This window comes from Impatiens glandulifera, chromosome 6 (assembly GCF_907164915.1).
Source record: "Impatiens glandulifera chromosome 6, dImpGla2.1, whole genome shotgun sequence".
Taxonomy (NCBI): Eukaryota; Viridiplantae; Streptophyta; class Magnoliopsida; order Ericales; family Balsaminaceae; genus Impatiens; species Impatiens glandulifera.
Window position 1 is genome coordinate 4695438 of NC_061867.1, and position 60948 is coordinate 4756385.

Sequence of the window (60948 nt, forward strand, 5' to 3'; positions counted from 1 at the left end):
TCATTGTTATATTTTTTTTTTAAAATTATGTATATATTATTTTATTATTGGACAATTTTCATAGAAGATATCTGATAATATAATGATGGTTTTGAAAATTATATTTTTACAAACACATAACTTCCCAAATAAAAAAAAAATTAAGGTTTATTCCTTAAAAGAAATTAACTTAAATTATATTTATAGCCATTAATAATCAAAATATTGTATACTTTTAAATATTATAAAATAATAAAAGATGTCATTTGAACAAGAGTGAAAAGACATAAATAAATAAATAAATAATTAAAAAAAAATTAAAAATCAAAATTGGGCAAATTAAAACTAAATATGTGTAAACTAGTATTCTTTTGAAGGTCGTAACTTTTGAGCCGCAATTGAACTTGAAACCCTAGTTATGCGAATGCCTATTTGGTGAGGAGTCTCCGTAGAAGATATCTCTGTTGCCGGATGAGTGTCCGTTTAAGGTTGCCGGATGAGTGTCTGCTCCGTTTAAGGTGTGTATCTAAATCCTGACTTTCTCTAATCAGTAGTGAGAAACCCTAATACAAACTATAGCTACTACAGTGAGAAGCCCTAGTACAAGCTATAGCTGATGTAGTGAGAAACCCTAATATAAACTACAGTTGTTCATCCCTACTTTTATTGTCCAATCTGTAGAAGATGTCGCTGTTACCGGATGAGATTCTAGCTGACATTCTTTGTCGGTTGCCTGTCAAGTGTCTGCTCCGTTTAAGGTGTGTATCTAAATCATGGCTTTCCTTAATCAGTAGCTCCCATTTTGTTAAATTGCATCTGAGCCAATCAGTTCAAACCAAAAACAACCTCCGTATTTTTATGTGGAAAGACAATATTTATCGGGTGGATTTTGATCCCCTTAAAGAAGGATTTCTTCCACCAGTGGCGGTCGATTACCTTCCATTGAGTTGTCCTGTGATGTCTTTGATTATGGAAATGCGCTTTGCGGATTATGATTATGATGGTGGAATTTTGCTCAGCGGGTCCTGTGATGGCTTACTCTGCCTGTCAAATGCCATTTCCATTAACACTGTCTTATTATGGAATCCATCAACGAGAAAATCTATAAAATTGCCTTACCCATTTGTTGATTTCCGAGATAAGTATGACATTTTCTACAACTGTATTTATCGATTCGGCTACGATAACACCAACGATGATTACAAGGTTGTGAGAATTGTGTTTATTTCAAACATTTTTAGAGTAGGCATTTGTACCGATTATGAGTTGAATGTTTATAGTTTGAAATCAAATTTGTGGCATACGTCAGAGACGTTTCCTCACCGTCCGAAGTTGGAGAGCTTCGGAGATTCAATAGTTAGTGGAGCTCTGCACTGGATCTCGTCTGTGGAATCGGATACAGAAAAGAAAATCTTGATTGTTGCCTTTGATCTTGGGACAGAGAAATACCGAGTAATTCCACCGCCAGAGTTTGTTGGACCTCATTTCCGTTTAAATTTGGATAATTTAGGTGGATGCCTTTCGCTAAGTTGTCATTACGAGTCATCGTTTGTGGATGTATTTTTGCTGAAGGAATATGGACGGGAAAATGAATATTGGTCGAAATTGATTACAATATCACCAACAAATCATTTTATATCTTTTCATACAGTGAAACCTATTATTTATTCAAAATGTGGTAAGAAAGTACTCTTGAACATTGATTTTCTAAGCTTTATTTGGTATAATTTAGAACAACAGTCATTCAAGGAAATTAGGGATCATGGTATGGAAGATTTATCAGAAGTAAACATTTGCCTTGAAAGTTTACTCTCTGTTGATGTTCCTCCAGCTGTGTGTATCTAATACTAAAAATCATCAAGAAGAAGAGAAAATGAATCTGTGAGTAAACTAAATTAATTTGATTTACAAATAGAAAATGAGTTTCTCTTTAATCTCCAGATTATGGTTTTTGTAGGAACAATTATTTATCAAAGTGGTTCAAGTTGGTGCTATAATTCCTACAAGGTATCTAGATTAATAATCTAATATATATGTATTCTATACTATTTTGCTCATTATCCCTACAATAGTGGATTAGTATAAAGAGTAAGTTTTTGAATTTTGATGATTAAGCTAATATGATTATGTATTATTTGTAAGCACATTTTTTGTCGTATTTATCGTATATTTACCACGTGGATTCAGATGAGATCCATAAAAAGAAGTATTTCCAAATATGACCATTGTCGTGCTTTACAACCACTTAATTCCCTTTAACATGTCTTTATGCTCGCGATTTTAGTATATTTAGAACTTTTTGCGGGTCAAACAACATTAAGCAAGATTTGATGAGGGGTTGAGTCTGAATTCAATATTTGTGTTTTTTTCTGTCACAGAAAAGGGTGGAAGATGTTGAGTGCTGCAGAAAATTGATGAAGAAACAACTCAAATGTTAGAGGCTGTAAAGTAAAGTAAAGTTAAGTAAATGGCTGCTTAATGCTTGCTTTTGGATTCATGGTGTATTGTTATTGCATACTAAATACATTGGAATTTTGAATTAGAATAAGTTTGAATGGCAGTGGCAAAGACCATTTCAAGATCTATAACTCATATTAGATTGGAGATTATTATATCTTATGGTACATTTTCATTTTCACATTGCAATTTCAATACTCCATTTCTGAAATATTATTAGCTGTTGCAGCCAGAAGTTAGGTTTGTATAAACTGGTCATCTCCTTAAAAGGCACCAAACCAAATGGAGAGAAAACTTATTTTTCTATTTTCTATCCTACTTGAATCAAGAGGCGTTTCTCCATTAGTTTGAATTGGACTATTTGAAAACATATTCTTTTTCTTGATGAGAATTTGGATTCCAATGTTGGAATCTATGTCTCATTAAGTTTTGTCTATAAATTCTATTTGATGTAGATTTACATCATATATTTGAAAAAAAAAACTTTTCAAATCTACATTTGATCTTTAAACTGGAATATTTAATGTTAATTTTCTTCCATTATTATGCGACGTTTTGTTGACCGGTGAATAATGAAAAAAAATTTCATTTCAAGCTTGAGTTTAAAATTTAAAGATTGTTCTATTAGTATATTTTTTAAATGAAATATTATTATATTGCAAATTTATGAAAAAAAATTCAAACCTTAGCCAATTGTGAAAATATAAGAGGTAAAAATTTACAAAAGATGCCTTCCTGATAAAGGGTTTCTTTTATAAAATTGTCCAGAATCCAATCGGTTATGGTCGTTAGTGGCTATGGGAAGATATGGATTGAGACAATTTAAAAAGTGAGCTTTATAAGATAGATGTGATTAATAATTTCAACTGGCTTAGGTGAGATCAGGTAAGAACTTGGACTCGACGGGTGATCTCATTGCTATTTTTTCTCGATGATTTTACATTTTTATTTCCCTCATTTTACATTTGTCGTTACTTTAACAACACAACTTTAATGGATCATTTAAAAAAAAAAAAAGGAAATGAGGAGGCAGTGGAGTGATGCAGAGAATTGAATTGAATGGATGAAGAAATGGATAATAGATTTGGCAATGAATATTGAAAATCTTTAAATAATTGTATACTAAAAATAGTGTTTTCAATTTCTTCATTTGGACTTTAAATTGGAATATTGAAGGTTAAGTCTCTTCTTTAGATTATCCTCAAATTTCCACTTTTTATTTTCTCGTCTGTATTGTACTAAAAGTAAAGTTTTTTCATATGTAAGGAAAAAAATGACTAATTCTATTATTTTTTATTATTTTACTTTTATTCTAACTTTTACTAAAGTTATATATATATATATATATATATTCAATCTTCTTTGGAATTATTTATAGTAACAAACTGTACCATTGTGATTAAAAATTCTAAGGTATCATTAATTTTGGTTTCTTGATGTGTATCTTGAACAATCTATATAATGATGTGGGCTAGCTAGGTATCATTAATTTTGGTTCATTGATGTGAATCTTGAACAATTAATAATGAAGTAGGATAGCTAGGTATACTTTAGTGGATAGAGGAAATGATATACAATTTTTCTTCTTCAATTATATACTTAATTTATTGAATTCTAAGGAGTTTGTCTTATAATATTGCATCATCTTTGGATCATCGTCATCCTGAAGTGTTGTTACGATACAATTTTTCTTTTTCATGTATATACTTAATTTATTCAACTCTAAGTAGTTTGTCGTATTCGCATCTTGTTGGATCCTCATCATTAATGTATTGAGCGTTGTCTCATACAAAACTGCATAATTGGATATTGACCCACATCAACATCATCCACCACATTTGTCATTGATGATTTATTTTATTTCTTAATTGACTTTCTACATTTTCTCTAACTTAAATTTAAAAAAAATCTTTATGTGAATATATTTTAATATCTCCAATAGAATTGGAATATAAAGTTAGTAATTATTAAAACACAATATAAATATTTTTATTAATCCACCAAAATAACTAAAGTAAAAAGAGTTGTATTTACAAAACTATTCTCAAGTACCTTAAAATGAAACTTAACCAAAAACTTTCTAAATATATAAATAACAAGTTGCTCTATCATTTACCTTTTTTACTATTCCATCATACAAGTACTCCAACAGCTATAAATAGCAAAGTTTCTTTATCATTTCATTGTCATCGCTACTACTAGCAAAGGGAATAACACTACTTCCCATTTTCAAATCCATAGTCTTAGATGATGAATAACAATTCATTCGAACAATCATTAATGTTCGGATGAATTGTCTCACCCATATCATTTTAGGTCTTATGATGATGAATAACAATTCATTCAAATAATCACCCTAAGAACTCAAAGATCTAAGTGTTGTAAGTGAATGATCGGATGAATTGTTATATAGCATCTTGAATTTTAGTGGTCTCACCCATCTCATTCTACGTCTTATGATGATGAGATATAATTATTTATTTCAACATATTCATTCAGTAACATCTCATAGCACTCAATGATCTAAGTGTTGAAGGTGAATGTTTGGATGAATTGTTATGCAGAATCTCGAATCTTAGTGGTCTCACCCATCTCATTCTAGGTCTTATGGATGAAGTGTTTTATTTCCAGATGTATTAATGTTTGATTATGATGCTGATGAGATATCATTGTTTCTTTCAACACATGGTTTGCATTATATATCATTCAACATATTCATTAGGTAACATATATGTTATATAATCTTTTGCATCAGAAAAATTCAGGCATCTTTTTGTCCTAGACAATGAGGAAGTTATTATAAAGTTATTGTTTATCCCAGAAAACCTGGAGCGGGAAATTTGATGAAATGGCCCTCATAACACCCTTAATTCCAAAAAAGGCCCGCGCCTCATAAAGATATTTGCGGAATAATAACCACCCCAAAACCTCTATAAACGAGAGCTATCTTGTAATGAGAGTATTAGTTTATGTGTCAGGTATATGGACGAAGAAGACCAAGAAAATGCACAAACTGAAATCTCGGGCATTTCAATATTTTCATCGATGGAAGACCAATCTAACGGAAAAATATACAACTTGGATTATAGCGATCGAGTGACAGCTCATTCATACATTTTGAAAAATTGCCCTGAAGTAGAACCTTTTTACATATAAAATTCTATGTTGCTGTTATTAATTAGCATTAAAGAGTATGCTATTTAATATTCGATCTATTTACAGAGATTATATGCAGTATTGCAATAACAACGAGTCCCGTGGAGAAACGTTTGTCGCTTATTTCAAACATAGAGTGAGTAAATTATAAACCATATCTCCTAACTCTTTATATTTATTTTAACGACTACATTTCAGGTATATATATAAGTCGCTCAATTAGCAGAAATTAACGACATATTATGAGACCTCAAGATCTTAAGAGAATGTCCAAGTATGTACTCGTCTATGTATGTTTGGTGTGAAGTGAACGGATACAAATTATGTACAGAAAAACACGACGAAGGTTTGACCACTCAAAATAGTGGGGTGGTTGTTGAAGGGTACAACGGGTCTGAAACTATGTCATACTACGGAGTTTTAACGGATATAATCTAAGTACAATACTTTTCTCACAAACGAGTTGTTTTATTCAAGTGTAAGTGGTTTGATACACACTTGGGGGAACTAGGAGTGAAAGTGGATAAATTTAGCTTCGTAAGTATAAATGTAAACCGAATTTTACAAACCTAAAGTCAAGACCCGTATATATTGGCAAGTCAAGCAAAACAAGTATTCTACGAACCTAATATGTCAGCCCGACCCGGTTGGAAGATTGTGACAAAAATAAAACTGCGGTTTACAAATATATAGTTCAGATTAATTAATTAGGTAGATTTATATTTTTTACTTTATATTCATTTTTATTACTACTTTATTTCAATTATTTGCTCATTTATTAATGGTATGCATTAAAAATGTCTAAAGGTAGTAAAGAACCTTGGTGGAGTATGAGGAAAACACCCAATAAACGGTCTAAGTCGTATCAGAACCTACTTATACAATCAGAAAACTTAAGGCTCTGAGAATCGTCTTCTAGAGAATACCACATATTGTTGTGATCCTGATAGCTACTGCTCCCCCAGCAGACGAGGATGTTGATGTTATTGAGGCTAAAGAGATTGTAAAGAGTACGTTTGCTGATATGGGGGATGACGACGAGGCTAACAACGAGGCTAACGATGAGGGCCACGATTCCACTTCCGACCCATCATCGACAGGTAACTTGTTTACAATTAGTTATTGTTTGAATTGATTCACATATGTAATTATGAATTTGATAATTTTGAAGAATCTTCTGCCCGCAAGAGACGGGGGAAGAACAAGAATATTGCGCTATCTAAGAGGCCAGCGGGGACAAGGATTCCTTTGACTTTTAGAGAGGTAGATGGGAGGCTCGGCGGTGCTGACGAGGGAAAAACACGATGGTCTAGACATGTGGGGTCGGTTGTGTGGGACCCCTTAGCCGTCTCACACCGTCTTCTAAAGTGGAATGCATTAAGTGTGGACCAATTGGATTCAATTTGGACTGCTATGACGGTAATAATTATTATTACTTAATTATACATTAATCATTAAATAATTATTTATAACATTTGAATGTTTTTATTTTCAGGATCCGTTCGAGGCTACTAATGGTTCTATTGATTCTTATCGAAAGACCGGATTGGGACACGCCAAGCAGATATGGATAGATGACACTCAGATTTAAAAAGGGATATATCTACATCCATAAAGGAGACGAGGCGGCGGTAGTGGTCAATCCTCCACCAGACTACGATCGAGATGATTGGGAGTTTGTGTGTCGCAACCATTTCTTCACGGAAAAATTTAAGGTATGGTTTCATAATTCAAATAAAATCTAATATTAATTATTCTAACTTCATTTTTTATTTAAAATTCAGAAAAAAGTAGTACAAATATTGTTAACAGGAAGAAGCTAAAATTCACACATCATACGAAAAATAGACCGTTTGCTCAAGTTGAAGAAGAGTTGGTAAGTACATTATTTGTAATAACTTAATATAAAGATTGTTATTAATTATATAAATCATTTCATTCAACAGGCCCTTGAAATGGGACGGGCACCGTTTGTCATTGAAGTATTCAAAAGGACCCGTACCTTCAAACCGACAAAAGAAAACCCAACCCTCGTACCGAACGAACATGTGCAAGAGAAAATCGTAAGTGAATTGAATATGGTTAGTTTTTTATTATAGAAATGATACTTTATTTCAATTGTACAGGTTGAGATGGAGGAAGTTCTTAGTAACGAACCTGAAATATCTAATTTTGAATTGACAGAGAGGGTTTTCAGACAACAAAAACATGGGGGAGTGTTCGGAATGGGATCAGGCGTCCGACCCATACACTTTCGTGAGGGTCGTCGAAGTGGAAATAGTTCACAACGAAACAATGATCGATTATATGAAGAGAATCAAAGAATGGAGCTCAAACTGAAGGAATTGGAGAAGAGGGATGAAGAAAGAATGCGCACAATTAATGAAATGCAAGCGGAAAAACAAGAAATTGTGACAAGAATAGAAAGGGAGAAGTTAGAAATGAATGCAAGAATGGAGAGCGTCGAATTGTTTATGAGGCAATATCAACAACAACCACCTCCTCTCCCACCAGCTAATTCTAGTACGTTTTGATTGGTTGTTTTGATTGAAAACAGGTTTTGATTGTTTTTTCCGATTTGAATTTAAAACATATTGTTCGGATGATTAGTTTAGTTGCGAATTTTGTAATGATAATGATCTTTTCATTATGTGTCATTTCTTTTATTATTGATATATTGGTTTGGCTGAACATGTTTTGGTTGCGATCAAAACAATTAGCCTATTTTGTACATTTTACAGGGAAAAACCGAAAGTAATATGGAAATCTTTCGGTTTTTCTTCATAAGAAAAACATAGAGTTATATGAAAAGATTTCGGATTTTACATCGAAGAAAAACCGAAAGTTAATTCTAAAACTTTCGGTTTTTCCATTTGAAGAAAAACCGAAAGTTAATTGAAAAACTTTATGTTTTTCCATTTATAGAAAAACCGAGAATTAATTGTACAACTTTCGGTTTTTCCCTTTGGAGTAAAACCGAAAGTTTTCTAATTAACTTTCGGTTTTTCTATTTGAAGAAAACCGAGAGTTAATTATTAAACTTTCAGTTTTTCCCTATGATAAAAAACCGAAAGTTAATTAGAAAACTTTCGGTTTTACTCCAAAGGGAAAAACCGAAAGTTTTACAATTAACTCTCGGTTTTACTCTCGGGTATCTAAACCGAAAACTCTATGATATCTCTCAGTAAACGCCCAATTGTTTTTAACGAAATAGTCAATACTGAGGGATGGCGAGAGTTACCTAAACTTTCGGTATTGTGTCTATACCGAAAGTTATAGGGTCAAAACCGAGAGTTTTTACTCTCGTTTTTTACCCTTTTTTCACCAGTGCTCGTAGAAGACCAAGTAAAGAAATTCCCAAAATTGGTAGACTTGATACAACCCATATCTCTGATGCAGTCATTAAAGTCAATAAGTCAATCATTGGTGTGGGTAATGGTTGTCTCGTTGGTTCATTGAGCAGCATCCCAAGGTGCCTTCCACTTGCGCTGTTCACTAATGATTGATCTCTTCTCATTTACTTTCTATAAGATCAAACGAGAAGTCAATCGGGATTACAGTATGATAAAACTTCTGAATTTCACATTTTTCATGCTTGTTTGAGTAAGGAGAATTGATTTCTCATGTTTGGTCTAGTGGTGTTCAAATGCTATTTAATTTGATTAATGAAATTTTATTTACATCCTTGTATATGTTTAGATGACTTTTATTAGGGTTAGTTCTTATTTTCTTCTATACAACCATTTTTTATTCACTATTTTTCATTGTATCACTAAGTTTTATATGTCTATTTTGATTGTATCTTTTGGATGGTAATTCTATCATTTCCATAATAGTCAGTGGAGCTCTAAATTGGATCACAGTTGTGGGGTCAGATTCAGAAAAGAAAAACTCGATTGTTGCCTTAGATCTTGAGACAGGAAAATATAGAGTAATTCCACTACCAGAGTCTTTTGGTCTTGATTCCTTTTTAAATTTGGATAATTTAGGAGGATGACTTTTGTTAAGTTGTCAATACCAATCAATGATTGTTGATGTATTTCTGCTGAAGGAATATGGCAAGATTAGTGAATATTAGTTGAAATTGATTACAATTTACCATTAATTCCTTCGGAACCTTTTTACTATGTGAAACCTATTGGTTATTCAAAATATGGTAAGAAAGTACTATTGAAAATGAATTATATAGGCTTGTTTAATATAATTTAGAACATAAGTCAGTTGAGGAAATTATGATTAATGGTATTGAACATTTACTTGACGTACACACAAGTACTAAGAAGAAAAGAATATGTGAGTAGACTAGATAGATATATGTTATATTTGATTTAGAAATTGGAGATGGATTTCTCTTAAATCTCAATTTTTTTTGATTTTGCAGGAATAATTTTTTTATAAGATGAGTTCAAGTTGGTGGTATAATTACCACAAGGGTATCTAGATTAATGATCAAATATGTGTATATTTTTTATACTATTTGTTTACAATGGTGTATTGGTATAAAGATAAAGTTGTTGAATTTTGATTACGAAGCAAAGCTAATCTGAATGTGTTATTTGAAAACACATTTTCTTTATCATATTTATTGCTTGGATCTCCAAATTTGCATGCTATAGAAGTCACTTAATTCCCTTTAATATGTCTCTTCCCTTTAATACTAGATTTTTGGGCGGGTTAGACAACTCTAACCAAGATTAGAGGAGGGTTTGAGTTTGAATTCAAGATTTGTGTTTTTTTGTCACAGAAAAGGGGAGGGAAACAGATCAAAATGTGTTTTTTATTGGAAAAACGGATTATTTGCCAATTTTATTAAAATCTAAAAAGAGAAAGAAAAATCAACATTGGTTCATTTGTATCATTGTAGACAAAGCCTAGAATTGATAGTTATGAAAACAAATGAAACCATCCATAAACACACATGAGTAACAACACACTTTTAAACAACTAAAGCACCTTATACAAATCTAATTTTGTGACATCCCTCGAACATGATTTCCCATTCCCGACATAGCTCCCAATTCCTCGTTGGGATTGGAATACACCTCCACGTGTGAATTAGAGAGTGGTTGTCAAAGATAATATCATTCCAAACTTGCTTTTCGGTTCTTCTAGCTCTCGAAAAGACCCTAACATTCATTTCCATCCATACTTGATATACAACCGCCACGAAATAGCACTACATACGTTAACTAAAAATGAGTTGCCCTTAGCCTTTTCGATCATTATACCCTTTATTTGGTGCCAATATATAGAGAAATTCAGAAGCCCCATAACTTTAGCGAACTATATCCACATTTTAGCAATAAACGGACAATCACCAAACAAATGATTTATAGATTCTTCCTCCTTTGAGCATAAAACGCAGCAAGTAATCGAAATTGACATATGCTTACTAATTTGATCCCTAGTCGAAAGACGGTTACGGAAAGAAAGCCATAGGATTAATCAATGACGCGAGATCTTGGAGGACCACACCACGTGCACCCACTTTACAACCAGCCCCCTCTCTCGGATTACATCCCACATTTCGCTAGATTTTAGTCTTCTGTCCTCCTTGGTTTCCCATGAGTACAAGTCAACTCTATCCTGAAACTGGATACTATATTAAGGTGCTCGAGTACTCGCCTCCCATCCGTAATACGTCCTAGAGGTGAGTTCCAATTCCCGTCTCTAATTTCCTTAATCGTCGCAGCCATGCAATCCCTTTTAATTCGAACGTTTTCGAATTTCTCCTTAAGTATGATTGGCTAGTTTTCGAATCACGAGTCATTCCAGAACAGCGTGCCCCGGCCGTGCCCAAACCGAATTTCAAATAATGAAGTAATGCTGCTTTTGAGTTTTAAAAAACAGATAAAATGTTAGAGGCTAAAGTAAAATGGTTTCTTTGAGAATGAATTTGATTGATTTTTGGGTTCATGGTGTATTGCATACTAAAAAGAATTGAATTGAGGCTAAAATACGTTATGGATTGCAGTGGCAAAGATCATTTCAAGATGTATAACTCATCTTAGACTGGAGACTATTATATCATGTGGTACATTTTCATTTTCATATTGCAATCTCAAATCTTTCTCCATTTCTGAAATATTACAAACTTTTAACACATTTATTGAATTATTGAGATTTTAATCTTAACACATTTATTAAATTATTGAGAACTATGTTTAAGTTTCTAAACTATTCAATTAGTATTTTGTTCAACCTTCTAATTTCTTTTTCGTGTATATAAGACTAAACTATATTTTTATTTTGTCTTATTATTAAAATAAATTATTATTTTTGTATGTGATTTGTATTTGTAGATAGTTGATGTGTAAAAAATATTTGCAGATAATATTTCATATATCTTTAAGTAATTGTGATTTTAGTAAATTTATAATCTTAACATTTTTATTAATAAAAGATATACAAATCAATACAAAATATATAAACAAATGGGTGATTATTTCCATATATGTTATTTATTATATGCGGATTAAATTTTATCAATTTAGCAAAATAATAATAATAATAATAATAATAATTTTATTACAAAATCCAAATATACATTTCATTGTACAAAATATTTTTCTTTACTTCTTTAACTTTGAGCAGTGAGAAACCCTAATAAAAACTTTGAGCCTGCAGTGAAACCCTAATACAAACTTTGAGCCTGAAGTGAGAAACCCTATTACAAACTTTGTTCATCCCTTTGACTTTGAGCCTGCAGTGAAACCCTAATACAAACTTTGAGCCTGAATATATCGTTGTTGCCGGATGATATTCTACCTGACATTCTTTCTCGGTTGCCTGTTAAGAGTCTACTCCGTTTTAAGTGCGTATCTAAATCTTGGCTTGCCCTAATCAGTAGCCCTGATTTCGTTAAATTGCATCTGAGCCGATCAGTTCAAATCAAGAACAACCTTCGTCTTTTTCTGTGGGAAGACAATTTTTATCGTGTGAATTTTGATCCCGATGACTTCAACCGGCTGTGGTCAATAACCATCCGTTGAATAGTTGTCCTGTGATGACTTTAATTATGGAATTGTGGCATATGAATTATGATTGTGGAATTATGTTGTACGGGTCTTGTGATGTCTTACTCTGCATGTCAGATGCTGACAATTTCTTTATTTGCAACCCATCAACTAGAAAGTCTAAAAAATTAACTTACGAATCGGTTGATTTACCAGATATAAATAACATTTTCTACGACTGTATTTATCGATTTGGTTACGATAACACCAACGATGATTACAAGATTGTGACACTTGTGTTTTGTCAAAAAGAAATTAGAGGAGACATCGACGAATATGAGGTGAAGGTTTATAGTTTGAAATCAAATTCGTGGCATAGGCCAGAGAAGTGTTCTCAATATCCGAATATGGGGAGCTTTGGAGATTCAATAGCTAGTGGAGCTCTACACTGGATCTCATATGTGAAATCGGATACAGAAAAGAAAAGATTGATTGTTGTCTTTCATCTTGGAACAGAGAAATATAGAGTAATTCTACAACCAAAATACACTTGTCCTCATTTTTTTATATTTGGATAATTTAGGTGGACACCTTTCATTGAGTTGTTATTACGAGTCATTGGTTGTGGATGTATTTTTGCTTAAAGATTATGGTGGGGAAAATGAACATTGGTTGAAATTGATTACAATATCACCGACAAATCCTTTTGTAGTTTTTTACACTGTGAAACCTGTTACTTATTCAAAATGTGGTAAGAAAGTCCTCTTGAACATTAATTCGATTCTTATTTGGTATAATTTAGACCAACATTCATTTGAGGAAGTTAGGGTTCGTGGTATGGAAGATTTAACTCAAGTACAAACTTGCCTTGAAAGTCTCGTCTCTGTCAATTTTCCACCAGCTGTGTGTATCTCATACTAAGAATCATCGAGAAGAAGAGAAAATGAATCTGTGAGTAACTAGATTAATTTGATTTACAAATAGAAAATGAGTTTCTCTTTAATCTCCAGATTTTGGGTTTTGCAGGAACAATTGGCACTATAATTCCTACAAGGTATCTAGATTAATGATTAAATATGTGTATTTTTCTTTGTATATTATTTTGTTCATTATGTTTACAATGGTTGATTAGTATAAAGAGAAAGTTTTTGAATTTTGATGATTAAGCTAATATGATTATGTATTATTTGGAAACACCTTATTGTCGTATTTATTGTACATGGATCCAAATGAGATCATAAAGAGAAGTATTTCAAGAAATGATCATTGTCGTGCTATACAAGTGATCACTTAATTCCCTTTAACATCTCTTTTTGCTCGCAATTTTAGAATATGAATTGAGCAGTGTTCTAAACGGCGGTAGGCGGCGGCGTTGCGGTTAGTGACTGCCTACTGCCTCGGGTGCCTAGGCGGTGCGAAGTGCCTAATTTACAATTGACACATAAGTTCATAATACTCCGTCTCTTACGGTCCGTCCATGCATCGGTCATTATTGAGCACCCATTTTTCAACCACTCTTCTTCATGTATCTTTAGAGATAACTTAGTGTTCTCAACTTCTTGCTTCAAAAGTGGCTCTCTAAGAAGATACTGACTTGGAGTTTTGTAGCATGGGCCAAATTGATACTGACTTGGAGTTTTGTAGCTTGGGCCAAATTGTCCAACCGCTTCTACAAACTGTCGAAAACTTGAATTGTCTATTGAATGGAAGGGAACCCCGGCCTCATAAACCGGATCAATGGTGGACGTCCACTTATCAATAGGCCCAAGATGCTTAGACTTTTTCCTTACAAAATTTGTCTTCACCAAATCATCTTCAATATCTATATTAACTTCATCTCTCTCTTCTTTTAGCTCTTCAGCATTTGTACGTTTTTTATCCTTAGTCTTTTCAAGAAAATCTTTGACTCTCTTTCTATCATCGTCAGATGCTTTAGGACATGCTTCAACCTGTCCAACAATGCCAGCAATATGGTGCTTCATTCTATGAACACCTCCCTTAATAAGTTTTTTACCTAACTTGCAAGTGATCCAATCCCGCTTCTCTTTGGAAAATAACACTCCATAATCCCAAGCAATATCCTTAGAGTTTCTTTTCAATTCTACTTGAACACTTTCTAACTGTTTATCATTTTCCGCCATTCAAATAACCTAATATAAAGCAAAATCTAAATAAACAAGTATACTACACATAAATTCAAATAATTAATAAAATGAAGAAAAAATATTGACCTGAAAAGAGGTAGACGAGCTGAAGAAGAGATAGACTGCCTGAAGAAGAGATAGATGAGTTGAAGAAGAGGTAGATGGGCTGAAGAAGAGATAGACGAGCTGCTGAAGAAGAGGTAGACAGGCTGAAGAAGAGATAGATGATCGAAGAAGAAGACAAGAAATGGAAAAGAAGAAGAGAAATGAATTGATAACGGTAAAGAAGAGAAATGAATTGGTAACGGCAAATAAGAGAAATGAATATGATAAATGAATTGGATTGTAAAGAGTCATTTTAAAATTTAAACAAAAATATTGGGGGAGTTAAAGAGTTTTTTTTTATTAATATTAGTAATTAATTAATTAAAAATAATAAACAATTAAATTATTAAATTATCAGACCGCCTCATGTAAAAGCGGAGCGGTGTTGGACCGCCTACCGCCTAGGCGGCCGAGGCCGGCCGCCATTTAGAACACTGGAATTGAGAATTACTCTTTGTGGGTTAGACAACATGAAGCAAGATTTGACGAGGTTGAGTCTGAATTCAATGTTTATGTTTTTCTATGTCACAGAAAAAAGGTGGATGTGCTGGAGCGCTGAAGAAAATTGATGAAAAAACAGAGGACATGTTAGAGGCTAAACTCTAAAGTAAAGTAAATGTCTGTTTCATATTTGCTTTTAGATTCTTAGTGTATTGCTAATGCATACTGAAAAATGGAATTTTGAATTTGAAGATCATTTCAAGATCTACAACTTATCTTAGATTGGAGATTAATATATCTTCACATTGCAATCTCAATTTTTTTATTTTCTGTTTCTGAAATATTATTAGTTGTTGCTGCTGAAATTAGGGGTGTCTAAACTGATCATTTCTGTAAAAGGCACAAAAGTACCACACTAAAGGGGAAGATGTTTATCTTTCTATTTGCTATCCCATTAGAATCAAGAACCAATTTTTTCATTAGTTCTTTTTCTGGATGAGAATTTGGATTCTGATGTTAATACCCTCATAGTAATGCTTTTTGAAATGATACCCTAGTCAAGTTTGGGGCGGTTCCGATTGCTCCTCAATATAAAATCTCTTGATCTCATTTTTATAAAATAAAAGAAATCTTCTTAGACAAGATGATTCACCAATATTTTCTTTAGATCTAGTATTATATATTGTAACTGGTGTGAAAAAAAAATCAAGTATGCCTATCATCCAGTTTGAGTCAACTCGCCCTGCTAAGTTTCTTGATAGAGGATGAGTAACTCATTTGATTTAGTCCATTTACACTTATGATTTATGAAAACAATTTCCTCAAGCATAAGAAGTTCACTATACAACGAGTTCACATTCATCTTGAAGTTGGGTGCATAATCGGCATTTCATTTTTGTTCTATTTTTTAGGATCTTCATTTTAGTGGTCAATTAAAAAGAATTTGGAACCAAGAAAATCTAAAAGGTCTAGGATTAGTAATTTATGTCCATCCGCAGCTTGCTTAGATTCCTATCTCTTGCGCATGCCAATGGTTTACATCCATATCTTATTCATGATTTTTCACTTTATCATTATGTTTTACATGCCAAATGGTAATTGTAATTGTGTCATTTCCATAGTAGATTATCCTCAAATTTCCACCTTTTATTTTCTAGACTGTATTATAATAAAAGTAAACTTGTTTTCATATGCAAGTAAAAAATGACTAAATCTATTATTTTTTAATATCCATATATTTTTTACTATATATTTTGTTTTACTTTTATTCTCACTTGTACTAAAGTTATCTATATATAAATTTAATTTTCTTGAAATTATTTATGGTAAATAACAAAGTGATTTAAAATTCTAAGGTATCATTAATTTTAGTTTCTTGGTGTGAACCTTGAACAATCAATATCAATAATGAAGTGAACTGGGTGGCGACATTAGTTGATAGAGGAAATGATTTTAGTGAATATTGGTCGAAATTTGTTACAATGTGTTAAACTTGAAACTATAACTTAACTTTCTGAGTTCTTGATTCAAAAAACGTGTTCTTGATTGATGGGACCGAACATGGAATTCTTTTAATCAAGTGCAGCGGATATATGTGATAAGAGAATTCGAGGTTAAAATGATGTTATCTTAGTCCTCAAATGATGTTTTCTCTAATTTGATTTTTATTTCTATTTGATGAACTATATATTAGTTCATAATTTTATTCATATCTTTAGGATTATCTCTGTTTCTTTATTACATTTGAGAATAAATGTATAACTTTTTTTTTTTCTAATATATATTAGATATCTTGTCTTGAAATAAAAGAAAATACATATAAAATGATGTTACAAATAAATTAAATAAATACAGTATTACAAAGAACGAAATCACTAGAAAAAATGTTGATTTGAGGTATGTGCTTAGCACATTTCTCTTACGACAGTTTCACCGTCTTCCCTTATGCTGGAGTTTATCACTAATGTCTGTCTCACAGGGTACAACGAATCAAGTAGTGATTTAGTACTGGAATCACTACGCAATGAACTAGACATTGTACCTGAATCGATCGTCGGGTTTCAAAAGAAATATGACGAGTTACAAACTCGAAGAACACTCGACTAAGTGAAAAACTCAAAGAACACTAGAATGAGTGAAGAACTCGAAGAACAATCAAGAGAACAAAGAAAAAACCTTTTGAATTCTAGAAAGATAATGAAATGAGTGAAGAAGAGATATGAGATATATGAAGAGTTCCAACATGAGGGGATATTTATAGCCGAAAATTAAACCATCACATATTACAAACTTAACACATTTATTGAATTATTGAGATTTTAATCTTAACACATTTATTAAATTATTGAGAACTATGTTTAAGTTTCTAAACTATTCAATTAGTATTTTGTTCAACCTTCTAATTTCTTTTTCGTGTATATAAGACTAAACTATATTTTTATTTTGTCTTATTATTAAAATAAATTATTATTTTTGTATGTGATTTGTATTTGTAGATAATTGATGGGTAAAAAATAATGGCAGATAATATTTCATATATCTTTAAGTAATTGTGATTTTTAGTAAATTTATAATCTTAATATTTTTATTAATAAAAGATATACAAATCAATACAAAATATATAAACAAATGGGTGATTATTTCCATATATGTTATTTATTATATGCGGATTAAATTTTATCAATTTAGAAAAATAATAATAATAATAATAATTTTATTACAAAATCCAAATATACATTTCATGATACAAAATATTTTTCTTTACTTCTTTAACTTTGAGCAGTGAGAAACCCTTATAAAAACTTTGAGCCTGCAGTGAAACCTTAATTCCCTTTAATATGTCTCTTCCCTTGAATACTAGATTTTTGGGTGGGTTAGACAACTCTAACCAAGATTACAGGAGAGTTTGAGTCTGAAAAGGGGAGGGAAAAAGTTCCTTTTCTTTTTAGAAAAGGGCTTATTTGCCATTTTTATTAAAATCCCAACAAGGAAAGAAAAATCGAACCATTCTAGACAAACCCTAGAATTGATACTTATAAAAACAAATAAAACAATCCATAAACAATAAGTAATTGAAAATTACAACACACTTTTAAACATCTAAAAGCACCTTATACAAATCTAATTTTGTGACTTCCTCAAACTTGATTTCCCATTCCCAACATAACTCACAATTCCTTAGTGTGATTGGAATACGCCTCCACGTGTGAATTAGAGTGTGTCCGTCAAAGATAATATCATTCCAAACTTGTTGTTCAGTTCTTCTAGCTCTCTAAAAGACCCTAGAATTCCTCTCCGTCCATATTTGATATACAACCGCCCGAAATAGCCCTTCATGACTATTTTCAATCATTAAATCCTTTATTTGGTGCCAATATATAGGGAAATCCAGCATCCCCATAGCTTTAGCGAACCATCTCCACCTCATAGCAATAAACGGATGATCACCAAACAAATGATTTATAGATTTTTCACACAGCAAATGTTAGAATTATCCTAATTAGATCCTAATTTAATGTGTGAGAAATTAAAATCTGAATGCGGCGGAAACGTACCTTAATTTGATGAATCATGAATCTTCTCTTTCTTAGACTTTGTATGGATTGAATGATTCTTTAATCTCTTTCCTTCCTTGAACTTTCCTTATATGGAATGGTTCTTCCATTTGATGAGTACGTCAATAGATTTCTCTCTCGGTTGATGGGGACGCAAATGAGAATTGACCATACTTTAAATGGGGATCATTACCGTTACATATAACTAACATTAAGTTAGTTATTATAGTTAGATTATTTGTAATTCATCCCTTCATAAAATTAGAAATACCACTTAGGTATCCTCACTTTATATTTATAACAAACACTAGTAAAAAAGTAACATTTAAGGGCGATTTTTACCGCCGTTATTGTATAATTTACCGCTGCTAAAAGACAATTACGGCGGTAAAATTACCGTAGTCAACCGCCGTTAATAGTTCCGCCGTTAAAGAGATTTTGACAATTAAGGACGGTAAATTTATCGCAGATACTAGCATTTAACTGCGGTTTATAAAACTGCAGTTAATAATCTCTAACTGCGGTTTATAAGACCGCAGTTAATAGTCTCTAACTACGGTTCCTAAGACCGTAGTAAATTGTTTACTTATAAAGGCGGGATTTTCACCGCAAGTAATAGTTTCTAACTGCGGTTTAAAACCCGCAGTTAATAGTGGCTATAAAGGCGGTACAAAAGCCATAGTTAATAGTTAGTTGGCTATATATAAATGCGATATTTTTACCACAAATAATTGTTTCTAATTACTAATTAGAGTTTAAAAATAGCTGATAGTTATAAGTGTAGTTAATAGTCAATTGACAACAATAAAAATCATTCAAAATAATATTATATAATTAACACTTCATTTTTATATTATAATATTATCTAAAAATATAATTATATACAAATATAATTACATCAAAATATAATTATATAGTATTTAAAGTCATACAAAATAAACATTATTATATCAATAAAAATGATCAAATTCCAAAATTTGAAATAACTTCTCTTCCTTTTCTTCTTCATTTTCTTCCTTCTCCCTCTTCCTTTTCTTCTTCATTTTCTTTCTTCCTTCTCCCTCTTCCTTTTCTTCCATCTCCCTCTTCCTTTTCTTCTTCATTTTCTTCCATCTCTCTCTTTCTTTTCTTCTTCATTTTCTTCCTTCTCCCGACCTATAAAAATTCATATACAAATTTATCAATTAGTAACAAATTACAGTTTTTTACTCTCTTTTAACAAGCAATAACTAAGTAAAATATTTCCTATATTAAATAAATTGATATAAATTACATTTAATAAATTAATTGGAAGAGATAATTCATACTAACATGCTAAGCTGCAAATTTCCCATTGTTCCAAAAGAGATCACTGTCACTTAAATAAAATCATGGAGAAAAATGAGGAAATGAATTTAGAACATTCATTAGTTTTTTCAAATTTATATCAATGGCAACCACATTTTGATAACCTAAAATTCATAAATAAAGTTAATTATATTCAATGACAAAATTTCTTTCATGCTTCTATTAATACACCCTAACACAACTTAATAAATGCATCTTTACAAACTTACAAATAATCATTATCTACAAGATGGAGGATCTTGCCGATAAAACAAAAGTACTATACTTACAATGCAGAAATCTTCTTCAAATGTACCAGGGAGTACTATACTTACAATGCAGAAATCTTCTTCAAATGTATCAGGAGCAAGATGAAGCAATGCAAAAATCTTCTTTAAATGTACGAGTAAGGTGAAGCGCTAGAAAATAATAGGGGGAATGTAAATAATGCGCAAAAAGAATAGGAATTTATATAGTGCTCGATCAACTAGAACTAGAGTAGGTTGAAGTTCCACAAAAATAGGAATGTGAAACCGTGGAGAAGAAAATGGAAGACTGGGTGAAGTGGAATAAATAACCCTTAATTCCTTAATATTTTTATTGTTTTATATAATTAAAAATAACATAATATTAAATACAATAATTCTCAATTATATTTATAAATTTACATATTATATAATTCAAAGATATTGTATGTATTTCATTTTTTAATTAAATTCTTATATTTTTTTTATTCATATTTAAAAATTACAAATTTTATTTTATTTTATAAAATATAAATATTATAAAAAATAAACACTAATATTAATTAAAACTGATATATAATTATAAATTTTATAAACAATAATTTTTTATAAAAAAATATTTATATTCTCGTACTAAAAAGTTTATATTTTTTTTGTCGCTTTTATTATTACTTATGATTACCAGATTATTTACAATCCTAAATATTTATCTAAACATAAATTAGAAATAAAAAAATACTTTCACACACTTTCTTAATTAGTTTTTATTTTTTTTTTTTAATTTTCATCAATTAAAAACCAAAAATATTTTTATTTTATTTTATAATTTATAAATTAAAATATAAAAAATATTATTAATAATTAAACAAATTACAATTTCAAATACCTTTAGTTTAAATTAAATTAAAAAAAAATATAACAAAAATGCTACATAAATAATTAATGACAATTTATCTCCATTAATCAATAAGAAAATAGTCATTGAAATGATCAAATATTCATTAAAATATTTTAGAATGTAAATGAGATAAAAATGACTAGTCTTCTATATTTTTAAAATTTATTTGATAAATAATTTATCATAATATATATATCAAATTATAAAAGTTTACACAAAAATGATAAAGAGTTTATTTTAAAATTATATATATATATAATTTTATAAAAGTAATTTAGATATAAATTTTGAATAAAATGATAGAGAGTTTATTTTCAATTAAAATATATGATTATTATTATTATATATATATATATTATTTGAAATTTAGATATATTATTTGTAAATATGATTAAATTATTTAATATAAAATTAATCTAAAATAAAAAAAAATATTTATGTAATTGTGATGAACAGTACAAATTACCTAGTTTTTATGAAGTTTATTATCTATATAAATATAAAGTTATAAATTAGACTTTTGTTATTAATTAAAATTTAATTTTATGAATTAATTTGAGATGAATTAGTCTATTATTTAATTTATTATTTAATTAGTGATTAAATATTAATAAGATTTAATATTATTTTTAGCATTATTTATAAACCAAATATATATAAAATTATGAAACTAATTTTTTTTATTAATATAATAGTTTAATATTTAAATTTATAATAATATATAATTATTGAATCAATCCTAATATATATTTTATAATAATAAATATATTAGTGATTATAACTAATTTCATTACGGTTTAAAGTCTTAATAATGTTAAGAGGAGTGATAGAGGGAGGGAATTTGAGGGAGAGAATAAGAGAAGGAATGACTTGACATCACCTCATTGGTTGGAAAAAGGGTAAAGTTGGAGGAAAGAGAGAAGAGAAAGAAATTATTTAATTTTTTAGCCAATAATATTGCCGCCACATCATTCCCTCTCTTATTCCCTCACCAAATTCATTCTCCCAATCATTTCTCTAATGTTAATTATCTCTCAATCATTTCTCTAATGTTAATTAGTATATATATATTTATTATATTATTTCAAGAATTTAATTAAAATATAAGTTAAAAAAATAATACAACAAAATGCTAAGTAAATAATTGATAACAATTTATCTTCATTAATCAATAAAAAAAATAATCTTAACAATATCAAATCTCCATTAAACATATTTTAAGAATCTAAATGAAATAAAAATGACTAATTATTCATATTTTTATAATTTCTTTCACTTAAAAAGATAATAGTGAATACCAAATTATATAAAGGTTTATACAAAAATGATAAATAGTTTATCTTAATATATATTTATATATTATTTTATAAAAGACATAATTTAAAAATAAATTTTGATTAAAATAATAAAATGTTAATCTTCAATTAAAATAAATATAATATATATATATATATATTATATTATTTAAAATTTAGATATAATATTTGTAAATGTAATTTGATAATTACATTAACTAATCTTAAATAAAAAAATATTTAAAATCTTTATATAATTGTGATTCACATAACAAATTACTTTTATATAAGACATTTGTTATATATAAATATAAACTTATAAACTACAATTTTTTATTATTTTGAATTTTATTTTATAAAATAATTAGTGATGAAATAGTCTATTAAATTAGTGAAAGAAAAAAATATTAATAATATTTAATATTATTTTTAGTATTATTTATAAACTAAATGTATATAAAATTAAGAAACTAAATTTAATTTAAATTTAATCGATATAATAGGTTAATATTTTAATTTATAATTATATATAATTATTGAAAAAGTAACTTCTTTATACTTATATTTAAATTAAATTTCTAAGATAATGCATAGAAATAATCCTATTTAGCTTTTTAAAATTAAATTAATATTTATTTTTAACTTACTTTTATAAAAAAAATAATAATTATATATACATATGAGAGAGGATTGAGAGGGAACTTAGGAAAGGGAATGACGTGTTAATTGGTTGAAAAAATTAAATAACTTTCTCTCTTTTATTTTTATTTCTTTACATTCTTTCATTTTTTCAACTTCAAATCATTCTCTTTCATCGTATATAATATATATATATATAATATATTTTTAATATTTCATTTTAATTAATAAATATACTAGGTTATATATAACCGTAACTACATTACGGTTTAAAAAGTCTTAATATTGGTTAATATATATATATATATATATATATTTATTTATTACATTATTTTATTTTATAAATTTAATTAGAATATAAGTTTAAAAAATAATACAACAAAAGTTCTAAATAAATATTTGTTAACAATTTATCTCCATTAATTACAAAAAACACAGTCTTGACAATATCAAATCTAAAATATGTAAATAAAAAAAACTAGTTTTTTATATTTTTAAAATTTATTTGAATTAAAAAAATATAATATTGCATACTAAATTATAAAGGTTAAAAAATAATAAATATTTTATCTTAATATATATATATATATTATTTTATAAAATTAATTAGTAATAAATTAGTCTATTATTTAATAAGTCATTAATTATGAGAGAAAAAAATATTAATATTATTTAATATTATTTTTAGAATTATTTATAAACTAAATCAAGTGAATAAGATATAAAACTATATATAAATATGAAGTCTCAATATAATATTTTATTATTTTCGTTTTTTTTATTGTTAATTTATGTAAGATATGTTTATTGAACTGATAAAATAATATATTTTACAAGTATATATATTTTAATTAACTTATTTAATATTCTTTTTTAAACTTATCTCAATTAATTTTTTAAAAAATAAAAATAAAAATTTATTATTATTTTTTTTTATGATTTATAATAATATAAGACTTTTAAATGTGGATCTATATAACGCAATTAAACGTAAGATTTTAACTGAGGTATAAAAAACAAAAAAACCACATTTAGTGATAAGACTTTAACTACGGTATAAAAACCCGCAGTTAAAGATAAGACTTTTAACTACGGTTTTTATATACCACAGTTAAATGTAAGACTTTTAAAGGCGGTTTTATATACCGTAGTTAAATGTAAGATTTTTAAAGGCGGTTTTATATACCACAGTTAAAAACAAGGTATTAACTACGGTTTTAAATACCGCCGTAAAATTTCACCGTTAAAAACACATTTTTTACTAGTGAAATACACCCATAAACCATAAACTTAATCACGTTAGATCACATTATTTTGTCTTATATTAAATATGATATTTGAATAATTATTTATTATAATAGTGACCATAAAAATTCCAAAACAGCAAGTATTCGAAATTGACATATACTAATCTGATCCCTAGTTCAAAGATGGTTACGGAAAGAAATTCAAAGGATGATTTGATGACACGAGATGATCTTGGAGGACCACACCATAGGCGCCCACTCTACAATCGGCCCCTCTCTCGGATTAATCCCACACTTTGCTGGATTTTATTCTTCCATCCTCCTTAGATTCCCATGAATGCAAGTCAACACTATCGTGAAACTGGATACTATTAAGGTGCTCGAGTACTCGCCTCCCCTCTGGAATATGTCCTAGAAGTGAGTTCTCTCGTCTCTAATTTTCTTGACCATGGCAGCCATGAAATCCTTTTAATTCGAACGCTTCGGAATTTCTCCTTGAGTATGATTGGTTGGTTTTCAAAACACAATTCATGCAAAAATAGCGTGCCTCGACCGTGCCCCAAACGAATGTCAAATAACGAAGCAACGTTGTTTTTAGTTGTAAAAAACAGGTCAAATGTTAGAGGATAAAGTAAAGTAAAATGGTTGTTTTGAGAATGAATTTGCTTGATTTTTGGGCTAATGGTGTATTTGCATACTAAAAAGAATTGAATTTTGAATTAGAATAAGTTTTCAATGGGAATGGCAAATACCATTTCAAGATGTATAACTCATCTTAGACTGGAGACTATTATATCATGTGGTACATTTTTATTTTCACATTGCACTTCTCAAATCTTTCTCCATTTCTGAAATATTACAAACTTACACACATTTATTAAATTATTGAGATTTTAATATTCACATTTATTAAATTATTGAGAACTAAGTTTACGTTTTTAAACTATTCAATTAATATTTTTTCCAACCTTCTAATTTCAATTTTCGTGTATATAGGACTAAACTATATTTTTAATTTGTCTTATTATTAAAATATTATTATTTTTGTATGTGATTTGTAGTTGTAAATAATTCATGTGTAACAACATTTGCAGATAATATTTCATATATCTTTTAAGTAATTGTGATTTTTTTAGTAAACATATAATATTAAAAAATATTATTAATAAAGATACAAATCAATACAAAATATATAAACAAAAGAGTGTAAAATTAAATGGATGATTATTTCCATATATGTTATTTAATATATGCGGATTGAATCAATTAAGCAGAATAATAATAATAATAATAATAATTTTATTACAAAATCAATAAAAAAATTTCTTTACTTCTTTAACTTTGAGCCTGCAATGAGAAACCCTAATACAAACTTTGAGCCTGAGAAACCCTAATACAAACTATAGCTGCTGCAGTGAGAAACCCTAATTTATTTTTCTTTCATTGTCCGATCTGTGAAGATGTCGCTGTTGCCGGATGATATTTTATCTGACATTTTTTCTCGGTTGCCTGTTAAGAATTTACTCCGTTTTAGGTGCGTATCTAAATCCTGGCTTGCCCTAATCAGTAGCCCTGATTTCGTTAAATTGCATCTGAGCCGATCAGTTCAAACCAAGAACAACCTCCATATTTTTATGTGGAAAGACAATCTTTATCGGATGGATTTTGATCTCGACGAAGGCGTTCTTCAACCAGCGGTGGTCAATAACCTTCCTTTGAGTAGTTGTCCTGTGATGGCTTTGATTATGGAATTGTGCCATGGGAATTATGATTATGGAATTATGTTGTACGGGTCTTGTGATGGCTTACTCTGCATGTCAGATGCCAATTCCATTGACGATATCTTTATATGCAATCCATCAACTAGAAAGTCTAGAAAATTGCCTTATGCATCGGTTGATTTACCAGATATATATAACATTTTCTACGACTGTATTTATCATTTTGGTTACGATAACACCAACGATGATTACAAGGTTGTGAGACTTGCACTTCGTAAAAAAACTTTTAAAGGAGACATCGAGGAATATGAGGTGAAGGTTTATAGTTTGAAAACAAATTTGTGGCATAGGTCAGAGAAGTTTTCTCACGGTCCGAAGATGGGGAGCTTTGGAGATTCAATAGCTGGTGGAGCTCTACACTGGATCTCATATGTGAAATCGGATACAGAAAAGAAAGGATTGATCGTTGCCTTTGATCTTGGGACAGAGAAATATAGAGTAATTCCACAACCAAAATACGATGGTCCTCATTTCTTTTTATATTTGGATAATTTAGGTGGACTCCTTTCGTTAAGTTGTCATTACGAGTCATCGGTTGTGGATGTATTTTTGCTGAAGGGATATGGTGGGGAAAATGAACATTGGTCTAAATTGATTACAATATCACCACCAAATCCTTTTGTATTTTTTCACACTGTGAAACCTATTACTTATTCAAAGTGTGATAAGAAAGTACTCTTGAACATTAATTCAGCCTTATTTGGTATAGTTTAGAACAACAGTCATTTGAGGAAGATAGGGTTCGTGGTATGGATAATTTAACTCAAGTACACACTTGCCTTGAAAGTCTCATCTCTGTCGATGTTCCACCAGCTGTGCGTATCTTATACTAAGAATCATCGAGAAGAAGAAAAAATGAATCTGTGAGTAACACTAGATTAATTTGATTTACAAAAATAAAAAATGAGTTTCTCTTTAATCTCCAGATTTTGGGTTTTGCAGGAACAATTACTTATTAAAGGGTTCAAGTTGGCGCTATAATTCCTACAAGGTGTCTAGATTAATGATTAAATATGTGTATTTATCTCTGTATACTATTTTGCTCATTATGTTTACAATGGTGGATTGGTATAAAGAGAAAGTTTTTGAATTTTGATAATTAAGTTAATATGATTATGTATTATTTGGAAAAACTTTTTTGTCGTATTTATTGTACATGGATCCAAATGAGATCATAAAGAGGAGTATTTCAAGATATGATATTGTCGTGCTATACAAGTGATCACTTAATTCCCTTTAATATGTCTTTTCACTCACAATTTTAGAATATGAATGGAGAATTACTCTTTGTGGGTTAGACAACATGAAGCAAGATTTGATGAGGGGTTGAGTCTGAATTCAATATTTGTGTTTTTCTATGTCACAGAAAAGAGGTTGAAGTGCTGGAGCGCTGAAGAAAAATGATGAAGAAACAGATGAAATGTTAGTCTAAAGTAAGTAAATGGATGTTTAGTACTTGCTTTTAAATTCATGGTGTATTGCTAATGCATACTGAAAAATGGAATTTTGAATTTCAAGATCTACAACTTATCTTAGATGGGAGATTAATATATCTTCACATTGCAATCTCAATTTTCTTATTTTCTGTTTCTGAAATATTATTAGTTGTTGCTGCTGAAATTAGGGGTGTCTAAACTGAACATTTCTGTAAAAGGCACAAAATTACCACACTAAATGGGACGATGTTTCTATTTCTATTTGCTATCCCACTAGAATCAAGAACCATTTCTTACATTAGTTTGGCTATGCCTATTTGAAAACTTTTTGCTTTTTCTGGATGAGAATTTGGATTCTGATGTGGAGACCCTCATAGTAATGCTTTTTGAAATGATACCCTAGTCAAGTTTGGGGCAGTTCCGATTGCTCCTCAATATAAAATCTCTTGATCTCATTTTTTTCAAAAAAATCTTCTTAGACAAGTTGATTAACCAATATTTTCTTTAGATCTAGTACTGTAACTGGTGTGAAAAAAAAATCAAGTATGCCTATCACCCAGTTTGAGTCAACTCGACCTGCTAAGTTTCTTGATAGAGGATGAGTAACTCATTTGATTTAGTTAAGTTAATTATTGACCATTTACACTCATGATTTATGAAATTTTTCATCAAGCATAAGAAGTTCACAATACAACGAGTTCACATTCATCTTGAAGTTGGGTGCATAATCGGCATTCCAATTTTGTTCTATTTTTTTATGCTCTTCATTTTTGTGGTCAATTAAAAAGAATTTGGAACCTAGAAAATCTAAAAGCTCTATGATTAGTAATTTATGTCCCTCCGCTGGTTGCTTAAATTCCTATCTCGAGCGCATGCCAATGGGTTACATCCATATCTTATTCATGATTTTTCACTTTATCATTATGTTTTACATGCCAAATGGTAATTGTAATTGTATCATTTCCATAGTAGATTCTTGATGATATAGGGTGCATGGTTTCAATCAAATTGTATTTGTTTGTAAAATAAAAATGTATTTTTTTTAAATTAAGATTTGTTTCCTCAAGATGACCAAAAACTTAATTTTTCTAGTGTTGTTAGTAAAAATATTATATATTTATGATAAAAAATTAAGGTAAAATATTGTGTATTTCAAATAATCTTAAGTGTCTTCTCCATTTAAGGTGTATCTAAATTCTGGCTTGCCTTAATTCATAGCTCCTATTTGGTCTTCATAAGGAAATGTAGGAGTGTGATAACATTGCCATCTTCTTCTTCGTCTAAGGACAATTATTTATATACAAACTGTGTAGTGAATTCTTAATAACTTTAGTCTCTAAGCTTAAGCTTAAGAGATCACAAATACTATATCTTTCTATCTTAATTATTTTAAGCAAATAATAATTATGCATGTTGCTATGTGTTTTGGACATGTGTAGCTCTTATTTATTTATTTGAACTTCTTCTCTTTTTATTGTGGTTGGGTCTCTAGTAATCCATTACTGTACTTGACCTAATAATATAAATATATACTACTCTCTTGGTGGGAGGCAGACGTCAAATTCCTTTGTGGTGTTTGGAGACTAGAGAAAGGGTTGCCACCTTTGGTGAGATAGTGGTGCAACAGAATCGATAAACAAAAGGAACTGAGCCAAACTTCAATTGCATTCACACCCCACATTTATGGTAATAACAAAGTGATTTAAAACTCTAAGGTATCATTAATTTTAGTTTTTTCTTGTGAATCCAGAACAACCAATATCAATAATGAAGATGTTAGTGAAATATATTACCAATTCAAAAAGTGGTAAGAAAGTACTCTTGGAAGTTGATTTTCATCTTGTTTGGTATAACTCAGAGCAAGAGTCATTTGAGGAAATTAGGGTTGATGATATAGATTGATTCTTTGAAGTTCTCACTTGCATGGAAAGTCTCGTTACCATCGATGTTGTAGCAGTTGTTATTGCAAGTAGCTGTAACCAATGCTAATGATAAGAAGAATCTTAATGAAAAAGAGGAAAATAATATATGAGTAGACTAGATACATTTATGTTAAATTTGATTTAGAAGTTACAGATGGGTTTCTCTTTGTGTTTTGGTTTGTATTATTATTACAAGTATCAAATTTCAAATGTTTATGTACACTACGAATCACAACCGAGATAGACAAATGTTCTATAAAAGGATTTGATCTAATTTTCTTTGCAGCTTTAATTGGATTTCTATTTTATTTTTAAATATTTGATTTGATACATATATAGTTAGATCTATCTTTTGATTAGAAAATGTAGAAGTTAGAATTCTTAATTTATGATTGATAACCATTAAACTAAAGATGACATTTGAGGTCCATTTAAAACGCTATTATCATGACGCTAACTGAGTTGAGTTTCAGTAAGAACGGGGACTGGACGAGTGATCTCATTGTTATTTTGGAATATCTTCATGCTCGGTGACCTTACATTTTTATGTTTCTCATTTTGTTTTTCATTTTTTCTGCATTTTTCATGTAACACATTTTCGTTACTTTAACCGTACTTTATTTATAGTAACAAAGTTTAAAAAAGGACTAATTCTATTATATATTATTATTTACTTTAATTTTAACTTGTACTAATGTTATCTATATAGATTTAATCTTCTTTGGAATTATTTATAGAGTAACAAAGAATACCAATGTGATTAAAAATGGTAAGGTATCATTAATTTTGGTTCCTTGATGTGAATTCTGACCAATCAATAATGAAGTAGAAGATGTCGCCGTTTAATTATTCTTATCGGATCTCATTTTCTTCTTGCATTGTACAGTCTGTAGAAGATGTCGCCGTTTCCGGATGAGATTCTAGCAAACATTCTTTTCCGATTGCCTGTTAAGTGTCTTCTCCGTTCAAGGTGTGTATCTAAATCCTGGCTTGCCCTAATCAGTAGTTCCTATTTTGTTAAATTGCATCTGAACCGATCAGTCCAAACCAAGAGCAACCTCGGCCTCCTCCTGTGGAAAGGCAATTCCTATAGGGTGAACAATGATTCCCTCGACAACGGCGTTCTTCAACCTATAGAGGTTGATAACCATCCCTTGAGGTGTTATAAGAATTATGGGACCCTTTGGGGATCCTGTGATGGCTTGTTCTGCATGTCGAATGACATTGGAAATGTCATTTTATGGAATTCATCAACCAAAAAGTATATAAACTTGCCTTCCACACCAATTAAGATTACCATTTGTGGTAGTGAGAAGAAAGCCTTTAGAAATACTTTACTAGAGCGAGTTTATCGATTTGGTTATGATAACATCAATGGCGATTATAAGGTAGTCTCAGTGGTGATTGCAAAAGATGCTAGAGGAGGAGACGCCTGTTTTGAGGAGATGCTAGGTAGTTTGAAATCTAATTCCTGGCGTAAGTCAGAGAATTGTCTTCACTGTCCGGACTTGATAAGTACCGGAGATTCAATAGCAGGGGGAGCTATGCCTCTGATTTTAGGACAGAGAAATATAGATTAATTCCACAACCAGAGTTTCGTGGTCTTAATTCTTATTTATATATGGATAATTTAAGAGGATGTCTTTCGTTAAGTTGTCAATACCAATCGATGAATGTGGATTTATTTTTGTTGAAGGAATATGGCGAGAATAGTGAATATTGGTCGAAATTTGTTACAATGTCACCGATAACTCCCTTGGGAATTGTTCACGTTGTGAAACCTATTGCCTATTCAAAAAGTGGTAAAAAAGTACTCTTGAAGTTTATTTTCAGTTTGTTTGGTATAATTTAGAGCAGGAGTCAGTTGAGGAAATTAGGGTTCATGATATGGATGATAACTTTGAAGTTTTCACTTGCATGGAAACTCTCGTCTTTGTCAATGTTGCAGCAGATGTAACCAATGCTAATGCTATGAAGAATCTTCATGAAAAAGAGGAAAATAATATGTGAGTAGACTAGATACATATATGTTAAGTTTGATTTAGAAGTTGGAGATGAGTTTTTCTTAAATTTCCAGATTTTTGTTTTTGCAGGAACAATTCTTTTATCGAAGGGGCTCAAGTTAGTGCTATAATTCCTAAAAGGTAATCTACATTAATGATTAAAAATTAATCAGGATTGCATTAGAGAAACTTATGATTTTAACATTTGTTTAAGGAGAATTGAATCAGAATGTTTGATTTGGTGGTGACTGGTTTGATTAAATTGTATTGATTATTGTTGTGTCTGAATGATTATTAAAAGTATCGAATTTCAAATGCTTATAAAAGTTATTGTTTATGAATGGATATATTTAAAATTTATGGTTATTTAGTTTTAGGGCTGTAAAAAACTGTAAATGATTTGGGATGTTTTATATCACTGAACATAAAATTGGACAACTTTAGACATTCATATATACTAGATTTTCAGATGTTATTGGGACTGATATGATGCTCTTTATTTGGGTGATATGTCGGATTTTCTTGCAAATGGGGTGTTTGTCAATATATGTTCTGATCTAAAAATGATGTTACTTGTTCAAACCTGCAAATTGTTCCGATATAAAATCTGATTGTGTTCCAAATTACAAAGTGTTGTTAAAAAAGAGTTAGATTATTTTTGCATATACTTAATTTATTCAACTTTAAGGAGATTGTCGTATTATTATCTTGTATTGATCCTCGTCATTAATGTCTTGAGCGCTGTCTTATACAAAACCGCATCATTTGGCGGTGTTGAGAACCATTGATGATTGATTCCATTTCATGGTTGACTTTCTACATTTGGTCTTTAAATTGGAATATTGAAGCTTAACTCTCTTCGTTTAGATTATCCTAACAAGTAAAAAATGACTAAGTCTATTATTTTTTATTATCCTTTTTTATACTATTCTACTTCTATTCTCACTTGTACTAAAGTTATTTATATAGATTTAATATTATTTGGAATTATTCATAGTAACAAAGAGTAACAATGTGATTAAAAATTCTAAGGTATCATTAAATTTAGTTTCTTGATGTGAACCTTGGACAATCAATAATGAAGTGAACTAGCTACAATTTGTCTCCTTCAATTTTATACTTAATTTGTTGAATTATAAGGATTTTTTCGGATAATATTACATGATCTTTGGATCATCGTCATCTTCAAGTGTTGTTTCGATACCATTTGTCTTTTTCATGTATTAAACTCTAAGGAATTTGTCGTATTCACATTTTGTCTGCATCCTCATTATTAATGTCTTGAGCGTTGTCTCATACAAAACCTCATAATTGAATATGAGAAATATATAATGGAATTTTGAATTATAATAAGTTTTGAGTTCACATTGCAATCTCAAATTTTTTTTACATTGCCATTATTTTGAAAACATTTTCTGTTTCTGGATGAGAATTTGGATTCCAATGTTAAATCTGTATTCTTTTTTCAAATTTGATCTGGTATAGAAAACATGAAAATTGTTTTCAGATATCCATTTAGTCTTTAAATCAGAATATTGAAGGTGAATTATTTTCTTTTACATTAGCTATATATAATTTTACGAAGTGGAGCAATGGAAATTCTCGTTACCATCGATGTTGCAAGTAGCTGTAACCAATGCTAATGCTAAGAAAAATCTTCATGAAAAATAGGAAAATTATATGTGAGTAGACTAGATACATTTATGTTAAATTTGATTTAGAAGTTGCAGATGAGTTTCTCTATGTTTTTTGGTTTGTATTATTAGTATTACAAGTATTGAATTTCAAATGCTTATGCACACTACGAAACACAACCGATATAGCCAAATGTTCTATAAAAGGATTTGATCTAATTTTCTTTGCAGCTTTAATTGGATTTCGATTTCATTCTAACATATTTGATTTGATGCATATATAGTTAGATCTATCTTTTGATCAGAAAATGTAGAAGTTAGAATTCTTGTTTTGTGAAGGATTTAAATGGGTTTCTTAATTTATGATTGATAACCATTAAACTATAGACGATCGTTGAGGTCCATTCAAAACGCTATTATCATGACGCTAACAGAGATGAGTTTCAGTAAGAACGTGTACTCGACGGATGATATCATTTTTCTTTTGGAAGATCTTCATGCTCGGTGATCTTACATTTTTAATTTCTCATTTTTTTCTGCATTTTTCATGTTACACATTTTTCGTCACTCTAACGACACTTGTTTATAGTAACAAAGTAAAAAAATGAGTAATTATATTATATTATTTTACTTTCATTATAACTTGTATTACAGTTATCTATATAGATTTCATCTTCTTTGGAATTATTTATAGTAACAAAGAGTACCAATGTGATCAAAAACTCTAAGGTATTATTAATTTTGGTTCATTGATGTGAATCTTGAACAATAAATAATGAAGTAGGTTAGCTATGTATACTTTAGTGGATAGAGGAAATGATATAAAAATTGGCTTCTTCAATTATATACTTCATTTATTGAATTCTAAAGAGTTTGTCGTATAATATCGCATTATCTTTGGATCATCGTCATCCTCAAGTGTTGTTACGATACAATTTATCCTTTTCATGTATATACTTAATTTATTCAACTCTAAGTAGTTTTTCGTATTCACGTCTTCTTTGGATCCTCATCATAAATACAAAACTGCATCATTGAATATTGGCCCACATCAAAATCATCCACCACATTAGGCAGTGCCTGACCATTGATGATTGATTTCATTTCTCAATAGACTTTATACATTTTCTCTAACTTAAATTAAAAAAAAAAAATCTTTATGTGAAGATATGTTATCTCGAATAGAATTGGACTATAAATTTAGTAGTTATTAAAATACAATATAAATATTTATATTAATCCACCAAAATAACTAAAGTGTTAAGAGTATTCTCAAGTACCTTAAATTGAAACTTATGCAAAATTTTCTAAATATATAAATAACAAGTTGCTCTCTATCATTTACCTTTGTTACTATTCCATCATACAAGTACTCCAACAGCTATAAATAGCAAGTTGCTTTATCATTTCATTGTCATCGCTACTACTAGCAAAGGGAATAACACTACTTCCCATTATCAAATCCATAGTCTTAGATGATGAATAACAATTCATTCCAATAATCACCCCAAGCACTCAAAGATCTAAGTGAATGTTCGGATGAATTGTTAAGGTATGTCATGATGAACAACATTTCTCTTCTTTGATACCATGGATTTTATTTGACTAATTTTTAGCTTAGCTTTAAAGGATTTGTTTTGAATAAGTTTAATATCATGCAAAGGAGACTATTAAGGCTTCTGAAATCATTGCATTTCTTATAAAAAATTGTTTTGAAAACTTCTATATTCTCTAGTCTAGTTAGAAAAGAATTTGTCAAAACACTATCCAAACCCATTTTCATTAATTAAAATCATACAAAATCAAAAATCCAAAAATCTCATTTGAGCTTCGATATCACTTTGTTTGAACAAAGTTAAAACAAAAAAGATTTTCTTAAGAAGTTCAACTACAAATCATCTTTGAACCTATATATTGTACCACTTTTCATCCCAATTTTTACAGAAAACCTCTGATTTCAATAAAATCAAATTCTTTGGAATTTCATCTAGTAAGCTGAAATATATTACTGGTTATTCCAAAGATAATCATGATGGCTATTTTGGTAAGCTGATCAGAACAACTAAATTAAGTATATATATAAAACTATACAAAGAACAATCTTGAATGATTAATACAATTCTCAACCCAATAAAAGTAAGCAAAAATTGTAATATTAAGTAAAATGGAGGTATGTTGGGAATAATCGAAAATAACTAGTAAAACAACCAATTAATGATAATGAGTTGATTATATAGAATCATATATATATATATATATATATATATATATATATATATATATATGTTATGTGTTGGAAAGTCCTTGCTTGTTCCATTGACTTGAGGCCTCTTTTTGGCTATAAAGACTCATTTTTAATTTAATTTGCTTCTTTTTTTTGTACATTCTGTAAATCCAATGGGTTGTCTAATGTAAAGATATAATTCCTCTAAATTTAGATGCCTATTTTTATTGCATCACTTATATGGTAATTGTAAATGTATCATTTCCATAGTAGATGCTTGATGATATAGGGTTGTTTTCAATCAAATTGTATTTGTTTGAAAATTAAAAAAAAATTATTTTCTCAAGATGATTAAAATTATATTATATATTTATGATAAAAAAAAATTAAGGTAAAATATTGTACATTTCAAATAATGTTTTGAATATAAAGATATTTTAATGAATAATTTAACTGATAACGAGTTTGTTAATAAAAAGTATGAATACTATCACAAAATATTTCTATAATCGTGGTTCGAACCAAACAACCAAACATATGTTAAAATAATGGCATGGAAAATTCCATAGCTGACACAAAAAGATGGTTCAATTGTTGCCTTTCATAGAGGGATGGAGAAATACAGAGTAATTCCACAATGTATAGAGGACAGAGTAATTCCACAGAGTATCACCAACAATGTCACCAACAACTACTTTCGAGATTTACCTTGTCAAACCTATTATTTATTCAAAAAAATGGTAAGAAAATACTGTTGAAATTATTAAACAAAACAATTAAATATACATGTATATAATTTTTCTTTTCATATTTTTAGGCATTTCATATTTCCATACTTTTCCTATTCTTAGACTTTTCATTATCCCATTTTATCTATAGATAAATGCCCATTGTCTATCAATGAAATACACAATATTTTTATTCTAATTTTCTCTCTACTTTATCTCTCTATATTCTTCTATTTTACTTGGTACAAGAGTTTTTGAATAGCTTTTTTTTCAATCCTAGAGTTTTTGAATAGCTTTTTTTTCAATCCTAGCAATGACAGAGAACAAAATTATCTCTCCACAATTTTCTTCTTTTCTCCCGCTTATTTTTGTGAAATTGAATCAGTAAAACTTTGTTATTTGACGATCTCAAAGTATTCCCGTATTAAAAGGGAATAGTCTCTTTTCTTATGTGAACTACACTCTTTTTTCCCGAGCCCAACTCTTGCTTTAGTAGAAGGAACTTTGGATAAATCCATAATCATTAATCCAGCATTTGAATCATGAGAGGAAAATGAAAACCGCATCATAAGTTGACTTCTCTCCACTATCACCGAATCTATATTGGCTCAAGTTGTTGGTGATGTTTGTGAAACATCTTTTTGTCTTTGGACGACCCTAGAAAAAATGTTTGCAACTGAATCTAGGGCGCAATTAATTCAGTTACGACATTTTGTTCAAACTCAAAAGAAATGTACAAAAACCATGACTGATTATCTACGATCTGTGAAATCCATTGCCAATTCATTTGCCTCAATCGACGAAAAAGTATCTGATTTGGATCTCCTCACCTACGTTCTCAGCAGCCTCGGCCTCAAATTGAACCAGTGATCATTGAATATCTCACCTGATTTTTTCTAAATCAAGAAGAACGTCTTGAACTCACTCATTATAATATATCAAATAAATCAGTGATGATGGAACTATTAAGGACAATCGCGAGGCTTCTCATCTTCCTACAAAAATCATCACCATTCCTCCTCTAATAGGCATGGAGGAGTTAATGGGCAAAGAATTCTTGGGTATAGCTAGGGTTGTTCATCAGTTCAGTTTTCGGGTTATTCGAGTTTCTCAATTCGGTTTATTCTAATTTTTATTTTTTTAGCCAATTCGAAAATCGAACCGAATTCAATTTTTATTTTATTTTTTGGAATAAATGAGAACTAACATAACACCTGACAGGGTACTATTCTATCACTAGACCACTCGTGTTTTTTTTTCTTTTTTCTTTTATTATTAAATATTGAATTCAAAATATTCTAATTTGATTATTTTGAACTTTTTCTTAAACTAAGTTTGGAAAAATAAATAATAAAAAATGAATTCAGTTTTCGGTTTGGTTTTCGAGTTAAAACCCAAACTCGAAAACCAATTCGAAAATCGTATTTAAATTCGAATTGGTTTGAAATTCGATTCAAAAACCAAAAATGAAATTCGAATTCGGTGAATTCAAATTCAGTCGGATATTCGGTTCAGACCAAATATTGAACGCCCATAGGTATAGCGTTGATGGGCTATGTGTTATTGGGCGAAAAAGTAATAGGACCAACAATAGTTATAATGGGCCCAACAAATAGTCCTATAATGGACAAAATGACTTTTTTGAAAATCGTTAAAATTTGAGAAGTCATAACAAAATAAATAATCGTCTCAAATGCAATACGTGTGATAAAATTGGTCATACCAATAATAATTGTTGTGCTCATCATATACAATGTCAATTATGTAATATGTTGGGATTGGTGCTAACAATAGAGACGAGGGTTTGACTTTTTTGAACAACTTATAATAATCTTGTGAGGGATTAATATATATTTCTATTCTTCGCAAATCATCTAAACTCTTGAAATAAATTCAAGTGCGGAAATGTTCGTTGGATTTGAAGCTTTAGACAACTGAATGTGAATGACATAAAGTAAAGAACACCATGAGTTTTATGGATGTTCGGAGATAAAACTTCTACGTCACCCTTCTTCCACAACCGGAAGGATATTCACTAAAGACTTTGAATCAAATACAACTCACTGATCTAGCTAACTCTTTGTTAAAAAAAACATCATTTGTTCAACTTACAACACTGAGGTTTCTCACAGAAAAGACAGTATGTAATTACAATGTATTCACAACTAAATGGTAAAATTCTTTAGCACTTGAGCTTGAAAGATTTTCTTAAAGCGAATTGATTACACAAAGAAAGGACTTCTTCGACCGTTGTCCTTGGGAATCTATTTATAATTGAAGTGCACCAACGGTCGAATCTTCTTTGTGGAAATGTGGCAAGTGTCAGTCGGACGACCTCCTATAGTACGGGAGTACAGTAGGCTCTGAATATTTAGATCGTGGTCGTACCGAACAGGTAGTACGCCAAATATCCTCCAATCTTGTCTTGTACTGGAAATACGGTTGAAGAATATTTGCGTACGTGGCGCTCATTCATTTAATTTAATTAGCTGGCTTGTCAGACTGTAGAAAGAAGTGGAGCAGACAGCTAGGAGATCATGGGTAGAAAGATGCTTCCTTTAGACAACTTCTAAAACAAGGCAACATACTTTCTTCTTTAGATCACGTCTAAAGGAGTTAGACATCCCCGTCTAACTAAAATTTCCTTTAGACCGCGTCTAAAGGAGTTAGACGTCCTTGTCTAACTGTGTATTCCTTTAGACTGCGTCTAAAGGAGTTAAACGTCCCCGTCTAACTACGCATTCTTTTAGACCGTGTCTAAAGGAGTTAGACGTCCCAGACTAACTACGGTTTCCTTTAGACCGCGTCTAAAAGAGTTAGACGTCCCCGTCTAACTGTACATTCCTTTAGACCACATATAAAGGAGTTAAACGTCCCCGTCTAACTACGCTTTGCTTTAGACCACATCTAAAGGAGTTAGATGTCCTCGTCTAACTACGCATTCCTTTAGACCGCGTCTAAAGGAGTTAGATGTCCTCGTCTAACTACACAATCTTTTAGACCGCGTCTAAAGGAGTTAGACTACCTCTACTAACTACGTTTCCCTTTAAACCGCATCTAAAGGAGTTAGACTACTTGTCTAACTACGTTTCTCTTTAGATCGCATCTAAAGAAGTTAGACTACCTCGTCAAACTATGTTTCTCTTTAGATTGCATCTAAAGGAGTTAGACTACTTCATCTAACTACGTTTTCCTTTAGACCGCGTCTAAAGGAGTTAGACTACTTCGTCTAACTACGTTTCCCTTTAGACCGCGTCTAAAGGAGTTAGACTGCCCTGTCTAACTACGTAAGATGTCTAAGACAGCCTGCTTTAGACCGCGTCTAAGGTAGAACTGTCTTTTATATTTGTACATGCACAAGACAAATAGACCACTTAGCTTGAACATAATAACATCATCAAAATTATATTCCAAAATATAAAAGTCTTTTATATTCTTTTAAAGTTAATTAAACTATTTCCTTCTTAATTTACTTTCTTTTTTCCTTGTTTTAATTTTTCCCAACAATTTCCCCCTTTTTTATGATGTTAAAACCAAGCAATCAACAGTTAAGTTGAGAACACAAATCAAAATGATTTTTATTGATTAGATTATGCAATGCGTTTCTTTATCTTATTTTGTTATTAGCGTCAATGGAGTCCACGGAGGCTACTTCAAGGGTGAAAACGGGGTAAGGCAAGGAGACCCCCTCTCTTCTTACCTTTTCATAGCTATTATGGCGAACTTTGAGAGCATCTTCGCAAAGTTCTGAAAGAATCGTCCATACATCTTTCACCCTTTTTGTGAGGTAGAGGAAGTAACTCATTTATATTTTGCTGACGATTTGTTCATTCTAGCGCACGCAGACGTCGATTCCATTAAAACTATTAGGACTGCACTAATGTTTTTTTCTGAGGTTACAAGTCTTACTATTAATGAAAGCAAAAGTGTGTCATTTTATGGAAGAGTGAAGGACGAAACAAAGCAGGACATATTCAACATCATGGGCATTGCAGAAGACAACTTTCCTATAAGGTACTTGGGGATTCCGTTAACCGCGAAACAGATCGAGATCTCACAGAAGACGCTAATTGAAAAGGTAAAAAAACACGATATCTGGCTCGGCGACAAAGAAACTTTCTTATGCAAGGAAGATCGAGCTTATCAAAATTGTAGTCATGGGCATAATTGGATACTGGGCGCAATAGATGGTTATTCTGAAGAAGGTAATAAAGGAACTAGACACGCTAATGAGGAACTTCATTCGGGGAAGTAGCGGGAGAGGAGGAAAGAAAATCAAATGGACTGCTCTCTGTAAGCCGAAAGAGAAGGGAGATATTGGTCTGAAGAACTATGTTGAGTGGAACAAAGCTCTAACCTTCAAGCATCTGTGGGCATTGGAATGCAACCAGGAATCATTATGAATCAAATGGGTACACACGCGATTTATGAAACAGGAAACTAGTATCTGGACGTGTAAAATCAATGAAGGTATGAGCTGGTCACTAAAGAAAATTCTTAAATTGAGAAGTGATATTGCAGACCTTTACGACATTCGGCTAGGGGACGAGAAAGACACTCTGTTCTGGAACGATCCCTAGTTCGAAAACTAGTCAATCATTCACAAAGAGGAGTTCAAAAATACACGTATCAGAAGGGACTACGCAATGGCGAAAATCAGAGACGTAAAAGATGGGGACTAGGACTCGCTTTTGAGAAGAAATCAAGAAGGACAGAGGATAATGGATCACATTAGTAATATACAACTTCGAAATAGACCCGATGTTCATAAATGGAATGCATAAGATAATGGGAAGCTCGTCTCAAAGAGAATATGGGAGGTAAAGAGAATGAGCTCCTCTCGTATGGTCAACTAAGATTATTCATCGACACCAGTTCATCCTATGACTTGCCTTCTGGGAAAGACTCAACACTCGTGACCGTATCAGCAAGTATATGAGCATCCCAGATGTGAGCTATCTTCTATGCAACAGAAGTGAAGAAATCATTGATCACCTGTTTAGGAGCTGTAGTATAGCATTGGAAATTTGGAACATATTTTCTAAAAGCTTGTAGCTGATCAGTTTCTCGAATGAATGGAAAGAAATCAAAGAAGCAACATTACTCAAAGCCAAAGAAAATAGATTCGCAATAAACGTATTCAAGTGCGGCTTTGGAGCAGTATTTTACAAGATTTGGCAGGAATGTAATGCGAGAGTCTATGGCAGAATCCGCAGATGTGTTGAAGAATTATGGAGAGACATATATAGTCTCAAATTGTGGAGCACTCGCGGGAACGTGGAGAAAAGTTCTAAGTACGGAGTAGAATTGAATATCAGCAGGAATTGGAATTTACCGTTTATTGAAATCATTAGAAACAAAACCATTATAATAAGATAGTTCATTTATGTTCTTGCTTTTATTTAGAATGATACGACTTCAAAATCATTTTAGGTCTGTCTAGAATGATCTCTTAAACTCGTGATTTTTTTCCCATTTTTGGGAATTTTTAATGAAATGACGCTAGGTCGTTTTTCTCAAAAAAAAATTCAGTAAATTCATAATTCCTCATTTTTTTCCCTCTTTCTCTAGTCGTCCACCTTCTCGGCTTTTGTGGTCTTTCAGTTGCCCATTTCATCTCTAACTTTAAGAATATTAAAATTCTTCAAATATCTAGCTAGTTCACTAGTAATATCACCACTGCCATCAACACCTCTCCACCGCCATATATTATCGTCGTCAACACCATTTTACTTTCGTCGTTCGAATATTGAAGATATTTTTTTATATAATTTAAGTAGATAAGATATATTTAACAACTTATTTATTTTGTTTACTCTTTTAAGAAAATTTCTTTTATCTTATAAGTAGATGATGTTCAATATTTGGTTTGAATCGAATATCCGATCAAATTCAAATCGAATTCGAATTTATTCAAATCGGTTCAGTTTCCGAATTTGCTTAAAAAAATAAAATTTTCGAAAAATTCAAACCGAAAACTCGAATAATCCAAAAACCGAATCGATTCACACCTCTACTCCTAATCGGTTAAAAAATTGTATAACATTTCTTCTTCTTTTTCTCTTTTAGATTTATTTTATTTCTAATTTTTCATTGTTATAATTTTTTTTTAAATTATGTATATATTATTTTATTATTGGACAATTTTCATAGAAGATATCTGATAATATAATGATGGTTTTGGAAATTATACTTTTACAAACACATAACTTATCAACAAAAAAAAAAAGTAAAATATTGTATACTTTTAATATTATAAAATAATAAAAGATGTCATTTGAACAAGAGTGAAAAGACATATAAATAAATAAAGACAAAATTAAAAATCAAAATTGGGCAAATTAAAACTAAATATGTGTAAACTAATATTCTTTTGAAAGTCGTAACTTTTGAGCCCGCAACTTTTCATCCCGCAGTTGAACTTGAAATTTGTATGCCTATTTGGTGAGGATCGTCTTCGTAGAAGATGTCTCTGTTGCCGGATGAGTGTCTGCTCCGTTTAAGGTATCTAAATCCCGACTTTCCCATCCCCTCTTCTAGCCTAGTGACAACAAGAGGTGGATATCCCCAGACCTCCATGAGGTCCTGGGTTCGAGACCGTCAGGCGGCAAGTTCTGCGCCTGGTTAATTGGTTAAGTATGTTTGCGGGCTATGTACTTATCCCGCGGGGATTAGTCGCACTCCATAAGAGTAGCGGAACCCAGCGTTCTCAAAAAAAAAAAAAAAAAAAAAAAAAAAAAAAAAAAAAAAAAAAAAAAAAAAAAAATTCCCGACTTTCCCTAATTAGTATCCCCATTTCGTTAAATTGCATCTGAGCCTGCAGTGAGAAACCCTAATATAAATTATAGTTGTTCATCCCTTCTTTTATTGTCCAATTTGTAGAAGATGTCGCTGATACCGGATGAGATTCTACCTGACATTCTTTATTGTCCAATTTGTAGAAGATGTCGCTGATACCGGATGAGATTCTACCTGACATTCTTTATTGTCCAATTTGTAGAAGATGTCGCTGATACCGGATGAGATTCTACCTGACATTCTTTGTCGGTTGCCTGTCAAGTGTCTGCTCCGTTTAAGGTGTGTATCTAAATTCTGGCTTGCCCTAATCAGTAGCTCCCATTTCGTTAAGTTGCATCTGAGCCGATCAGTTCAAACCAAGAACAACCTACGTATTTTTATGTGGAAAGACAATATTTATCGGGTGGATTTTGATCCCCTTAACGAAGGATTTCTTCCACCGGTGGCAGTCGATTACCTTCCGTTGAGTTGTCTTGTGATGTCTTTGATTATGGAAATGCGCTTTGCGGATTATGATGGTGGAATTTTGCTTTGCGGGTCCTGTGATGGCTTACTCTGCCTGTCAAATACCATTTCCATTAACACTGTCTTATTATGGAATCCATCAACGGGAAAATCTATAAAATTGCCTTACCCATCAGTTGATCTCCGAGATAAGTATGAAATTATATACAACTGTACTTATCAATTTGGCTACGATAACACCAATGATGATTACAAGGTTGTGAGAATGGTGTTATATTCAAACATTTTAAGAGTAGGCAGTCACGATTATGAGCTGAATGTTTATAGTTTGAAATCAAATTTGTGGCATAAGTCAGAGGCGTTTCCTCACTGTCTAAGGTCGGAGCTTCGGAGATTCAATAGTTAGTGGAGCTCTGCACTGTTGCCTTTGATATTGGGACAGAGAAATAGAGTAATTCCACCGCCAGAGTTTGTTGGACCTCATTTCCGTTTTAATTTGAAGGGGAAAATAAATATTGGTCGAAATTGATTACAATATCACCAACAAATCATTTTGTATCTTTTCACATTATGAAACCTATTACTTATTCAAAATGTGGTAAGAAAGTACTCTTGAACATTGATTTGGTATAATTTAGAATAGAAGTCATTCAAGGAAATTAGGGATCATGGTATGGAAGATTTATCAGAATTACATATTTTCCTTGAAAGTTTCGTCTCTGTCGTTTTTCCGCCAGCTGTTTGTATCTAGTACTAAAAATCATCAAGAAGAAGAGAAAATGAATCTGTGAGTAAACTAAATTAATTTGATTTACAAATAGAAAATGAGTTTCTCTTTAATCTCTAGATTATGGGTTTTATAGGAACAATTACTTATCAAAGGGGTTCAAGTTGGTTATATAATTCCTACAAGGTATGTAGATTAATAATCAAATATGTGTATTTTATACTATTTTGCTTATTATCTTTACAATGGTGGGTTAGTATAAAGAGAAAGTTTTTGAATTTTGATGATTAAGCTAATATGATTATTTTTATTTGCAAACACATTTTTTGTCGTATTTATCGTATATTTACCACGTGGATTCAGATGACATCCATAAAGAGAAGTATTTCCAAATATGGTCATTGTCGTGCTATACAAGCCACTTAATTCCCTTTAAAATGTCTTTACGCTCGCGATTTTAGATTATTGAGAACTTTTTGAGGGTCAGACAACATTAAGCAAGACTTTATGAGGGGTCGAGTCTGAATTCAGTATTTGTGTTTTTTCTGTCACAGAAAAGGATAGAGGTGCTGAAGAAAATTTATGAAGAAACAGATCAAATGTTAGAGGCTTTAAAGTAAAGTAAAGTTAAGGAAATGGCTGCTTAATGCTTGCTTTTGGATTCATGGGGTATTGTTAGTGCATACTAAAGACATTAGAATTTTGAATTAGAATAAGTTTGAATGGCAGTGGCAAAGACCATTTCAAGATCTATAACTCATATTAGATTAGAGACTATTATCTTATGGTAAATTTACATTTTCACATTGAAATCTCAAATCTTTCTCAATTTCTGAAATATTATTAGTTGTTGCAGTCTGAAGGTTTTTTTTTTAGAAAATGACTTTTAGTAATATATTTAATAAAACTCAATGGGAGAAAGTGAGTACAAAAGTTTTTTATTAGGACAAAAACAGACTTTTATCCTAAGACCAGCCGCAGCAGGTGTCATTTGGGTGTCAAAAGAGGAGGGTGGGAGGCAGCAGGGGGCAAAAGTGGGTGTCAAATTTTGGGTGTCAAAATTTGACATGGGTGTCAAATTTTGTTTGGCCCAATGAGAGGCTGCCATGTGGCAGGATAATATCTACCTTTTGATTTTAGTTTTGTTATTTTAAAAATACATTTTAATAATAATTGATCAATAAAAAAAAATTTATATCAATATTTTTTATTTTTCACGATCTATAAATAGAGACTTGGTTTGTGTCATTTGGACACCAAAAAATTTTAGAAATTTTCTACCATATTATCATCCTTGTTTGTATTACCTTTCTTTTGAAATCTTCAAACTCTTTCATGGATCCTTTATTTGTATGTTTGATTTATCAAGTGATGAATAATATTGTTTGTGGTTAAAAAAAATGAAATTATGTATATGTTTAAATGATGTGGAAGTGAGAGAAAGTGAAAAAGTAATTTTGATACCTTGAATAACACGCTGCTGTATGACATGTTAAAAAGTGGGTGTTAAAAGAGGTGTTAAGCTGACGTGGCAGGGTGTTAAATGAAAAAATTTGACACCCTACTGTGGGTGGTCTAATTTGAATAAAAAAATACATAAACAATCCTGAATAACCAAAAAAAACCAGCAAACTAAAATGTGAAACAACATTACAGTAGCATGAAAAAGCAATTTCACTTCATTTAGTCCTATACGTTTGAGTTTTTATGACTTTTTCGAATGTCATTTTCCATTGTTGACATAGTTCCAATTAGTCAAAGTTATAGGGATGTTTCACCATGTATGAATTAAGGCTAGGCCATCATTCCAGATCTATTCTTTATTCCTTTCAGCCCTTGAAAATATTTTAGAGTTTCTTTCCACCCAAATTTAATAACTCTATTGCTCCATATAAACATATGAATACATTAGCAAGGTTCCAATCCTCGGGAAAGATACAGTAACTAAAGTTATTAGCAATTTTTTTCCAAAGTGCCTTAGTATATATACATTCCCCGAGGATATGAGCTATTGTTTCCTCGTTGTTCGAACAGAGTACACATCTAGAGAACAGAGTACACATCTAGAGTACACATCTTGTACATGGATGTCATAAACTTGTTTATCCTGTCCATTGTCATGAGTCTTTGTCTAAACGCCAACCAAAGGACAATTCGATGCTGGGGTATAATTTTAGGAGACCAAACACAATGAGCCCACTCCACCAACTGTCATCTGCTGCGTATAAGCAGCCATCCTAGCCTAGTAATGAACCTGCGCGCTATTAACAATCACCTTCCAACACATGCAAATGAATTCGATCATTAAACGTAATTTGATTGATTTCATTAAATATCTTTTTCCTTCTGGAATAAGACTCAAAAGGTCATTACATTCATCATCCTTCACTCTATTAGGTGCTATATTAAGGTATTCTCTTCTAATTTTAACATTTTCAAAGGTATGATGTTCCTTCGTATCATGGATCATACCAGATTTCGTCTTACTCCCATCTCCAAATCAAACATGAAACGTAGACCCTGCATACTGATTCAATTTGAAAATTATTTTCAAAAGTTAGGTTTGTGTAAACTGGTCATCTCTTTAAAAGACACCAAACCAAATGGAGAGAAAGCTTATTTTTCTATTTGCTATCTTACTAGAATCAAGAGGCATTTCTCCATTAGTTTGGAATTGGACTATTTGAAAACATATTCTTTTCTTGATGAGAATCTGGATTCCAATGTTAGAATCTATGTCTCGTTAAGTTTTGTCTATAAATTTGATTTGATGTAGATTTACATCATATATATTTGAAAAAAAAAACTTTTCAAATCTACATTTGATCTTTAAACTGGAATGTTTAATGTTAAGTTTCTTCCTTTATTATGCTACGTTTTGTTGACCCGTGAATAATGAAAAGATTTTTTCATTTGAAGCTTGAGTTCCAAATTTAAAGATTGTTCTATTAGTATATTTTTTTTAATGAAATATTATTAAATTGCAAATTTATGAAAAAATTCAAACCTTAGCCAATTGTGAAAATATAAAAGGTAAAATTTTTAAATAGACGCCTTGATGATAAATGGTTTCTTTTGTGAAATTTGTATGTAGTTCAATTGGTTATGCGAGAGATCGCCAGTATGGCTATTGAAAGACATAGATTGAGACGACTAAAGGTGAGATTTGGTAAGAACGTGGACTCGACGAGTGATCTCATACTCATTGCTCTTTTAGAAGATCTTTGTGCTCGATGATTTTACTTTTTTATTTTTTCTCGTTTCACATTTGTCGTTACTTTAACGACACTCTAATTTTAATGGATCATTTACAAAAATGAGGGAGGAAGTGGAGTGATGTAGAGAATTGAATTGAATGGATGAAGAAATTAATAAAATGATGAATGGATTTGGCAATGAATCTTGGAAATTCTTACATATTTGCATATTAAAAATAGTGTTTTCAAATTTCTTCCTTTGGTCTTTAAATTGGAATATCGAAGGTTAAGTCTCTTCCTTTAGATTATCCTCAAATTTACACCTTTTATTTTTAGTCTCTTTTGTAATAAAAGTAATGTTTTTTTTTCATATTCTAGTAAAAAATACTAATTCTATTACTTTTATTATCCATATATTTTTTATTATTTTACTTTTATTCTAACTTGTACCAAAGTTATTTATATAGATTTAATCTTCTTTGTTTACAGTAACAAAGAGTACCATCAACATCAAGGAGTATACATCTTGTTTGGATCCTCATCATTAATGTCTTGCGCGTTGTCTCATAAAAACCGCAATATTTGATTTTGGCCCACATCAACATCATCCACCACATTTGGCGGCGCTGAACATTGATGATTGATTTTATTTCTCAATTGACTTTCTACATTTTCTCTAACGAGCTAGACCAAAATCTAACATTGAAATGAATTAGGAATTAAGTTGATTCATTTTCTCAAATTTGTACACTCTTATTATTACCGAGAAAATAATTATATCAAATAATGAATAAAAAGTAATTATTATTTTTTATGCTACATTTTCAGAGGCTTTCGTTCGGTATAATTTAGAGTAGGAGTCAGTTGAGGAAATTAGGGTTCATGGTATGGAACTATTCATTCAAATCTTTCTCCATTTCTGAAATATTATTAGCTGTTGCAGCCCATAAGTTAGGGTTGTCTAAACCGATCATCTCCTTAAAAGGCACCAAATCAAATGGAGAGAATACTTATTTTTCTATTTTCTATACCACTAGAATCAATAGGTAACCATTAGTTTGGTATTTGGAAATATATATATATTTTTTAGATGAGAATCTGGATTCCTATATTAAATCTTGATTCGATGAAAATTTCCTGTTTTCGGATTTTTGACAATAACCAAAAATAAAAAAAAAATAAAATGTTTTCAAATCTCCATTTGGTCTTTAAATTGGAATCTTGAATGTCGATTCTCTTCCAGAACATTATCTCAACACATTTTCACCTCTTATGTCTCTAGATTCTACAATAATAGAAGTAAATTTGTTTTTCTAATACAAGTTAAAACCATTAAACTCTACTTTACTTTTAAATGTTAGAATTATTTATAAGAACAAATAAAAGTTAACATATTTTTTTTGGAAAGGGGAAAATTTACATGAGCTTAGAGATTAAGGCAAAAACAAACGTTTGTCTTAAATTAATTAGATAAAAAATTAGACAACAATTAGAAATAAAAATACAATGGATTACAAATAACCAATTATACTACCAATAGAAATTTAAAGAGCTTGATCAAATCAATAGATTGAGTGACTTCTTGGGGATGCATCATCTTGACATATCAACCAATTTATTTCGCAACCAATTTATTTCGCAAGTGAGTATTCGCCTTCTGGTTCGAATTAGTGCATTTCCATAAAAAATCATGTCCCTCCACTTTGAACTCTATAAAATGAATATGTGAGTAAACTAAATTAATTTATTTACAAATAGAAAACGAGTTTCTCTTTTAATCTCCAGATTATGGGTTTTGTAGGAACAATTACTTATCAAAGGGTTCAAGGTTGTTCTATAATTCCTACAAGGTATCTAGATTAATAATCAAATTTATGTATTTTATACTATTTTTCTCATTATCTTTAAAATGGTGGATTAGTATAAAGAGAAAGTTTTTGAATTTTGATGATTAAGCCTAATATGATTATGTATTATTTGTAAACACATTTTTTTGTCGCATTTATCGTATATTTACCACGTGAATCCAGATGAGATCCATATACAGAAGTATTTCTAAATATGGTCATTGCCGTGCTATACAAGCCACTTCATTCCCTTTAACATGTCTTTTCGTTCGCGATTTTAGAATATTGAGAACTTTTTGCCGGTCAGACAACAATAAGCCAGATTTGATGAGGGGTTGAGTCTGAATTCAATATTTGTGTTTTTTTCTGTCACAGAAAAGGATGGATGTTCTGGAGTTCTGAAGAAAATTGATGAAGAAACAGATCAAATGTTAGGCTTTAAAGTAAAGTAAAGTTATGTAAATGACTGCTTAATGCTAGCTTTTGGATTCATGGTGTATTGTTATTGCATACTAAAAACATTGGAATTTTGAATTAGAATAGACCGAGTTCAGGGTCAGTCTTCTAGAGAGAGGGAGTCCAGTGAGCACTTGGCAATGGGTCAATCTTCAGCCAACAACTCTCTAACATCAACATCCGAGTCGTTCACTAAATTTGAATGGCAGTGACAAAGACCATTTCAAGATCTATAACTCATATTAGATTGGAGACTATTATCTTATGGTAAATTTTCATTTTCATATTGCAATCTCAATTTTTTCTCCATTTCTGAAATATTATTAGCTGTTGCAGCAAGAAGTTTTTTTTTTTTTTTAAATGACTTTTAGTCATTTATTTAATAAAACTCAATAGGAGGAAGTGATTACAAGAGTTTTTATAAGTGAAAAAGGTATTGTTTAAGGGACTAAAAGTTTTTTCACCATAAATGTCTTATACTAAAGTTAGGGTAATAATTGAAGGGTTTAAAAATAAACTATGATTTTAAAAAGTAATTGAACGAAGTTAAACACATTTTAACAAGATTTCTCCACTTATATAATTTTAATGACTAATACTTCAATATTGAATTGATAATAGATGAATTGGTCAACTTAATTGGTAATTCATGTTAAAAAAATTAATTACTTATATCATGTTCTCTCCGTTAATTTATTCTATCTAAATTATTATAATATTAAAAAATATTAATAATCATGATTCATCTCCACGTATATATAATTTCATTATTCATTATTCTCACAAATTTAGCGATAAAATTGGAGAGAATAATGTGTAAATTTATAAGGGGATCCTCAAACTCATCGTTTTAACATTTAGTTAGTTGAGATAAAGTTAAATGTTTTAAAAATCAAGGATGTTTAAATATTCGAGATCTGATTTACTTTAATAAGGCTATTTTAAAATAGTGTTATAGATTTGTAACAGAACCCGAATAGTCTTTGAGCATCGATGAACAAATGTAAGTATGACTACGATTGGTCTGGTTGGTTCACAAAAATGTCTAATTATCCAACAGAGTGTAGCATTTGGAATGAAATTTATTTTATGTGGAATAGTTTTCGTGAGCAATCTGGATTCATTGTGGGGATGATTTTCAATCGGTTTTTTGGACGACAATTGGTGTTGTATCAAAAGTCTAGTTACGACACATCCTGAGCTTGCTTCCATTGTTATACGTAGAAGTCACACAGTTAAGGACATGTTTGATCATGGATCAAGTGGTTTCACTAGCCGAATTAGATATAAGAATAAACATTATGGAGAGTTTGTCTCATAATATAATTTTACTTTTGGTAGGACACAAACAAGTGTCTCTGTCTGAACAAGATAGTATGCGTTGGCAAGACATTGATAGTTTTTATGTGGGGTATTATTACAAGTTTTTTGCTAAGATGAATTCATATAATTTTTGTTGGGAAAAACTTTAGGAGTCAAATATTCCAACCAATATCTCGTTCTTTGGATGGAGCATTATTTGCGATGGAATTTTTACGGATAATATGTGCAAGGCTGTCAAAATCGAGAGTTTACGTAAAATCGAGAGTTTACGAAAAATTGAAAGTTTACGTATAATAAACTCGTAAAATCGAGAGTTTACGCAAAATCGTAAGAATTTACATAAAAGTAAATAATTAATTTAAAATAAAATTAATTCATCTAAATATAGATAAATAATTGATTATTATTAAAAATTAATCAATATATTAAGAAACTTATATTATTATAAATAATTAAAATTTATGTATCATAATTATTATATTTAAAATATTTGTTGTTAAATTATTATAATATAAAATATCATAAAATGAAATTAAAATATAAAAACTAAATACTTACATTATAAAAATAAATCAATTATAAACTAACTCATCAAAATAAAAATTAATAATTAAATTATTTTATCTTTCCAGATAATTTATTATATATATATTATTTAATAGGATAACCCTAATTGCTTCCTTTCCAATTATATTTTCTCTCATGGCGGCCTCCAAATACGCCTCTCCTCCATTGTTCTCTCTCATTGTTGCCTCTTTTTACTTTCTCTCATTGATTCCTCCATTGTTGCCTCTTTTTACTTTCACTTTTTTTCCTTCATTTTTTCTGATTTTGTTCATTTACTAACGATCTCTTGTTTCACATTCTATTATTGACAAATGATTGTAGCTTGAAGAATCTAACTATGTAGTCTTCAGAGAATAGATGAGCATTCAACAAGAGAGGAGAATAGCTAAAAATACAAAAATCGGGTCGATGTTACCGATTTAAACGAGTTTGACGAGTTCACAGTATACGGTATTAACTCGCGATTTCAAATTGATTTTACTACTGACCGAGTTTTTAAACTCTTGAATAGAGATGGCAATGGGTACCCGTATGCCCGATACCCGTGGGTATCCGATAGTCGGGTTCGGGTATTTTAAATCGGGGTCGGGCATAGGGAGAGGGAGAAGGAGAAGGTACCCGGTCGGGTACGGGGTCGGGGATGGGGAGTGTGCGAAACCCAAACCCGATACCCGGTTATATTAATATTATTAATTTATTTTTATAAGTTTAATGTGTGACTTTTTCAAAAATGCTTCATCATTGCAAATGTATCATAAATATGTATCATTTAATTTGATTTTATCCACATTTCACTCCAACCATAGTCATAAATACACTACACTCCAACTTTAATTATTTTATATTCCCAAAACAATATTTCTCTACATAACTTCAATTTTTATTTTAATAACAAAATATTACTCTCTCTTATAATTTTTCATATTCAATCTCTATTTTTTTCAATGTTTATTCTACTTTTTCTCCACTCTAGTTTATCTTCTTCAACATTTAAAAAAAATTATGAGGTAGGTAAGTAATAGTTTTATTTTTATTTTTAATATTTTGATATTACTAATGTTAAAATTATTTATGAAAGGTGTGTTTTTTTTTCTTCAAACTTTATAATCTTATAAGTAAATTTAATCGGGGTAATGGGGTACCCGTCAGAGATCGGGTACCCGACGAATCGGGGATGGATATAGAAGTAGAGACACCCGTCGGGTTCGGGGTCGGATAGTGTAATGAAAATCGGGTTCGGGGATGGGTACTTCACTACCCGTCAGGTAGGGTACCCGTTGTCATCCCTACTCTTGAATCGTTTTGCTTGAGTTGACTCGTCAACTTGAACGAGTTCACGAGTTAACTCGCGAGTTTGACAGCTATGTGAATGAAAAAATGTTGTATTATGGTTAGTCGTATGTATCATGAGGAGATTGAATCAACAACTTATTTATTTTTGCATTATCGAGGGGTGAATAGTATCTAGAGTCTTTTGTGTAGTATCATTGTGATTCATTGGGTGATATCCGAGTCTTTGGGTAGTTGTTGGGAATTTTGGATTGATGCGTCTAATATAAAAGACATAAATAATTAGGTTATACCATCCCAATTAATTTTTAGTGGATTATCTAGTTGAAGAGAAATCGTCGAACTTTCATTGATAGTAGTCGTCTCATGTGTATTAATTATAATGATATTATTATGATGTTTTTTTAGATTCATTCTGAAACTCGGGAAGTTAATTGTTCTTCTCAAATATTTACTAGCTCCATAACATAACCACCAACGTTTTTATTTTTTTATTTTTATTTATCTTTTTCTTATCATGTTATGTTTTTTTGTGCTCAAACAATTTTAATCAATATAGATGGACTTTTAAAAAATATTAATAACTATGATTTTAAACTATACTAAATAATGATTAATTATATATAATTGGATTAAAAAATATTCTCTCATTAATTTATTACATTAAATTTTTAGATTTTTGAAAAATAAAGAGAAGAAAAAAACAAGAAAGAGAATTAATTAGTTTGAGTAAAAATTCAAATAATAAATTTTATAATTTAATTTTTTTCTCTCTTTATTTATATATATATATATATATATATTTATAATTTAATATATATTTTTAAGAATATATTTATATCTGTTAATTTATTTATTCACCATCATCATTATTATTATTAATTTCAAAAATATTTAATTAATTAATTAACTCAAAAGTATATATTTAAAAATTAACAAGATATAAAAATAAACAATGAGTTGTCGGTTGGGAAAAGAGTGGTTGAAATAGGTAAATAGAACAATAGAGGAACCTAGGTGCAGACAAGCGAGCGAACTCGAACGGATGAGACGGAGGGTTCAAAAGAGAATGTGGAGGAAGATGAATTTAATATAAAATAATATTAATTTCTAGAATTCAGTTAACACTCTAACTCTAAGATGACAATAAAATAAAAATAAAATAATGTAAGTTAAAATAAACTGAGGGGTAAAAGTGTCCCCGGGGTTTGAATCTTTAATAGTTGAGTTTATATTCGAACTTGAATCGTTTTTAACTATAGAGACTTCAACTTTAAATTGTGACAAATTAAATTAACTATTATAATTTTAGTAATTTAATAATTTCATACAAATTAATTAAAGTTTGTCTTTTTTAATTTATCATAGTATTTTACTTTAGTAATTAATTTATCATATTTATATAAATAATATAACAATTTTTTTTAATATTTTCAATTATTCATATATTACACATTTTTTAAGATATTTAAATCATATTAAAAAATCGATCAATTTAAAACTAAAATACAGTTATTTGAAAGAGAAGATAGAAGATGAAATAAGAAAATGGAGGAGAAGTTCAAAAGAAAATGGGAAGGAAGATGAATTTAATATAAAAATAATATTAATTTCTAGAATTTAGTTAACATTCTAAGATGACAATTAAATAAAAATAAAATAAAGTCAATTAAAATAAACTGAGGGTAAAAGTGTCCTGGGTTTGAATCTCAAATAATAGTTGAGTTTATATTCAAACTTGAATCGTTTTTAACTATAGAGACTTCAACTTTAAATTGTGACAAATTAAATTAACTATTATAATTTTAGTAATTTAATAATTTCATACAAATTAATTAAAGTTTGTCTTTTTAATTTATCATAGTATTTTATTTTAGTAATTAATTTATCATATTTATATAAATAATATAACAATTTTTTTTAATATTTTCAATTATTCACATATTACACATTTTTTAAGATATTTAAATCATATTAAAAAAATGATCAATTTAAAACTAAAATACAGTTATTTTAAAGAGAAGATGAAATAAGAAAATGGAGGAGAAGTTCAAAAGAGAATGTGGAGGAAGATCAATTTAATATAAAAATAATATTAATTTCTAGAATTAAGTTAACACTCTAAGATGACAATTATATAAAAATAAAATAATGTCAATTAAAATAAACTGAGGATAAAAGTGACCCGGGGTTTTGAAAATAATAGTTAAGTTTATATTCGAACTTGAATCGTTTTAACTATGGAGACTTCAACTTTAAATTATGACAAATTAAATTAGCTATTATAATTTAAGTAATTTAATAATTTCATACAAATTAATTAAAGTTTGTCTTTTTAATTTATCATACTATTTTATTTTAGTAATTAATTTATCATATTTATATAAATAATATAACAATTTTTTTTTAATATTTTCAATTATTCACATATTACACATTTTTTAAAATATTTAAATCATATTAAGAAAACGATCAATTTAAAACTAAAATACCTTTATACTCGGTAGACCATATACAAAATTATGCCGTTATAAAATTTTAAAAAATATTAATACAGATTCTTTCTTTATTCAATTTTTTTCAAATATTTTCTAACATTACACATTTTAATTACTCAAACAAATATTTACAAATTAAAATGCTTTACTCTCGAAAATAATACTTAATTTTTTTAAAATATATTCAAATCGTTTTTAAATGACATTACATTTAAAAATGTGATAAATTAATTTGAAAAATGATATTCAAAATTCAAATATAAATAAATAATCCTTTAGAATTCTTATAATTAGTCATTTACTTTTAGAGTTACTTTGATTTTGATATGGTGTGTTTTAATAACTTTTGTTTGATTGAAATAAAAAGAAAATAGGTTTTTAATTTTTTTCTTCTTATTATTCCCTCTTATGTATAATATATATTATAATTAATACATTTTTATATATTAAATAATTTAATTTTTATTAAAACTAATTTTAAAATATAATAATATAAATATTAAAAAACTATATATATATATATATATATATATTAATATAAACTTTCATTAATAAAAAAAAATTAAAATTTAAATGAATAATTTTTTTTATAAATTACTTACTATTAAAATTTAAATGTTATATTAAATAATATAATATGTTATAGTTTTATTATATTATAAATTTATTTTTGTTTAATATAATTAATATGAATTTTTAAATAAAATAATTTATTTATTTGAATATTTATTTAAAAAATTGTTTAGAGGTAGTTTATACTAAAAAAATTGAATAAATTATTTTATAAATATTTAATCTAGATGATATTTTTATAAATTAATTAATATTTTTTATTTAAATATATTAAACTTTATTTTCTTGTATAATTATTTATTTATTTGAAGTATTTAAAATTTAAATATTATATTAGATGATATAGTTAATTTTAATTTTATTTATATTGTGAATTTATTTTTATTTAATAAAATTAATATAATTTTTTTAAATGAAATAATTTCTTAATTTAATTTATTTGAAATAAATTTTATAATGTAATAAAATAAATATTAAATATATATATTAATATTAATTTTTATTAATATAATAATTTATTAAATATGAATAATTTAATATTTTAATTTATAAAACAATTGATTAAATTAGTGATTTAATTGTTTCATTTTAAAATAAAAACGGTATTTTATCCTAATAACTAAAAATATTATTAACCATTCAAATTTATTCGTTATACTATTCCTATTAAATTGATAATGTGAATTTATCAAAACACTGTGCGGTAGATTCAATGGGTCTTCATGCACGATTACACGTGTTAAAAATGATCAGTGTAATAATAAAAAAATATTTCCAGCTGTAAAACCCTAATTTAAACTGTCATTCCCGTGACTTAAATTGAAATTTGTTAGGATGCATTTTAACTCAATTATGAGAAATGACCTAATTGTCCTCCCGGAGAAACCGATGAAAAAATATTTGTTTTCTATCTAAACAAATCCCTCATACTCACTTTCTCACCACTCCACTTCTCTTCTCTTCTCTTCCACCACCACTAACATTGCTCTGTTCTTACTATTTCGCCATGATGTAAGTGATTTTTTCCTTTTGTTATCATCATATATAATCTAGGTTACATTCTAAAAGATTATGTTTTTCATTTCTTTCTGGGTTTTTCAGTTTGTCCATGATGTCTCCATTGCTGCCGGATGAGATTGTAACAGACATTCTCTCTCGATTGCCTGTTAAGTGTCTTCTCCGTTCAAGGTGTGTATCTAAATTTTGGCTTGCCCTAATCACTAGCCCATATTTTATCAAATTGCATCTGAACCGATCTGTTCAAACCAAGGACAACCTTAGTCTCTTCATGTGGGATGAGTATCTTTGCCGTTTGAATTTTGATTTCATCGATGACCACGATCTTCCTCCGACTATAGTCGATTACAGTCCTTTTAGGTTTAAGGATGGGTCCATACTCCATGGCACCAGTAATGGATTAGTCTGCATGTCAACTTCCATGGACATTTTCTATATATGGAATCCATCCACAAGGAAGTCTATACAACTCCCTTTCTCACCACTTCAGATGACAGAACATCCTGACATTTTTCAAGAGCATACTTGCGGATTCGGTTACAACAGAATCAATGATGATTATAAGGTGGTGAGACTTGTGGTGTTTAAAACAGATGTTAATGGAGATTTCATCAATTTCGAGATTGAAGTTTATAGTTTGAAAACTAATTTGTGGCATAAGCCGGAAAAATTTCGTCACTATCCGAACTCTTGCGGAACCAGTGATTCAATAGCCGGAGGAGCTATGCATTGGATCTCAACTATTCCAACTGTGGAATCACAATTGGAACGTAAAAGTTTGATTGTTGCCTTTGATATGGGGACAGAGAAATACAGAATAATTCCACATCCGAAATACAACCCAGGTCCTCTATCCTGTTTATATTTGAATACTTTAGGAGGATGTCTTTCTGTAAGTTGTCATTACTGCTCAATGAATGTGGACGTTTATGTGCTAAAGGAATATGGTGGGAAAAATGAACATTGGACTAAAATTATTACACTACCACCATCATGTTTTTCTGACCCTTTTCACATGGTGAAAACTATTGCTTATTCAAAATGTGGTAAGAAAGTACTCTTGAACATTGATTTTGAGTGCCTGGTTTGGTATAATTTAGAACAACAGGCACTTGAAGAAGGTGTTAGGGAACTTGAATGTATTAGGGATCATGACACGGACCAAATCTTTGAAGTAGTCACTTGTTTGGAAAGTCTAGTCTCTTTCAATGTTCCAGAAGCTGTAAACAATGCTAAGAATCATCGAAAAGAAACAACACGAATATGTGAGTAAATAGATATATGTTAAATTTTATTTACAAATCCAAAATGGGTTTCTTTTTAATCTCCAAATTTTATTTTGGGTTTTGCAGGAAAAATTTCCTATCAAAGGGTTTCAAGTTGGTTCTGTAATTCCTACAAGGTATATATGTATTTTCCTCTGTATACAAATGTATTTGCTCTTTTTTTTTTCAATTGTTAATTGATATAAATCTAATTGTGACGATGCATTATTTGAAAACACATTTTATGTCATATTTATCATGTGGATGAAATAAGATCATAACAAAAGTATTTCCAAATATGCTCAAATGTTGTCTTATACAAGTCCCGGTTTTAGAATATGATTGATATTGAGACAACATGAACCAAGATAGAGGAGTGGTTTGACTCTTAATTCAAGATTTGTGTTTTTTTAACAGAGAGATGACTGTAAAATGACTGCTTTGGCAATGAATCTTGGAAATGTGAGATATGGGAATCTAAGAGCTCAAGTGATGGCTTTGGCATTCAGAATATGTGAGATATGTTTTTCTTACTGTCATTCAGAGACTAATATATTTTACCATTTGAGAATATGTTTTTCTTACTGTCACTCAGAGACTAATACTGTCATGGGATGAGGTGGGTTAAGCCCACCAGAAAAAACAATGTTTTCTTTTTCAATGCATGTGTCCTAATCTATCCATATTTAGCCCTTAATCTTTTTATAATTTCCTGTTATATTTTATTCCATAAATTTTTTATTTTCTAATTATTTTCATATAACTTCTTTAATATATATATATATATTTAATTCTAAACCAATAGAATCTCATTTTTTAATTTATTATATAATTCTCTAACTTAATTGTCATCTTCATAACTGATATAAATGTCAACTTAATTATCTATTTGATATTTAAAATATTTTTATTTTTGTTTGATTGAATGTACAAATTTTAAAATTTATCATGTTAACATTATTATTTTTTTCATGATCAATAAAATACTTATTTAATCTGAGTAATTAAGTTTATCTAAAAACTCATTATAAATATAATTTGAAAGTTAAACATTTAATTATTTATACAAATAACATTGTATTTAATAAATTATATATAGAGAGAGATAAAATAAAAATAGAACATCAATCTACTTCTTCTAATTTCATCTTTGAATGTAGTGAATTTTGATATTGTCCAAATAGAAGAATTAAAGCTAAAGTTTGACATTACATTAATGAAGTCTATCCTAACTCTAATCTTTAGATCCATCCTCAAAAAAGAAATTGATTCAAAATTAAAATGTGGATGACCCAAGGTTTAATTCCTACTCATGAAAACCAAGAAGGTAGAAGATATTGGAAATGCAATTTGGAATGGGTTGTCTTTGGATATCCTTTCTTCAAGATGAAAGTCTCATTCAAAAAGAGAAATTGATTCAATAAAGAGAAATTGATTCAAATGTGGGATGACCCATAGTTTAATTCCTACTAAATGAAAAGCAAGAACCATGTGATTTATATTATTGATGCTCATGCTCTTTACACTAAATTTGAATAATTGTATAAGAGAAAGATGGGTAATAACAAGATGATTTTGATAAAACAATTGATGTCCTTAAGGTATTATGTTGATTCTCCGATGACTGACCACTTGAATAATTTTGTGGGAATTATTAATCAATTAAAAAGAATGAAACTCAACTTTGATGACGAGATACATGGATTATGTTTACTTGTACTCTACCTAACTAATGAGAGAATTTTATAATAATTTTATACAATTCTGCTCTATATGGCATTCTTTCAATGAATTTAGTAAAAAATTATGTGTTGAATGAAGATATGAGAAAAAGACACAAGATTGTTCTTTATAACCCGAGGTCTTGATAACAGAATCTAGGAGAGAATTAAATGGTGAGATTTAATTAATCGTAGAAAATTTCGTGGGATTTTAATAAGTGGACAAACATTGAGTGTCATCATTGTGGCCTAACCGCCTAAGGGCCGTATCAATAAAATTTGTTTTTAATTTAAAAAGGAGAACAAGAAGAAAATTAAAACACAACCATTACTCCCAATTACAAAAAAAAAGATAAAAATCATGATGATGTTGTTATTTTTTATGATTTTCTTATTATTTTTTTTAATGATGTTGAGAATTTTAACGTGTCTTGTGATGAGATGAATTGGATTGTGGTTAGTGATGCTTTTACTCTTGCTCCAGACAATATTTTTCTCATATAAGGTTGGTGATTTTGGTATTGATCATATGGGTAATAATGATCAAGCTAAAATGGTTAGAATTGGTAATGTTTGTGTTGAGATGGTCAATGACACTACTTATGTTCTAAAAGAGGTTAAGCATATTCCTGATATTTACTTCAATCTTTTATCAGTTGGAAGATTGGATGATGAAGACTTCTATAATTCTTTTTCTGATTGGGAATGAAAACTTACAAAGGGATCAATGGTTGTTGTTAAATATAAGAGACTTTTGAATTTGTACATTGTTTGTTCCAAAATATCTAAATGGTATAACAACACTTATGAAACCGATTCTTCTTCTGAGTTGTGGTACAAACATTTGATTCATATTAGCGAGAAAGACTTAGCTATGTTGGCTAAGAAAAATGTGTTAGGTGGGCTTTCAAATGTGCACTTAAAGAGATGTCCATATTATTTGGTTGGAAAACAAAAACAAGTGTCATTTGGATAACCTAAATAAAGAAAGTTATAATTACTAGATTTGGTGTCTTATGATATATGTGGGCCAA

The 60948-nt window shown here is 29.8% G+C and overlaps 6 protein-coding genes across 6 annotated transcripts; all 6 read left to right on the top strand.

Annotated features, from left to right (window-relative positions):
- The first annotated feature begins 663 nt into the window (after positions 1-663).
- On the top strand, positions 664-1824 carry LOC124942965 (F-box protein CPR1-like). The gene has a single exon (XM_047483532.1). It carries the CDS (start codon positions 664-666, stop codon positions 1822-1824), a length of 1161 nt encoding a protein of 386 aa, XP_047339488.1.
- A 10774-nt stretch (positions 1825-12598) lies between these two features.
- LOC124942966 (F-box protein CPR1-like) lies at positions 12599-13592 on the top strand. The gene is made up of 2 exons (XM_047483533.1): positions 12599-13075; positions 13575-13592. Exons 1-2 carry the CDS (start codon positions 12599-12601, stop codon positions 13590-13592), a joined length of 495 nt encoding a protein of 164 aa, XP_047339489.1.
- A 12310-nt stretch (positions 13593-25902) lies between these two features.
- On the top strand, positions 25903-26937 carry LOC124942968 (F-box protein CPR1-like). Its single transcript, XM_047483535.1, has one exon. It carries the CDS (start codon positions 25903-25905, stop codon positions 26935-26937), a length of 1035 nt encoding a protein of 344 aa, XP_047339491.1.
- Positions 26938-30477: 3540 nt separating this feature from the next.
- LOC124942969 (F-box protein CPR1-like) lies at positions 30478-31161 on the top strand. The gene has a single exon (XM_047483536.1). It carries the CDS (start codon positions 30478-30480, stop codon positions 31159-31161), a length of 684 nt encoding a protein of 227 aa, XP_047339492.1.
- Positions 31162-43173: 12012 nt separating this feature from the next.
- On the top strand, positions 43174-49872 carry LOC124942970 (F-box protein CPR1-like). Its single transcript, XM_047483537.1, has 4 exons — positions 43174-43834; positions 47255-47329; positions 49580-49634; positions 49743-49872. The coding sequence occupies exons 1-4, from the start codon at positions 43174-43176 to the stop codon at positions 49870-49872; spliced, it is 921 nt and encodes a 306-aa protein (XP_047339493.1).
- Positions 49873-56917: 7045 nt separating this feature from the next.
- Positions 56918-60623, top strand: LOC124942971 (F-box protein CPR1-like). The gene is made up of 6 exons (XM_047483538.1): positions 56918-56922; positions 57013-58150; positions 58281-58316; positions 58611-58682; positions 58789-58812; positions 60399-60623. Exons 1-6 carry the CDS (start codon positions 56918-56920, stop codon positions 60621-60623), a joined length of 1500 nt encoding a protein of 499 aa, XP_047339494.1.
- The last annotated feature ends 325 nt before the right edge of the window (positions 60624-60948 follow it).

Bases quoted from the DNA above. Each gene is read 5' to 3' on its own strand.
- LOC124942971 (XM_047483538.1), top strand. The intron at 58,151-58,280 runs GTAAACAATGCT...TGGGTTTTGCAG, and splicing joins CTTTCAATGTTCCAGAAGCT to GAAAAATTTCCTATCAAAGG. The intron at 58,317-58,610 runs GTAATTCCTACA...TTTTTTTAACAG, and splicing joins AAGGGTTTCAAGTTGGTTCT to AGAGATGACTGTAAAATGAC.
- LOC124942965 (XM_047483532.1), top strand. From the start codon at position 664: ATGTCGCTGTTACCGGATGAGATTCTAGCTGACATTCTTTGTCGGTTG.
- LOC124942966 (XM_047483533.1), top strand. From the start codon at position 12,599: ATGACTTTAATTATGGAATTGTGGCATATGAATTATGATTGTGGAATT.
- LOC124942968 (XM_047483535.1), top strand. From the start codon at position 25,903: ATGTCGCTGTTGCCGGATGATATTTTATCTGACATTTTTTCTCGGTTG.
- LOC124942970 (XM_047483537.1), top strand. From the start codon at position 43,174: ATGTCGCTGATACCGGATGAGATTCTACCTGACATTCTTTGTCGGTTG. The intron at 47,330-49,579 runs GTAAGAACGTGG...TTTCTGTCACAG, and splicing joins ACGACTAAAGGTGAGATTTG to AAAAGGATGGATGTTCTGGA. The intron at 49,635-49,742 runs GTTAGGCTTTAA...ATTTTGAATTAG, and splicing joins GATGAAGAAACAGATCAAAT to AATAGACCGAGTTCAGGGTC.
- LOC124942969 (XM_047483536.1), top strand. From the start codon at position 30,478: ATGTCGCCGTTTCCGGATGAGATTCTAGCAAACATTCTTTTCCGATTG.